The sequence below is a fragment of the Dryobates pubescens genome, chromosome 4, assembly GCF_014839835.1.
Source record: "Dryobates pubescens isolate bDryPub1 chromosome 4, bDryPub1.pri, whole genome shotgun sequence".
In the NCBI taxonomy this organism is placed as follows: Eukaryota; Metazoa; Chordata; class Aves; order Piciformes; family Picidae; genus Dryobates; species Dryobates pubescens.
Window position 1 is genome coordinate 40,882,698 of NC_071615.1, and position 60,948 is coordinate 40,943,645.

At 40.6% G+C, this 60,948-nt stretch overlaps 1 protein-coding gene across 1 annotated transcript; it reads left to right on the top strand.

Moving 5' to 3' along the window:
• Nucleotides 1-13,432: 13,432 nt before the first annotated feature.
• Nucleotides 13,433-55,808, top strand: ITGB8 (integrin subunit beta 8). Its single transcript, XM_054161172.1, has 14 exons — nucleotides 13,433-13,601; nucleotides 26,548-26,633; nucleotides 29,689-29,863; nucleotides 33,421-33,667; nucleotides 35,111-35,276; nucleotides 37,973-38,131; nucleotides 43,019-43,114; nucleotides 43,210-43,299; nucleotides 45,511-45,645; nucleotides 48,580-48,985; nucleotides 49,679-49,904; nucleotides 53,929-54,032; nucleotides 55,211-55,374; nucleotides 55,468-55,808. The coding sequence occupies exons 1-14, from the start codon at nucleotides 13,472-13,474 to the stop codon at nucleotides 55,588-55,590; spliced, it is 2,307 nt and encodes a 768-aa protein (XP_054017147.1). The 5' UTR covers nucleotides 13,433-13,471; the 3' UTR covers nucleotides 55,591-55,808.
• Nucleotides 55,809-60,948: the final 5,140 nt, after the last annotated feature.

A 60,948-nucleotide genomic window follows, 5' to 3' on the forward strand; every position in this document is an offset into this window, starting at 1 on the left:
ACATAATACAAATATGGCCACATTTTCTTGCATGACAGCAAGTTAGACCCCCCCAAAAAAAGGCAGATTTTTCATTAAAAGATACCATTGTGCAGTTACTAGTAAAAACAAACATGTACTTTCTTCCAAAAGTCTTTTGAGTCTACAGTGTCTTTCAGATAGTTTTATCTTCGTTCACAAACATTTTGACATCTCTAGATGACTTAATAACACATTGTAAGAATATATTTCAACAGAATTTCAACACATCTGCTGTATAATTGCAGCAAACTAACCTAAGGATTTTGACAAGCCCATCTGATGAAAAATAAAAATTCACAAAGCTCTGGTTTAGAAAGGCATAGGTATAATGAGCCTGAATTATAATTCCTTAACATGCAGTTTCCTATGGCATGTCCCAGACTGCCCTGGAGACTTGCAGAGGCTTTACTGTCCCAGAGACAAAAGGGGACCAGCAGCCCCTGCCACCCTCCTGAAGTGGGCTGTGGGGCAGAGGAGGTGCATGCCAGCAGACTGCCAAGTGTTTCCAACCTCCTTTCAGGTCCAGATGCAGGTTATCCTTCATGTTCTGAATACAAGATGAAAGCACTAAATTGAATGTCATCTTTATAATAGATTTATCAATAGGAGTAAGTTGTTAGGATTTAGGATCTGCTTTTAGGAGTACTTTGAAGAAGAGTGGCAAAAGGACAACAAAACAGAGGGAGAGCTTCCAGTTGTATATCCAGATATATCCTGATTCTTTTAAATTGTTTCACTTGTGTGAAATTTCTTCTGCTTTACTTCTGGGTGGATCAGAAATTCATTCTTCATCGTATCCTCTTTGCCACCTAAAGCAGAGACCATAAATCACGTAGCTAATAAATCTAAAAATTCCAACTGTAGCACTTGGCTGCCACCTAAAGGTATCAGAGAAAGAATAGGCATAAACTACTGAGAGATGGCTAGGTCAGGAGCAAAAAGGAGTGATGTGCTCTTCTCAGACACTATTTGGGTAATGCAATGGTGACAGCAGACAAACTGAGCAGGACTTACACTCTCCTCAGAGAAGACAGTGGTCTCTCTAGGCACTCTTTAGAAATTAAAGCTACTTGAAAGTAGCAGGAGCTCAGATGGAAAAGTTCTAGTCACTGACTCCTTTTTGTACCAACAGGCACAATTCTGCCTCAACTCTCAACTCTCTACCTAACTACATTTTTAATTTCAATTGTGTTGAGATTAACAATCATGTTGGGAAACGTGTACCTATGTACCTACAATTATTATACCATATAGTAAATGTTGTTTTGCTTTGTTGTCTAAATGGATCTCATCAAAACTTTTTGATATGCTGTAATAAGGAGAAAAGAGGGCACTGAAGGGATGTGGCCACATAGTACAAATGTAAAACCACCTGAGAATCAACCTACAGTTTGAAATTAATTTGTACTTCATTTTTTAAAGTAATATTGATTCATCATTTCTGTGATACGTTCAACACGGATGTCTTAAATCCTGGAGCACAAGCAGCAAACAAAACACAAAACGGGGGGGAAAGTCTGTATGATCATTGGCGCAAAGAATGTCTGGACAACAAAGAACTGTTATTTCTTCTGGGTTTGAAGCTTAACCCCGATTTACTCACCCAACTTCACTGACTCCCCACAGGATCTAAGCTGGTTTATTTTCAGTTTACCCTGTCCTCCTACAGGAATGACACCTCTCTTGTTCTTAGAGGGAAGTGGACTGTCCAGCTAACGATGATGTGCTGCAAAATAAACCAAAAGTCTACAGAGAGCTAGTGGTTTCCACCCACACATGGGAAGAAGCTTAGTGACAGCATCATTTTGGCCCTCACTGTAAAAATGAAAACCCACAAGGATCAGTAAATTCATAACTCTGCATTTTCGAGCTGTGATCATGGTGTATTTGTAGTATTGCCTAGGAGACGGTTAATAGCTAAGAGTAAAAGAGATAGTCATTCTCTTCTGTCCTTTGAGTCTCCCATGTGTATACATCTTCTGTGCAACAGAGAGTTGATCACCTTGATCACACCTCTTGAGACCATAACTTTCCAAGGCAGTTATTGTTATGATGGTTTGTGCATTGGTAAGGTGCATGTCACTATTTGTACTGCTTTTGGTATTGGCTGTTCTCTGTTTTACTTCAGTTCTGCACCTGTTAAATATGTTAAATATTTAGTTAAATATGGTAAAATTTTAGTTTGGATTGATGTAATGTAATCCTTACTTGTTTCAGAGTCAGACAGGACACATCTTCTGCAGGTTAACATTGTGTGTTCCATTTTCTTCCAAGTCATACTGTTCTGTTAATTACTTGTAGAAGCATGGAAACCTAGGAAACTAATAGAATTTAGACCAATAAAGAATTATAATGATCATCTTTTCTGACCCCCTGTGCTATATAAGCTCTACACCTAGCAGTTTCTCCATTAACCTTCACACTGATCTAGAGTCTGTTTCTTACACAACCATTGGGTTGTATTGAATTAGAGACCACCCGTGATGGAAAATGGTGCCAAAGAACTCTAATCAGAAACAGTTTTCTTTCAGACACAGCTAGGCTTACTAAATTGTTTTGGAACCACTGCTTCCCCTCACCTTCCAGTGTTCATTAGTGTGTCACAGTACACAAGGAATATTTGCTGGTACAGTATCATATTAAATAAATTCTAAAGGAACAAATTACTAGTTTGGCTGTCATTCAATTATGTAAAATATTTTCTGTTTGAAACAAAAAGGTCTGGTAAATTATGTAAAATATTTTCTGTTTGAGACAAAAAAGGCAGCTGTGCACTCTTATCAAGTATATGCTAACAGAGTGACCTTAATTCTGGTCCTCAGTTTATACAGAGTCCTTAAATATTGTTGAACAATCCAATTACTCTTAGACTGCCTCAAATCAGGCTAGAAGTGTCTGTCCTAAACCAAGTGATGTCTGTTCCTCAGCAATAGATGAATCTCATAGTGCCCCTCATGCCTTATCCTGACTTTAGTAATGGTTGGTACCAGGTGCTTCAGCAAAGGTCCTTTAAAGGAAATTTCTCTGCCACCTCAGATAGTGGTTGGTTCTTGCTCTGAAGTATGAAAGCTTACCTTCATTATGAACTTTTATTCTGGCTAGTGTAAAGGCACATAAACTTCATATGAATATCTCATCTATTTTTAAATCCCACAGAGTTCTTATCTGGAGTCAATTAATTCCACAAGTTAGTATTTTTTAAAAGAATCTTAGCTTTACTATAGCACAAAGGTTTTAACGGTAAAACTAATAACTACAGCTCCACTGGATCCTGGAATTAGACAACAGAAGATTTATTGATATGAATAAAAAAAAATCAGAAATAGAGATAGCTTTCAGAAATAGGGATTAACTTGTGTGAGATGCTGCCCAAATACACATTCTCCTATGCCAAAATGATAACACTCTAAGGATAAGCAGGATGTGAGAGGTGAAGAGACATATGCACGACACATATTTGAAACAAATACAAAAATCAGTAAGTCATGGGGGGGGGTATTATTTCTAAATGTCCCCATCTGACTCCATTCTTTCTCAATTTAACCATTAAACATTTCTTACTTTATTTTAGTTTTCATGTTTAGCAGTGAGTCTTGAGCAGCAACATGATGAGGGAGGGGAGAGAATATGCATTAAAAAAATACCCCACAGAGAGCAACTTGGCTCTAATGTGCACACCATGTTTCAAGACTGAGAACAAGGACCAATGAAAACCTATCAGAGAGGTTCCAAACCTTTGATAATCCTGGAAAACCACTCCTCCCACGTGTCCCCCCCCCACTTTGCCACACACATACAACGTTTGCCTGTGGGATTTTTCCACTCATCAGCCACTGAGCAGTGCACCAGATTGAGCAGGTTAGCTACAGGCAGGAGAAATGATTTGTGCTCATTAATCACCCAGTTACAAACTTCTGCACTGAAACTGTAGGTTACATTTGAGCCAGATCTACAAAGGTTATACTGTGCTGAAAATGAACTTCAGTTTTTGTTAAATAATACTAGTGCTGGTTCTAAACCACAACTTAACTTTCCCTTTCAACCTCTAACACTTAATTTCCTTATTAGTTTCTCAGAAGGAACTTTAATCTTTCAGAAGTCCCAAGAAATATTTCCTACTATTTCTGAACTATATTCTACCTTTTTCCTTCCTACTAGTTCCTTGTAAAACACTAATTAAGAAACCTCTGGGAAATACATGGGAGTTAATGGTGACAGGGGCTTACCTGGGAATTTTCTCTGAAAATTTTCCAAAATGTTGTCAGGCCTACTGTATTATTATGGAATATTTCATCCTCCACTACCTCCCCCCCATCCCCCTCCCCTTTGGTAACTCAACCTCTTATCTTAGATCCTAGGGACAGACGAGAGGTAAAATAATCACAGAATGAGGATAAGGGAGAAAGTGCAGTGCTTCTTGAGACAGATGCAGTGGCAGCAATCATGACCTTGGGACTCCATTAGGGAAGTGAGAGGAGAGGAGTATATGGGGAAAGCAAGAGGCCTGTAGACGACGGAGACTGGAGTCAATACAGCTGACCAATATGATCGAGTATTGTTCCTTTATTGTTCCAGTATTGTAGGACTATAGTGCGAGTATAGCACAGTAAAGGAAAGCAAGAAGAAGGGAAAGGAAAGGTAGAAGTGCGTATCAAGGGAACTTCTACATCTTATATAAACTCGGAGAGCCTTGTTGGCATAGCTTCATTGGTTCCCTATGAGTGACCACACATCACACTGTTATAGATTATTGGTCCAACTACTAATGACACGCGAAGTTGTTGATGCAGATGCGTGTCCTGTTATTCCAAGATAACTTTCTATGTTTATAGCTCCCAGTGTCCTGCTTTAGTTACATGCTGCAGGCACAGCACTGTTTTGCTACACTGCTAGGCACTCCTGCACTTATGCTGAGCATGGCCTACCACCATGTCAGGCTCTAGGCCTGCACTGCCAGATTGCTCACACTGCTCATCGCCGGCATTGCCACAGAGGCCTGTAAAGTATCTGGAGATCCACCCAAAATGACTGGGGAGAAAAACACAAGGAGTAAGTCTTCAACACAAGGTGAAACAGTCACTTGCTTAGCACCTAAGCTGATCCTTAGCAGTAAGTGGAGATGACATACCTTCTTCAAGTACCAGAGGGACAGGCAATGAGAACAAAAGAAAATGGGTGGAAAGAAAAACGCAGAGTGCCAGTGTAATGTGGAGAGTTTCACCTTGCAATAATACCAAACAAAACAAAAGTAAAATTTGATAACAGTGTGTAACTGTTGCTGAACTTTACAGAGGGTTTTGTCCTCCGCAGAAATGAAAACTTAATGTCACATGCTACCCTTTGCAAGGTGTATTCCCAGAGGAGTTCAGTAGCCTTAGCATCACTGGATCTACACCTACATCTATCAATAAGATACCTGGCCTTCACTCATCCTCCACGGAGCTGGAGAATCATACCATTAGCATCAAAACTGCAATGACTGTTTTGGGATGGGCTGTAGTCCCTTATGAATATAAAAGTGAGTAAAACAATATGCTCTTCATTCTCTTTTGGTCAGTGAAGGAGAAACCAGGAAAATGGCACAAAGATTAGCAAGGGTTTGGTCTTCAGACCCACAAAGGGTCTGATCTTCAGGCAAAAATCCCACTGAAACAAGGTTAATGCAATAACTTACCCATCCTACTGCCTTTCCATCCTATTCCTTCCAGAAATCAAGCTGCAGTGCCTGAAAAATCTATGGTGCAATGTTTGGAAAATATTAATGACAGCGTTTAGAGAACTCTAGGTAAACTTTATACTTTAGAGGCAGACTACAGGGTAGCTCTTCTGTCTGAAGTCAGAAAGGCTCTAAGAGCACACCACATGCTTGTTTGTAAAAAGGATGTAAGCATTTCTATCTGAAATATCTGTTCTATCACACTAAGCATTACACCAAAAAATCTCAGTGCAACAGCATTCTTTAAAACTCTGCATGTGACCACAATTAAAATATTCTTCTTTCAGCACACATCTGCTCAACTGAATATACTGCTTTTTTGTTTGTTGTTGGTTTTTTTTCAGTAAATACTTCCAGGAAGGGATTATCAGAGCATTTAAATAAACAACCCTAAGCTTCGACCACTTGTTACAGTACATGTTTTTGTGCTTCTGAGGATCATTGTCGGGATTATGTAGATATCTTCTTATGCTTGCTCATCTCTAGAAAAATAATCCTACTCTTTCTTAAACAGAGGACATGGACACCCTCACTGAGGTTCCCCTCAATACTAATTTAGGGATCAGCTGTTTGTACTACAGATGTCCTAGGAAATGTGTCCATATAGAGCTTAAAGAATTGGTTTTAACCTAAGTAAACCCTAAACAGTCTCATGTCTTCTGACCCAAGAGCTACTGTTCTCTGCCTCAATTGCATGCTGACCATTCTGGTTGAGAATCAATCTGCATTGCAATTTTGTGTATCAGGTTTAGTATCTTAAAACACACTCTTCTTCAGTGGGCTTCTGACAATCACTGAAGCACACAGGGTCAAGATCTGGGATTTCTAGAGGACTACATGCTCTAACATAATTTTTTTACAATTCAGTTGGGTATATAAGAAAGAAGAGATGTGTATTGCTGGGGGTTTGGAAGTAATTCTCTGCAGAAAAGGAGAAGGGAGGGAATATTGCTGGCACATAGACCAGGATTAAAAAAATAATTATTATTATGATATAGTTAAGCCCATACAAATAAATGATGAATAAGAACTAGACACAGAGTATACAAATCACCAGGCTGACAGCATGGAAAATAAAAGGCCTTATTCCACTAGTCTCTGCATAACATTGACCAAACTGTTAGTGTCAAGAAGGTAGACACAGAAAGATCATTGTTCAGATGTTGCCAGATTGTTTCATGCAGACCTGCTAAAGCCACTGGAGAAAATTCAAGCAGGATTTGTAAGCCCACATGAAATGCCCCTGTGAAATCAAATGAAGCCTTCAGGAAAAACTCTTAAATAGAGTGTCACTTATTTTGAATTATTGCTTTTCCTTAAAATCCATCATTTTGCCTTCGTGCAACGTGCATCAGGAAGTAGCAGGGATTGGTAACTATGGTAGGCAGAAATACAAAAATTTAATATATTAATATTATATTTTGAAAAATTACATTAGGATGTTGACTTGCTGGAGCGTGTCCAGAGAAGGGCAACGAAGTTGGTGAGGGGTTTGGAACACAAGCCCTATGAGGAGAGGCTGAGGGAGCTGGGGTTGCTTAGCCTGGAGAAGAGGAGACTCAGGGGTCTCCAGGTTATTGCTCTCTACAACTACCTGAAGGGAGGTTGTAGACAGGCAGAGGTTGGTCTCTTCTCCCAGGCAGCCAGCACCAGAACAAGAGGACACAGTCTCAGGCTGTGCCAGGGTAGGTTTAGGCTGGATGTTAGGAAGAAGTTCTATATAGAGAGACTGATTGCCCACTGGAATGGGCTGCCTGGGGAGGTGGTGGAGTCACCATCATTGGAGGTGTTCAGGAGGTGACTTGATGGGGTGCTTGGTGCCATGGTTCAGTTGATTAGGTGGGTTGGATTGGTTGATAGGTTGGACACGATGACCTCGAAGGTCTCTTCCACCCTGGTTTATTCTATTCTATTTGCAGTGAGAACTGAACTTAAAATGAGAAACAATGTTTCCAGTTTTAGTATCTTCTATGGAAACACATGACAGCTTTACCAAGATTACATTGTGTTTACAAATGTGTGCAGCTAGAATTGTATACACTGCTTTACTGCACATAAAAAAACCACCATAGGTGGATTGTTCGTAGTCCACACTGACGGGGGAGAGGCCTATGAGTCCTTGGCAGGCTGTTTCTTGGGAGCAGTTGTTGAATTTGAATTGTTCCATCATTTTAAATTAACAGGCTATGAAAGATTAGCAAAATGCACTGACTGCTTTATATGAAACAGATGCAGTTTAGATTCAAATTCTCTTTTGAGAAAAAAAAAAAGGAACCCAGGCTATAGTAAATGCAATTGTATCTGACAGACAAGCACGTGATCCTTTTATTTTGTTATACAGCAAAAAATTACATTTTGCATGTCAGTGGGACCAAGTGAAGCCATTATATCAAAAAAAAAAAAGTGACTGTCCTCCAGCAAGATTTTAAGTTATTCAAACAGGGAAGTTGGAGGAAAGTGCAGTTCAGTATATCAGAATGCTTTCGGGGGGGGGGGATTTAAATTATGTCTAAGATGCCACAATAATGCAAGAAATCATGTGACAGGCTAATGAATGATTTTTTTTCATTTTTAAAAGATTTTGATATTAGAAATTCTAAACCACCATCACTCTTCCCTTTGCAGTCTTGGTTTGGACTCTCCCTCTTGAAATGGGATACATTTTTGGTTGGAAATATCCAGCCAAAAAAAGGAACGTGGGTTTTGTAAGAAATGCTTTGGGTTTTTTGACCAGCTCTGGTGAACATTCATTGCAGATGCCACATTTTCAAAACTGTTTCCTGAAAAGAGAGGCTATTCACCAGCACTACGACAGACAATAACATTTTGATTTCAAGAAGCAAAAGTAAATGCTGGAAAGGAACCACCATTAGAACACTTCAAGAAATTTGGTATACATTTGATATAAGAACAGAGGATTACACACATTACACCATAACAATTCATAGAGTAATTAGGTTGCAAAAAGCCCCCAGAGGCCAAACAATCCCTCTGTTCAAAACATGCCCAATCAGATCAGGCTGCTTGGGGACTGATTCAGCTGAATTTCAAGTATCTCCAAGGATGGAGGTTCCACAACTATTCCAGCAAGCATTCACAGCCCTGTAGATAGGACAACAGACTGAACCTTAAAACCAGTTCCAGAGGTCATGAACTACTTGTCACAATTCTGTTATGTGACCTTAGATGATTCAGCTTCTCCACCTGCAAAACCTGAACTATTAGTCAAATCTGCATAATGTTCTTTGAGATATGGCTAATTTTATTGATATAATTTACTTGGACCTGAGCAAAGCCTTTGACACTGTTCTGCACCACATCCTGGTCTCCAAGCTGGTGCAGTATGGGTTTGATGGATGTACCATTCAGTGGATAAAGAACTGGCTTGACAGCCACACCCAAAGGGTGGCTGTCAATGAGTCCATGTCCAAGTGGAGGCCAGTGACTAGTGGAGTCCTTCAGGGATCAGTACTGGGACCAGTCTTGTTCAACATCTTTGTTAGCAACATGGACAGTGACATCAGCAGGTTTGCTGATGACACCAAGCTGTGTGGTGCAGCAGACATGCTGGAGGGAAGGGATCCATCCAGAGAGACCTTGATAGGCTGGAGAGGTGGGCCCATGACAACCTCATAAGGTTCAACAAGACCAAATGCAAGGTCCTGCACCTGGGTTGGGGCAATCCCAAGCACCAATATAGGCTGGGCAGGGACTGGCTTGAGAGCAGCCCTGAAGAAAAGGACTTGGGGGTGCTAGTGGATGAGAAGCTCACCATGAGCCAGCAGTGTGCACTTGCAGCCCAGAAAGCCAATCACATCCTGGGCTGCATCAAGAGAAGCAGAGCCAGCAGGTCAAGGGAGGTGATTCTCCCCCTCTGCTCTGCTCTGGTGGGACCCCACCTGGAGTACTGCGTCCAGTTCTGGAGCCCCTATTACAGGAAGGATCTGGACATGCTGGAGCATGTCCTGAGAAAGGCCATGAGGATGATCAGAGGGCTGGAGCACCTCTCCTATGAGGACAGGCTGAGAGAATTGGGGCTATTCAGTCTGGAGAAGAGAAGGCTCTGAGGAGACCTTATTGTGGCCTTCCAGTATCTTAAGGGGGCCTACAAGAAAGCTGGGGAGAGACTTTTTAGTGTGTCAGGTAATGATAGGACTAGGAGGTATGAAAAAAAAAAACAGAAATGGGTAGATTCAGATTGGATATTAGGAAGAAGTTTTTCACCATGAGAGTGGTGAGACACTGGAACAGGTTGCCCGGAGCAGTGGTGGAAACCCCATCCCTGGAGGTTTTTAAGTCCAGGCTGGATGTCGCTCTGGGCAACCGGATGCAGTGTGAGGTGTCCCTGCCCATGGCAAGGGGTTTGGAACTATATGATCCTTGAGGTCCCTTCCAACCCTGATGATTCTATGATTATAAACACCGTCTAAACAATATATTCAAAGATGATGCCACTGCACAGTAAATATTTTTACATTTTTGGATTCTACCAAGCGAGGGATGAAACATGGAGAAGTTGCATTTTACATAAACTGGCAGAATACTTTGAACAGTTACAGTGACCTCAGCTCAGAGGGGCCTCAATTGTTGGCACCTTCAGTTCTTGGCTTCTCTGCTACCACTGATACTGGTAATTATTTAGGGTGCACATTTCTCACCTGACAGTGGCAGCCTTTTCGTTATGTTTTCAGTGTGTGTATTTATTTTGGTTGACTTACTCTCCGATTTTATATGAAAACCATCATTTTTGTTGTTGTTGTTGTTCTACATCAGACTGTAGGTATTGTGTTTCTGCTCAGAGTGATACATCCTTGGATGTCATTCTCATTGGGAGTAGTGCATGTAAGGAATCTGCTTCCTATGGTGAACAGCCCACACTTAGACATTCACAGGATAATTTATTTCATTGAGGATAGAGCCACTTAACTTTATGGTGCTGATGATAATTTCTCATCTGCTAATGAGATTCATAAAGGATATAAGCATATGGAGTATCAGCTGTATTCTTCCTCCCATAAGCACTATTTAGATTATGCAGATGAAAATCCCAAACTAGAGAGATCTCAGTTTGGACAGCTTTTTCTTCTGATGGGGTTTGATTTAAAGATATTCCCTGTGAATTTATTTATGTCTCTTCCTGGACCCTTTTTTTGAGATACATTCGAATCATGGTGAATTTGCAACATCATGATGCAGTAGCTAGACATCATAGTGTCAAATATGAGTAAGAGTTTGGTTCATCTGCCACAAGTGCATCTCATTTCAAAGAATAGCATCCAGGTCACCTCTCATGGAACATATAACTCACCACTTCCACAGTTTGAAATTGTGACCACTTAAGTCATAGAGCTATTAGGTCAAGAATGCCAAACATTTTAAGTCATGTAGATTCTACCCTTTTATGTTGCCATCACTGCATGTAGCTTTCTCAGATCCCATTATTAGGGAACTGGAGAATCTCTCTTAGTAGGACAGGCTGAGAGACCTGGGGCTCTTTAGCCTGGAAAAGAGAAGATTGTATATAAATATCTAAAGAGTGGAGGCCAAGAGGATTGGGCTGGGCCCTTTTCAGTGGTGGCCAGTGACAGGTAAGAGGCAGCAGGCACAAACTTGAACACAAGAGGCTTCACTTCAACACAAGTAAAAACTTCTTTATATTGAGGGTTACAGAGCACTGGAATGGGCTGCCCAGAGGATTTGTGGAGACTCCTCTGGGAATATTCAAAATTCTGTGCCAGCATGAGGGTTGGACTAGATGATACCCAGGGGTCCTTTACAACCCCTCCCATTCTGTGATATCCCCACTTGGGCTATAGCCATGTGAGCAATGACACTCAACAAGGATCTCATCCAAAATGAAGCAGAAATATGATACAGTGTTTAAAAATGCCCAAGAGCCAGGGTATAGGACTGCTTTGTTGCCATCTCTTCCTTGGAGACCTTGAACAAACCCAGTGTGCACTCAGTTTCTGACCCTTGACCTGCAGATAATAAACCATCCTTATCTCAGCCCCTGCAAGGCTTTGCACATCTGAAAATGCTTCACCAGCCTTTCATTTGTAAAGACTGTGAAACAGCCCAGCACTCGCACTGGTTGCATTTGCATGATTTATGAAGGTTGTAGCCTGCACAGGCAGATTTGGACACTGCGTCAAAATACTACTTCGGGACCCTGCGCACACTGACATCTGTTCGGTAGTAACAGCAATGAAGTGATGACACAGCGATAGCTATCGCTGGCTCCGTGCTCAGCCCAGAGGCCCTGAGGCCGGCACACCTATCTTACCCCCTGCAGCGGGACCTGTACCTGGGTGTGACAGGATGAGGTGCCCAGGTGCGTTTTACCTGGCAGGAAAACGCCACCCACCGCCTCCTCTGGGAGCGGAGCCCTCCAGGGAAAAACAGTAAAATTAATGACAGGAGGGCCGGGAAGCGGAGCCGGGCTGGGCGGTGTAGGACGCACCTAGGCCTGGCGGGGCTTTCCTGGCCCGCTCTGAGAGGTACTTTCCGCCCGGCCCGGTGCAGTTAACCTTTGCGTAACACCCACTTGGCCCCAAGGGGTGGAAACTGCGAACAGAAACTTCTCGGGGTGGGCGATCGGAGCGATAAAAGGTAGTTTTAGGTAACGTGAAGTTGGCGGGGGGTGACGGGGTGCGCTGTGCGAGAGCTGTTTGCTGGCCTGCGGGAAGGCCCGGGCGATGTGGACAGCGGCACCCAGGGACGCTCCGAGGCGAAACGGAGGTGTTCCTGAGGGCGGCTGGTGAGGAGGAAGAGACGGGGGCGAGATCTATGGCCACCGGCACGGCGGGAGCTGCTGAAAGGCCACCTTCGGGCCGAGGCAGCGGGCTAGAGGAGGCCGGCGCAGCGCCCTGTGCGCAGTCTGTGCCCACCTCCCCGCGGAGGCCTTTGGCACGGTCCGGGGATAGCAAAGCACAGCGTACAGCAAACAATGGGCGCCGCGAGCCACGGCCGAACAAAGAGGCGCGGGCGGGCGGAGTGACTTCACCGCCGGCCCTGGCCCCGCCTCCGCCGCAGAACCTGCCCCGCTGCCGCCTCCTAGCAACCTCGAGTGGGGGGGGGGGGGGGCGGGGGTCCGGCGCGCCCCGACACGGCGGGGCCCGACGGCTCTACGGGAGGCCTGGGCGGCAGCTGCACCACAAACACCGCCGGCCGCACTCCCGTGCCGCCTCCGGCACCACTCCCGTGCCGCCTCTGGCACCGGCGACACGGAGAGGTGACCCCGGCGGCGGCTCGGGCCGGCGGCAGGCAGCGCCCACCTGACGGCGTGGCGCCCCCGCGGGAGTGCGCGGCGGAGGCGGGAGTGGGGTGGCAGCCGGGGAAGGGCGGGGACAGCCGCCGGGCGGTTGTTGCCCTGAGGAAGGTGCGGGGCCGCCGCTCCCTGCGCGGTGCCAAGTGCCTCCCCGCATCCGGGCGGGGCGCCCCTTGCGCGGCGGGCTGGAGGTGGATAGAGGGAGCTGCTCTCCGCGCTCGGCCAGGACCCCGCCGCCGCGGGGCACGGGGGCGCGGCGGGTGCTGCCCCTGAGATGCGACGGCCCGCGCCCGCCCCGCCGCAGCCGAGCGCCCTACCTGTGCCGGGCCCGCCGCCGCCCCTCCCCCGGCCCCGCCGCCGCCCCCGCGGGGGCCGGGACTGAGCGCGCCGCGGCGCCGAGACGCGGCTCCGAGGAGAGGGTGAGGGAGCGGGAGCGGGAGCGGGAACCGTGCCGGCCTCGGCGCATGATGTGGGTGCCGCTGCTGGCGTGCCTCACCGCGGGGATCGTCTCCGTGCCCAAGTGCCAGCGCGGCCCCGGAGCCCTCCTGGGGGCGGCCCGGCTGCTGGCGGCCGTGCCGGGACTCTGCCAGCGCCGTAAGTTGCCAAGCTGCTCGGGCTGCTCGCCGTGCCCTTGGCTGGTTGGGGTTGGGGTTGGTTTTCTCGCGGGGGCCATGTGTGGGCGGAGGGCATACCCAGGGTCGGCGAGTGTGCCCTGGGCACAAGCCTTGACAGCTGGGGCCGGCCGGCGCCGTGGGCACACACCGCCCCGGCCGGCCGGGCGGAGCTGGCGGTCGGAGGGTGTACCTGCGGGGAGAGCCCAGGGCTCACACTGCCTCGGTACCGCTAGTGCGAGACCGTGATTAAATCGGCCCTACTGGGAGCGACCGGCCGTCACGGAGCCGTAGCAGCTGTCCGGGAGCGTGGGTACCCTGCGGGGATGGTAGCGCTCCCAGGGTGATTCGGGTCCTGCTTTGCCCTGGCACCCGCTCCGAACCGCCGAGGAGTGGCACACAGGCATCTCCCCTCCCGGAGATCACAAACTGCAGACAGGCAGTTTTCGGATAGGAAAACGCTCGGGTTTACATGGAGTGGCAGGGTTTAAAGTTGGGAGAGTTAATGCGAAGTTTGTCTTCTCTTTAACTTCGAGTAACGTGTGTGCTTATAGTACCCTTATATTACCCTGCGAGCTATCATACTGGCGGTGGCTCTAGTAAATGTGAGTAACTCCTCAAATTGTGGAAGGGCTTTCCAAACACCCAGGCATCAGGTTTGAGCCATGCAGGCTGAAAACAGTTTGTGCAGATGTATCTTTGCACAGCAGTTGATCAGACAGAGTAGTCAAATATTTCATACAGGAACTTACTTTACTGGTAGTGGTCAGAAAGGCAGATCAAGTTGTTGATCACCTTTCCTATGTTTTTTCTTCTCTTGTGGAATAATTGCATATTCCTAGTTTAAGCCTGGAATGAATTTAAAATGTTAACATGTAACCTCTAAAAATAAGATTTACAATGGGAACAGTGTATTAGTCTTAAGTTCTTTATTGCATATGTGACAAATTCATGCCTAATTCAGTGGGATTTGCCCAGTGCTATTAAAAACAATGGAATAATTTGTTAACTTTCATAGGATAATTTATTTTGCACTTTTGGCTTCAGATTCTGAATTCAAAACCAAACTAAATGTCAGTAGGAAAAATAAAATATAACATTATTACATTTCTTATGAAACATGGCATTTTGTATTTAGTATCCCAGATTCTTTTTTATGCAGTGTAATTGAGTTGAAGGGCTAATTGAAACTTTATGGAGAGGGTAGTTCTGTGCCTGAGTGCAGTGCTGTGCTTGCTCATGAGTGTCGCTCCAGGGTACACACTAGTGCAAATCGTGCATCAGAACAGAACGCCAGAGAGGAAGATTGTGCATGGGTCTTTTGCTGTGTTGTGCTTGATAGTGAAAATATACATGGGTGATACGTCATGGGTTATGTGTTTACTGTGACAACAACTGCCAAATCAGGCACACTGTAACTCAGACCTTATTTTTTCCTCTTCTTTGAAACCTCTGCTAATTCATGAAAGCTGAAAGTCACAGTGAATTCTTTCCTTCATACATAATCACTTTACAGGCTAGATCCACAGTTGAAGCAATAAGAATGTTTTGGGTTTTTTTCCTGTGAATGAAGACATTAATTTTTTCTTAATTATTATTACTGTTATTACTGGTGGTGGTGCATTCTTTTCAGTTTTGGTTGTGATAGTTCTGTCAGCCAGTGCAGCATCACCTGGATCCTCTGAGCAAGCTGCTCTGAGAGAGAATCTGGCAGCAGCTCCATGTACAGCTATTTGGCAGCACAACTGAGCAGCCACTCCTCTTTGCCTTGACAGTGCTGAGCATGGAGAAGAGCATTGTGCTGTTCCAGTACCATCAGTGAGTTCAGTTTAGTTATGCGCAAAGTTGGCAGAACCTGTGTATCTGTTGCATTGAATTTCCAGTTCTAAAAGAGGCTGGAAGGAAAATGAAATGTACGTGGGACTCCAGTTCATTCATTCTTGGTGGATCATTTGTGACCCTTCTAATTGAAAAATAGGTGGTTTGATGTTACCCGAGGTAGTTATTGTGCAATTTGCCATTTGAGATGTGATTTTCCGCTTGGGAATAAGAAAAGGTAGAATTTGTCCCTGGGTTTGGAGTTAGAAGAAATGCAAAAGGAAATCTTACAACACTGTAAAGTTGCAAATCCCAAATTAAAGGTTCTGTAAGCTCAGATAAAAAGGTTAGTGTTGCCGCTTTCTACAAAGAGTCCCTTGTTCAGTAAGTCTTAGCAAAGGAAATCTGCAGTTCACTAAGCCAAGTAAAACAAATACCTGACATAAGAATGGACCTAGTTCCATAGGGATTTCTACAGATCCCAGATTTATATTTGAACACTAAAACCTGACAGGCTTCTAAAGATGTAAACCAGTGAACTGAATAAAATCTGGATTCTACAGCAAGGGCACGTGTATGCATTGTATTAGCCAGTTGTGCAAGTGCTCACTTCAGTCGAAACAGTCAGTTCCATTGCGTTATACAGAAACTAAACTGTTGAAAATCTTTAGGTTTTATGTGCTGTATGAGCACGTGGGATATGCAGGGCTTAAATACTGACCGTACTCTTGGTGCTCTGGGAAGATTGTCTCTGTCATTTAGGACATGCTGTTGCTGAAGGAAGTTGTGAAAGGCAGCCCAAAGACTGCTTGCAGCAGGAATACTCTGTAGAGCAGCTTGAAGAGGCAGTAGCTTCTTCCCTGGTGCTTAAACGTTCAAGGGTTGGAATCACAACATGAATTATACTCCATTAGTCAATAGGCCTGAATAAATTTGGATTTCCATTAAAGTACAATTTAAGTTGAATTTGCCTTCCCAGAGCATCAGAAAGATGTCAGAATGTGAGCTTTATGGAAGTTTTAAGAAAATCTTCATAAAATAAACCCTCATCTGTTCATATGTTCAACAAGAGGACATTAAAATGTCAGATGATAATCTCCCTTATACTTCAGAAAGTACCTAAATGCTGGTGATATTTCTTCAAGTCCCTAGAAAGAGCTCGTGATGACATGTCCGTGTTAATTGTATCTCGAACATGAGACAATCAGAATTAGTTAGTAATCTACAGGAGGAGTTAACAAGAAGAGAAGCATAAGGTAGTGTATTTACAAATAGTATAAATTGACATGGGCTGCTGATATTTATCAGGACTTTTTCAGAAAATCAGATTCATCATCATTGGTTTTGGAAGTCCTTAGTTAGAAGCTAGGGATCTCACTTCTTTAGAATAGACTTGATGTAAAAAACATTAAAGTTACTGCACAAATAAAATCTACACTGCCTACACATGAATTGTTTACCATCAATGTACATTTAAAAAACTGCATATAGAAAACCCCACCATGTTTTTAGTGTCAGGGTAGGTGTATCTTAAGCAGTGAATGGAATTTAATGAGTTCTGTCATTAGGAAGGACAATGGCTTTCTGTCCTAAGCTTTAAAGTCTGCTCTGTGTTCTTAAAATACATTAATGACACTAAAATTGTATGTTATATTTTCAAGCATCATATATGGGTACTATCCAGTGCACTGGTAGTGCAGACACCTTTGTATAAGCCTGGCTTCTCAAGTTGAATGTACTAAACCCAAAATTCTGGAAAAGAATATGATTTTTTTGTGTGTGTTAATAAACTTTAAATGTTTTTAAAATAAAATTCTCGAGGCCTCAGTGTTTCTCTTTCCATTTATGTCCTTTCCAGAGAAATCTAGCTTCAAAGCTCCTGTATGTGTTTATTACTAATTGCTGACTTCTGTCTAACCAGTGGAAATATGTAATACTTCTTTATGATCTGCTTAAATAGACATAATTTATGATGTTCAAAGCAGGATACTGTCTGTTATTCTTCTCTAAGCACTTGAAATTTATTAATTTTTTTTCTTTTGGCAGTTTACATAAATGGACTTGGGCTATTTAGTTTTGCTTTTGGGAAGGAAATAGGGCTCTAATGAATTAGTTCACTGTCCTCTGTAATGGAACCTTTCTTCAAGAAGAAAAGTAAGCTTCGTGCCAGCCATTCAGGATTCCCCCTTGTTCTGGTGGCAGAACAAGAATAACCCCTTAAACAAAATGTATTTCAGGATGATTGGAATGTACAGCATTAGAAAGCTGCCAAAAAGGCAACTTCCAGCTTAGACTGTTCTCTGCCTAAATATATAAATTTGCAAAGCTCATAATTGACTTCTTTTCTTCATGTGCTTCTATGCTTCTCATGACTTCACTGTCATACTCCTGCAGTGATCTGTGCCTCCAATTACCCATGGTGACAATAATGAGTGAAGTATTTATAATTATCAAATGATATCAAGACAGAAAATTTAACTGTAATTCTTAGTGGAGGAAAATTCTTTAGCTTCAGGCAGGTGGAATTATGTTCCTTTGTTGTTTTTTTTTCTAGATCCTTCTCTGCCCACTGACTTGGGAGTTAGGTTGTTAGCAGTATTTCATTGGCTTCAAATCTTGAAAACTTCAGTGGTTTTGGTATTTTGTTGTTGTAGCTGTGTTATGAATACATCTGCATGATGTATGGTGGCATCACAAAAGCAATCCAAGTGTGATTAATCTAGTAACTGCCCTTTCCAAAATAAATTCTGTTCCTTCTCAGCATTCAAAGGATTTAGGCTAAGTGAATTCCACTTGTTCTACTGTGCTTAAAAGTACAATTTATTTCTATGCCATCACTGCAGGGTGATAAGGGTTAGTACAGTGCTGAGGACAACTTACTTCTCTCAGATGAGAGCTTCTTGCTGGAAAGCTGAACTGAGATCTCATCTTGTACAAACAGGATTCCCAGGAAATAAGTACAACTTGAGACAAATGACAGTTGGGCAAATGATGCAAAATTACCTAAATTAAACTAGTAACATCAGCAAGCACACTCTTCCAATCTAAGCAAAGCTGTTGGATTGCATCTTGCTGTCAAAAATGTTGTGGCTTTACTTCAGAACATTAAATAAACCACTATGTGTTTAAAACCTAGAATCTGCGTGTTTGAAGGCTATCCTTTGCAGCATTTTCACTGCACCTGCAGGCCATACACACGTGTGAATACTTAGCTGCAGAAGCACAAGCAGAAGCAGAAGCTTGCATTCAAACAGTGCATGTGCAATGGTAGTTACAGTTAGTATGTGAGTGCCTATTTTATATACCGTGGTCATGTTCTGTGTAATCTCTGCCCCCAAATTCTAAAAAAGCTAACAGGCTTGTAAAACCTAAAATGGAAGCTGGATGTCTGTCCTAGAGAGGTATGGTTGGGCTGGGTTTTGGTGGAGGGTGAGAGGAGAGAGGACTGTGTTGAATATATGTGAAGAATGAGCTCCTATTTGAGAAACTTAATTTCTCAGTATTCTCTTAGAAGATCTTTGTATTCATCCATTTTTTTTATCTACATATCCAGAAATGCACTGTAGTTTAACTCACCTTTGAAGGATGTGTAATTCAGCTGTTCATTATACAAATGCAATCTTAAGGGTCTCTTGTGCTGTTATCACACAATTAAAATACCACATCTAACTGTTTATGCATTCAAAGAGTATAAAAGTAACAAAAATAATTTAGAGGAAAATCCCAGAAGGTTGTAACCACATTCCATTTATCTGAGGGCCAATAACCATGTTTGAGAATAGAAAACTCCATGAAAAGCAAAATAGACAAATAGCAAATACCAAACACTTTGTATTCCAGAAGACAGTAACATTTTCTAAATAGCCTTGCTAAATAAAGGCTTCTCCCAGACTTGTACACTACTTGCTACAAGTCCTTAAGGGGTGGTGCCTATCTTAGCTCTGGTACCAGGCATAGCTTTTATTTAATATTATTGAGGTTTTTTCATTGTGGGTATAAACTATGTATTATGTGGTCAACGTTTTGTTTTAACCTGGACGTGTGTTCCCAATATATCCATACACAGTTTTTGGTTTGGGGCTTCTGGTTTGTTTCTGGAAATCTGTAAAAGCACATTTGGGTTATCGTTTTGTATTCAGAATTGGGGAGCTGGTTGCATTAGGTTTTCAGCTTTGAGACTTCATGAGCTGAAATACAGAGTAGACTTGTTCCAACTCACACTGTATGCACATAAACGGAAGTAAAGTGAGCTGTATGCAAAAGTGAAATGAGCTGTTTGCAGTGCTGTGAACTATAAACCTGTGGATTGGGTGGTCTGTGGTGACACTCCTTGGAAAGAAATACAGCTCTGAGCTGTTGCCCATCCTCTGCACTGCTTCTGGGTGTGTGAATGAGGGTGCAGTGCCGTGCCAAGATGACATAATGTTATTATGGGAACAAAAGCTATAATTTGATGAAGACTACATACGCAATAGAAAGGTAGATTAGGGAGGCGATTGAGGGTTGAGGGGCTGGTTTAAGGAGGTAGAGCTATAGAAGATGGTGGGAGATACAGCTTGGGTTTGGTTTTTATTCAAGGTTGAACTTCTTAAGCAGGTAAAAATCAGTTGTTTGTGTCTACCTTTATATTCACACAATACAGATAAGTCTTTATAGTATACACAAAAATACACTAATCATTGTACACCGTTGTGCTGCTTGCTAGCAGTCAGCTATGAAATACTGCAGTAGCTGTTCCAGGCTTTGCTCGAGCAGCATGACTGTATCCAAGCTGGCCAGCTCCAAGGGAGATTGTAGCAGCTGGAAATGGCTAGAATATAATGATTTCCTATGCCCAAGTTCCATCCTAGGAAACTAGGGAATTAACACAGCTCCACACATGATGAAGTTTCCTTTAAATCAAGGGACTTAAATAAATACATAAATAGATACATTTAAGATCTTGGTTCCATATGCTTCGTAGTGCAGAGCTGCACAAATAGGACCATCAGACCTGTGCCATAAAAGCTCATGACTGTGGGAAATAAGTCTCTTCTAATCACATTTTCAGAGTAAATTGTCCTGTATGTTTTTACTTGCAAGTAACAGAATAGATTGTTTTCAGAAGCTAAATAGTCTTTGACTCATTGTTTGCAGGCATGGACTGCATCAACAAAAATTGTGTTGTGAAAAATTTCAAGGTTACATTACTTGTTTTCATTCTGTATTGCAGCTTGGGAACAAAGTCAGTCTAGAATAGTCAATAGCTCTGGCTCTTACAGTCAAGGTCATGTTTGAGGCTATGCTTTGAATGTTAGGAGTCATTAACTACTATACCAGTAGCTATTTTGGATAGTACCTTTTCCAAAATGCTGCTTTGCACATCTCTCTAAAAAAAAATTAAAATTAAAATCCTCTATATTGATTTATATACATGGAAAACTTGAATTTATATGCATTTGTGAGGCTTCTGGTCTCCAAGTTTTCCTCTTGAGTGATGTGCAACATTCCTATAAATGACGTGACATTTTCAGAGTCAAGGCTAAGAAGAACATGTGGGTTCAGAGAGGTGTCAGGAGCACCTCCTTGAAGCCCAGTGTCTATATGATTCCTTAATTTTGGAAGTGTCCATACACTGCTTGGGAACTCCATTGCCACATGCCATTACATAGCAGACTTTTGAGATATTTGCTGTCCCCCAGCGTCAGCTATGTCTGTCCTTTTCTGCCAGTGCTTTACTAATGCTGTGTTGACAGAAGTCTGCCCCTTTTCCTCCTCCTTTTCCTTATTCAGATGATAATCCAGCATTAGTTTTCAAGGGGCATCACTCACAGCTTGCACAATGTCCAAAAAATGAAGATTGTGGTTACTGCACTTCATAGATTGCAAAGGCACAAACCTTCATACAATAAGACTGCATTATTTTGCATTTTGATGACTTTTCTGTATCGTTTGTGTTGCTCAGTAGTGCCCCTGAAGTTCAGAGTGCTGTGGTCCTATAGTAATGCAGATTCATTTGGGACCCCAAAACTGTCAGTGGGGTATTGGCAGTTAGGAATGGGAGCACGTATCAGCCATCAGTGCTTACTCACTAGTGGTGCTTTTCACTGCATTTATCCAGGTGTGCATGTATACTTCTTATTTATGTCTCACTGATACCTCTTTTTTCCTTTCTGTATGGTTTATCTCTTCTAGTATACTCCATTTTTCTTGTTAGTACATTGTACACATTCTTTATTTATTTATTTATTTATTTTTTAATGAGTGATAGAAAAATAAGGTTTTGGCTGGTTTGTGGTTTGATTTTGTGGTTGGTTTTTTTTCTTGATTGGTTTTAATGGAAATATGGTTTTGCTCACTCCCCATTCTTACAGAAGTATTTTCCCAGGACTCAGGATTTAACAAGGCCAGACATGTTTTGCACCTTTCTTTTACACATCTTCTTTTCCTTATAAAAACATGTGCCTCTTATGTGCCTAGTTGTAGTTTACTCTTGCTAGTAGAGGATATTTTCAAATATCCAATGTGCAGCTTAGCTCCTGTCTGAACAGTAAAACTAAAGTGCAAAACCACTAATAGAAAAGTGAAGCCTATTAACAAATCCAGGGTGTAACAGGAAAAAGGGAACAAAAGTTGTCTGATGCTTTTGCTCAAGTAATCTTAGGAATTTATTATAAAGCATAATAGATGTACAGTTTTCAAGTTGAAATCTACTTTTTGAGCAAGGGTGAGGACCTCTTAAAGCTGATTCTGTGGTGTACCTTGTAAACCCTCTTGGAAAGACTACTGGTCACAAAATGTGTGTTTTAAATCATGGCATTGTGCACAAAGGGTAGAGAGGATTATTGCTTGTTTGGAAAAAAGGGAGGAAAAATTCCCTAATTCCAGGATTGGGAGTTCAAGCACAGACACTCATTTTTTTCCTTGCAATGTGAGCAAGTAAGTGTCAAACACAATAATCATGGAGAAAAATCCCCCCTCTGTGGCATTTTTACAATGCTTGTCATTGTATCTACACATTCAGCCAATGCAAATTGAGAAGCTTCTGTTAGCTGGGATAGTTACTGTCTGTCCCCTCTGCAGGAGTCACATTGGCTTATCTCCTGAAGACAGAACTGTGAAGGTGACAGCAGTGTACTGCATAAAAACTTCAGCTTTTTTCATACGTGATGCTACAGACAAGTTACTGAAGGCCACACTGATGCTACACGCAAGTTACTAAAGGCTGCATTGCCTGTGGACAGGGGCAACCTGTCTGCTGCTCTAGATCACGACTTGATGCAGAATTTAACTAAGAAAGCTCTGTGGGGGCTAGGTAATTCTGAATCTTCTTCCCTTAACTAATGTGCAACAGTCTGAAGGCCATGAGCAGAGAGTATTAGCCGTTAGCTATATTTTGGCTTTCTCTTTTAAGAAAGCAAATGGTGCACCCTCCAAAACCACCGCAAACATGTACCGACAGTGAAATTGATATAAATCCAAATTCTTGGCTATACTTGAACAAAATGCTGTTTGCAAACCTGTTTAACATCCCTCTGAACGCCAGTGTGCATTATTACTGTTATTCCATCCCCGAGATAAATACCCTGATCACGATAAAGTGATTTTCATAACAGTGAGGCAGGATATGATTGTAACATGGATGATACTTGTTTCGCCTCCATCCCTGTTGTTGCTGAGGGTTTAGGCTTGCCACACCTGTGGCTGTTGGAGCACAGTTGTGTTTTGTGGAGGAGGCTGGAAGAGTGTAGGTTAACCTGGTGCACTCATTTTGTATTATATGCATATCCCTGTGCAGTTCCCACCAAAAAATTTGGCCCTCGTTGAAAATAGCTATTGGCATACATCAGTTTTAAGTAAGCCAGTAGAAGCTTGCCCTTAAGTTTGGCTGAAGAGTTACTCAGTCTTGTCTGGGCTCTGTTTTTGGTGAAGTGGCAGGAAAAATCTCAGTTCTTTTTTTGAGCCAACTCATAAAAAGAAATGTTTCTTGCTTTAACATGCAATTTTTAAAAGAACCTGAGAAATCTATATTAAAGTCAGTTAGGATTTTATAGTAAGCTTGTAACTAAATAATATTTGTTGAATGAAAGCATGCCCATAAATGATACTGCTATAAGGGACTAGGTACTTGGGAACTACAGTAGTGATGTCACCAGAATGTGTCTCAGGCATTAATAAACCTTTTTCAAGTTTCTCTTCATTCCAAAAAAATCAACTTTTGGAGCCAGCGGTACCAAGCTTGTGAATTGCCAATCTGTGACTTCATGTTGCGAAAATGGAGCTCTTGAGACCGGAGAGTTATCAGCAAAGAGTTCTGCATCCAGCAAAACTGTATATCTCATTTGTTAAAGTATTTCATCTGCTATGATCACAAGGAAAAAACAAATTGGATTTTGGTATCTTCTGCCCTAGTAGTTTGGAAAGGCACACACCTACCCTGGATTTTACCAGACAGGCTGTATTCATAAACTAAATCAAGCTTTCACAGATTCAGTAAACTAACCATACAGGGAAAGGTAAAAAAAGGACAGTTATTTTTCAGTTAGTTTTCTGATGCATCTGGAAATATAGTACAGTTGTTCCAGCCATAGACACATCATATTTATTTATTTATTTAGAACAAGTGCACATTGCAGTAAGATGTTAATGTTTTGCTATGTGGTCAGTGGCACTTACTTCTGGGAAATTTATGGTATGCAGATAGAATTACACATTTTAGAAAGGAGTCTCAGACATTGCTGCAAGAAATTATCTAGGCCAAACTCATTATTTGGTTTACTTTGGTTTACTGATTATGATGACCAGGAATTAATTTGACTTGTTCCTTATCTGCATATCCAGAAAGACAGGTCTCTGATTTCTTCCCATCAACTATTCTTATCAGAGTAGCTCTTGTCTCTTACAATGTGTATTAACGTATTTGGTCATGTTTCCTCCCTATTTTGTCCCCATGGTGGTCTTTAGCCACTATTATGCAGCTGATCAGCAATTCATGTCTTTCCTTGTCCTTTGACTGAATACATCACTCTGCTCTCTTTTTCTTGTAAAGCCTTTCATCTCTGCAGTCTTTGGTATCCAGTTGAAGGTGGGAGTGATTTTTTTTGTGCCAAGAACAATTACATTCCTTTTATTTTCATGCCTTCAACAACTTTTCATCCTGTGTCTTTGTACTTTACCAGCATTGTCTAGAAAGGGACCTGTGGCAAGCTCTGCAACCCTGTGCATGTTCAGACCTACCTGGAATCCTCATTCTCATTCTCCTCTCCTGTGCTTTGCAGTAACTTTTTTCTGTGGCCTCCATCAGACTGCAGAACATACAGTGCTGTTGCCATCTTATAAATTCAAAGTTTTATTGTATCAGTGCCAAATGAGCTTGCTCTCATTTCACATCCAAGTTAAACTTGCTGGTTGTGTTTTTATAACAAACAAATAAAAATTTCTTGGATTTTGTCTTGTTCTATTCCTTCTCCTTAGTGGTGACTCCTTTATTTGTCCTTGCCCACCTCTCCCACCCTTTAATCAGTTTTCCCTCTGTTTCATACCTTCCTGATCCACTTTTCAGCTTATTCTTTCTATCATGTGTAAGAGTTTCGCTCCCTTTTCTATACATGTCTTTTCCCATGTTGCCTGCACAGCAAAATTTGTCAACAGCAATTTATATGAAGCAGAAACACAGGTGTGACCTTTGAAATGAATGAAATTTCCACTCACCTATGCGTTATCAGTATAGTGCTGCAATTGTGCTGCACTAGGCTTTTTTATCTTCTTAATACTGATAATGATATGTGTGTTGTTTATAACTTGCAAAACTCCAATGAGTTCCTTGAATCATAAGTTATTCAAACCGACCTGTTGAGGACTAGCTGTTCGAGTGAAGTCATCTTTGAATCCATAGCTGAAATCATTTAAATAAAGACAAACCAGATATTTTACTATGTATTTTCCTAATACAGTTTTCATATACTGTAAAAAGAAAAATGGTTTGCATTATTGCATATTGGAAAGAAATAATCTGAGACTCAGACAGTACGTGTAGCCAAAATTTTGGGTGAAAACCAAACCTTTCTTCAGACTCTTGATACAATGATCTGCACATTATCATGATCAATGAACATATGTAGCCTTGCTAGTCTACAGTAATTAATTTTGTGTTGTTCCCAGTATATTTTGTAATATGCCATGCTGATTATGCCACAAAGCAGTGTTGTTAAACAGCATTCCTACTGTGCTGTGCATTGAAGAGTCATACTATGGGCCTTCCACATAACTCTTTGCAAGTAACGTCTGTCTTACATAGAGACACCCCAATCTACAAGAGACTTGTACTGAATGTGCTAAAGGGATACACTAATGCTGACAGTCATGCTCAGCTGACCAAACCTCTTGCAAAGGCTGCCTCTTCTCATTTCTGGCTGCCAAAGCTTCATAGCATAGAGCAGTAACTTTAGCAATGACCTATAAAAGCAAAGATGTGAGAAGCACATAAAGGATTGCTCATAGACTTGTTGGTAGGCACATTTTTTTCTAGTCAGCACGGAGTGATGTGTTTTCTCTCTGTGACACATGTAATTTGTATTTGCTTCTGAAAAAAAAAAGAATGATGTGCCTTTTCTGGGAAACTATTCATTCCACAAAATGCAGAAGGGGGAATATTTATAGAAGGTGAGAAAATATTTTGGGTTCCATGCGGAGTGAATAATGAATAACTCAGTGAAGTAAGTGTAAATGACTTAAAAGGAAATTGTCTATGAAGAGATAAGCTACCTGGGGTTTCGTTGTTGGTTTTTTTGGTTTTCTTTTTTCCTGTTAGGCATAAATCATCAAGGTGCATGCCCAAGAAAAACTCTCACTTAAAAATTATTCTAAATCAGGATCTTAAAAAAAAATTGGCCTTGACAATGCAGTGTGTTGGAATTGTACATAGAGTTCTAGACTGTAGATTAAACAAATAAGAGTGCTGCAAGTATTCCCTCACCGGGCTGCCTTTGTGCTGTCTTACTTCTGTTTGGATACGTTGTCATCACGCTTAATCTGGTGAAGTAATTTTTGAACCCTTGGTTTAAAAGTAGGTATTTTACAATTCCCACGTATCATCATAAATCATGAATGTTTGGGTTTGTGTTTCATTGCAGCGGAAAACAGATGTGCCACTTCAAATGCAGTAACATGCACAAAGTGTCTTGCTTTGGGCCCAGAGTGTGGATGGTGTGCTCAAGAGGTATGGCATGCTGCTTCCTTGCCTTTGAATCTATATTTTTTAGCTGTTTCTGATGTTTATAAAGGTAAAAGGCTTAAACGGTGAAAATTTTTGTGTGAAATAGCAAGGAAATATTTTAAACAACTCCTGGAGATAGAACCTGAGAAATCATGTGAAATACATTTTGCTTCCATAGGAGAAAACACAATCTTTTATTTGGAAAATTGCAGCAATTTTAAATAAAGTGAGAACTTGTTAATGCATTCCATCTGTTTTGTAGACAGCGTTGGCAGACCTATAGTAGCTTTGAGAGTTCCATAATTTTTGGCTTCAAAAGCAAAATTACTTATCAGTAATTTATATTAAGTCCTCATTATAGAATAGAATAGAATAGAATAGAATAGAATAGAATAGAGTAGAATGGAATAGAATGGAATAGAATGGAATAGAATAGGACAAGACCAGGTTGGAAGAGACCAGAGCAAGTGTATACATATATGCCTATTGCATTTAGCAAAAGGTTTTACTAACAGTGGAGGTAATTTTGACTTCTTATATTATGGCCCTGTCAGAAATGGAAAAAAAAAAGAGATTTTTCACTTTTGACACTAGAAATTAATCATACTCAGCATAGAAGATAGATCTTAGGTAGCAAGAGTTTTCTGAATTCTTTTTGGTTTTGCTTTGCAAACTGTAAGAATATGGGAATCTCTCATTTGGTCTGACAGAAGAAAAAAGCCAATTGATTACCTGATTTCAAATAAGGCTGGACCATTTTAAGCACTTCAGAGGAGCAAGGTTTTGAAGAGTATCACTAACAATTACAAGCTCATATGCTTTTGAAGGTCACATGCATATTATCTGTAGTAGCTTTCAGGTGAGCAGACAAAGTAAATAAGTTCCTAGGGTGTGCCTGCAGGTGATAAGGATTGTAAGGTGCTGCTCTATTTTTGTCTTAGATACTGTATTATTGTGTCTTGGAATGATTAACTTATTCTGCAACAAATATAAGGGTAAGTAATGCAAGGATTAAGAGAGGCATGGAGGGCTTGTTTTTTCAGCAGAGCCTTAAGGCCATGTAGGTATGACACAATGTATTACAATGAGGAGTGGTCCATTATTGTGGCCTGATGTCCTGCCCTATGCAGGGCATAATTTTATTCTGCTACATCTGAATTTTTCACAGAATAACACTTGTTAGCTTTCCAGCACTATGGAACTGCAGTAGGTCTAACTATGCACTCAGATTTGACAAGGTTTGACTTCTGCTCTGCTTCTCTTACTTCACTTTTCATATCAGTCCTGACAGCATGAAGACAGGAGTTTGTCAAACCCTTTACACCATGCTTTGTAATAGCCTGTTCACCACAACTGTCCATGGATGTGGAATGGCAAAACCCATCGTATTGGAGAATAGAATAGAATAGAATAGAATAGAATAGAATAGAATAGAATAGAATAGAATAGAATAGAATAGACCAGGTTGGAAGAGACCCTCAAGATCACCGTGTCCAACCCATCATCCAACACCACCTAATCAACTAGACCATGCAACCAAGCACCCTATCAAGTCTCCTCTTGAACAACTCCAATGATGGTGACTCCACCACCTCCTTGGGCAGCCCATTCCAATGGCCAATCACTCTTTCTGTGAAGAATTTTTTCCTAACATCCAGCCTAAACCTCCCCTGGTGCAGCCTGAGACTGTGTCCTCTTGTTCTGGTGCTGGTTGCCTGGGAGAAGAGACCAACCTCTGCCTGTCTACAGCCTCCCTTAAGGTAGTTGTAGAGAGCATTTTCCCAAATTACAGGAGCAGCTTTCAGCTTAGCCTGTTTCATCTAAATCCTGTTTCAAAAGGGAAGATTATCTCTGAGGAACACTTGCAATGCTTCAGAAAATGCTACCTATCAGTCTTTACTGATAACAATGAGAGTAGCTGAGTTCTTTATACATTTAAAGATTTACCTTTTTGAAATGTATATACATCAAAAAGGGTATGTAGATAGCAGTAACCTAAAAAAAAGTATTCTTTGTTGTCTGGGTTAAAGAAAAAGTACATCAGAGGTAGACTACAAAAATGAGTTGGAATTTGGAAAACAAGATACATGACTATTCTTCAGGGACTTTCTCTGGTCTTTTGGGGGTCTAGATGACTATTCTCTAATACACAGTTGTTTGCACTTCTTGATTGTTTTCCCAATCTGTCTGAAATACCAGAAATTGTCCATTGTTTGGTATCCAGCTGTGGCTGGGATGAGCCAATGCTTTGAAAGAGTACAAAGGATCTTTTTCCCTTTCCATGATCAGGATTATGATAATCATCAGATCTGTGGTCGGAAAGGAATTTTGCATTGGATCATGATGGTACAATATTGGCAACTCTGCACTTTCACTGCAACAAAGGATGTGGTGCTTCTGAGATCATCCCACAACTAATCACTTTTCTGTTGTTACAGTACCTTAAGCTGACCAGTCCTGTAGTGCATAGCTTCCTCTTCCAGGGGATTGAAGTTATATAGTGCAGCTGATTTTTAGATTTGGTGTAGGGTACAGGGTAAAACTTACACATCTGTGGTAGACAAATTCAGGTAGGATAAAACTGAAGTTGATTTTTGCTGCTTCCTCTAAATTTTAGCCTGAGTAACATAACCAGTGGATTCCTCTGAATGCTAACCTGGTTTGATACGTCACATGACTGAAACTTTCTTGCCGTGACTAACCCATAACATAGCACATAACTTCTTTTAAGGACATAGTGACAGCTGATAGTTTCCTTTTTATCCAAAGTCAGCTTGTTCATATTGTGCAAGATTCTTTTTCTCATACAAAAGTTCTGTCCTTAGGAGAAAAAAGTAATTGTGGCAGTTAGGTTTAACTTGTAATTTAAATATTTTGTCATTGCCCTTATTAAAAACATGTGGCTTACATGAATTCATCCTACAATTTATGCAATCACAGTAGCATATTTTATTGTTTCAAAGACTATTATTTTAGCTTTCTCTTCCCTTTGAAGATATTATAGATGGGTTTTTTCCCAGCTCAGTTTGTTTTGTACTTTTTGTCTCTTATAAAACAGGATTTCATGGCCGATGCAACACAGAAAGGACGCTGTGACACTGTTTCAAACCTCATGAAAAGAGGCTGCCGATCAGACTTTGTAGAAAATCCCACAGCTGATGTCACAGTACCCAGTGACCATGAAACAAACACACAAGTGACGCCAGGAAAAGTCTCAGTCCAACTGCGTCCAGGTTGGGTTGTCTAACACATTGATATTATAGTCAATTTAAGCTAAACACAGTACTATTGAGTTCAGATATTTTGTGAGGAAGCAGCTGGAATTATTTTGAAGAGCAATGCTATAGCATATTGTAGAACTATGGTAATGTTGCTGCCGTATTCATGTAGAGTCTTCAGCAAGAAGTGCTTCTGTCAAACACAGCTCCGAAAGTCAGAATAATGCAAGTAATAAGCAGAAAAGGGATCTTTAGGTAGTCTTTTCTGTTGTGATTTCTTAGTTCTTTTTCTTTACTCTCTTGCACAAATGATTTTCCCTTGCATATGTATAAACTGTATTCCTTACTGAAAGTAAATTGAGTTAAAACTTCTATGTTCATCATTGGAAAAGCTTCTTCATTATTTGGTTGCTTTTAAGTGCATTAACTAGACAACTATGAAGATGCCAAGGCCCTTATATAAGAAAGGACTGGATTTCTAAAGGAGAGTTATACATTAACAAGACAACTGTGAAGATGCCAAAGCCCTTATATAAGAAAGCACTGGATTTCTAAAGCAGAGTTAGATATTCACTGCCTAACATTTCATTTATAAATTGTGAGACACCTGACCTGGAAGAATTTACAAGTCCCTTCATGGGACTAATATACCTCTATTTTGCTTCATCTGAACTTGAGTTAAATCAGTGTAAATTCTCTATCTCTAAAATAGCTGTGGCCAACAGGCAAAGGGGAAGATGATGCAAAGGGATGCAGAGTATGTTTCATGTCATAACATTTAATGTATGTCATTCTTTTGCGAACAATAAAGAAATAAGTCATTTCAGAGGCATCAGTCTTTGGTAGAAAAACATGAATGGAGCAGGAAAAGCACCTTGCTGATCATCACTGTATAAAAGATACTTTTCTGTCAATTGTAAGGTAAAAATGAAGAATCTGCATGAGTGTAAACCACACAGGAATTCTAATTTTCCATCTTTATCATAGTAAAACTGAGAAAGTAACATCAGCATTTCCTCCCCTTTCCCCATTCTTCCAAAGAAATGACTAATATTCTGCTTTGTGCTGGGAAATGGTCTCAGGAATTGAGGTAGCTTTAGATGTGTCTGTGATCACATTTATTTCCAAAGGCATACTGGACTCAAAGGAAAAAACCCGCTTTCTAATGTTTGATTTAATGAACCTTTTTGCCAATAAATAGTGGCTTAGAGTTCCACATGCTTTAAGGAAGTTCTTGCATCAGGGAGACAGATGACTGAAGTTTTGAGGGCTCCAGAAGAATAACTTTTGGTGCACATATATATGGCTATATTTGTGCCTCAAAACAGACATTTAATAGAATATAATCATGAAGAGAAAGATGGCTTTGTTTTGATACTGGGGGGAAAGGTTGTCACTGTTTATATATACCAAACTGTCAGAATTTATGTGGGGAAAAAAAACCCACAAACTTGCAGCAGACATCTGACTGTATGGAAAGTGGAGCCCTGCAATGGTAATCTGCAAATAGCACTTCAATTTACATTGGCAAAGTAAAAACACATATATTACATCATATTGAAATTCTGTTTTCTTCAAGCAAGAACTAATACAGGTAAAACCTGACATTTTCAGGTGGATTATATTGAAAGACTAGTGGAAGAAAGCACTTTGCATATTTAACTTTTCTGAGCCAGCTCTTTATTACATGTACTTTTAATGTGCTGTCTAGCAGTATGTACTAGTAAATGTTGTAGAATCATAGTATGGTTTGGGTTGGAAGGGACCTCCAAAGGCCATCTAGTCCAATGCCCCTGCAGAGAACAGGGACATCTTCCATTAGATCAGGTTGTTCGGAGCCCTGCCAAGCCTGACCTTGAGTATCTCCAAGGATGGGCTTTCAACTACCTCCCTGGGCAACCTGTTCCAGTGTTCCACTACCCTTATGGTGAAGAACTTCCTCCTAACATCCAACTGAAATCTACTCTTCTCTAATTTCAAACCATTGTCCCTCATCCTATCACTCCAGGCCTTTGCAAACAGTCCCTTTCCAGCCTTCCTGTAGGCCCCCTTCAGGTACTGGAAGGTCACTGTTAGGTCTCCCTAGTGTCCTCTCTTCTCCAGGCTGAACAATCCCCAGCTCCCTTAGCCTGTCCTTGTAGGAAAGGTGTTCCAGCCCCCTGAGCAATTTCGTGGCTTTTCTCTGGACCTATTCCATCAGCTCTTCTTGTGCTGAGGGCACCAGATGCACCAGAGAGCTGGATGCAGAACTCAGGTGAGATCTTACCAGAGAAGGGCAAAGTGGCAGAATTACCTCTCTGGATCTGCTGGTTATGAGCAGAGAAGTCACATCTCAGGTGTTTTTCTAGTGATTCTGTTTCTGAATGTGTTTAAATAGCTTTTATTGAAAACTTGCTTAATTATTTTGTAATGCCTCCCTTCTTCCTGTGCTTTCCTGTATCTTCATTGCATTGTGAAGAGTCATTTCTTCTGTGAGCTCACACTTTGGGTGACTTAAAATAATGAACAATTTGACATTGGATTTTAGGAAGAAGCTCTTCACAGAAAGAGTGATTTGCCATTGGAATGGGCTGCCCAGGGAGGTGGTGGAGGCACCATCACTGCAGGTGTTTGGAAACAGACTGGACGGGGCACTTGGTGCCATGGTTTAGTTGATCAGATGGTGTTGGATGATAGGTTGGACTCAATGATCTCAAAAGTCTTTTCCAACCTGGTTAATTCTATTCTATTCTATTCTATTCTATTCTATTCTATTCTATTCTATTCTATTCTATTCTTTCTACTCTACTCTACTCTACTCTATTCTGCATTACTGTACAAGTGCTGCCCATGCTTCAGTCGATTCATTCTGCTGCTATTACAAAGTATGAGGCAAGCAAAAATGTGGAGACTATGTTTAGTGGCTTCCAAAGCATTTAAAAGTTTTTGTTATATATGAGAATGTGACATCATTCTGTCTGACAGACATTTGTCATCCTGTCCAAAATAGCAGTTCTGTTGTGTATATGCCAAAAGATGGACTTCTGTTATATTAAAACTTCTTTTTCTAAAAAATATTTTGATCCTTTTGAGTTCTGCCATGGAATCTCTGGAGGTAGGTTGGTGTAAATTTGAGGTGTAATTTATGTGAGTTTTTCAGGTATGTATGTAGGTTTAGGCTTATATGGCCAACTATCTGCATACTTAAATGTGTCAACCGTGAAGTGACTGACCACAATTTGTATGCAGATCCATGTCCTCTGTGAGTCATGAATGCTTTTTGGTATAATGCCAGAGGGATTGCATAACCAGGAATTTAAAAGGAAAGAAGTCAGATTTTTACAATAAATTGCACAGTGCTCCTGCAAGGAAAAGAAAAAAAACAAAACAGGCAAGATGACCTACAAAGAGCCACTTTATGACTTGTTTTTGAATGGGGCTTCAAGGTTTCATTTACTCTTGGGAGATTTTCTTGTTTGTTTGTATTGCTGACAAAAACCAACTTTCTGCTGAGGTTGCTACAAAAATAAATTGATTTTTAAGAGTGTCTGTGCACAAATAGTAAATAAACTTACTTGTTTCCTTTGAATCAGGAAGTGAAGCAAGCTTTATGTTGAAAGTTCGTCCTCTAGAGAAATACCCTGTGGATCTTTATTATTTAGTGGATGTCTCAGCCTCTATGCACAACAATATAGAAAAGTTAAATTCCGTTGGATTTGCTTTATCTAAAAAGATGGAGAACATTTCTCTTGATTTTCGACTTGGATTTGGATCCTATGTGGATAAAACTGTGTCACCCTATATTAGCATTCATCCAGGTAGAATCCACAACCAGTGCAGGTATGTTGTCTTTGTATATTTGCTGCATGACTGAGAAATTATTTACTTACACAAACATGCATTATGCATATTTATTTCTTAAGCTCTTAAGACTCTGCCTCTTTTTTTTTCATTATACCTTGGTTCTCCAACAAAGATCTTAAGCAAGTGCCGAAAATTGTTATACAGTGGTTACTTCTTAAATATCTGGTGAGTGATTTTAGAAGAACTGTTCCTGTATCAGGAAAAAAAAGTACTGTATGTTCCTCAGCAAAACCAGCCAAGGAGCATATTGGTTCGGTATATTTGAATATGTTTTGCTTTTAATATTATAGTCAGCTCTTGTCAGTTATTTTGGGTATGTTAACCTAGATTAATCAGAAAGCTTTGGACTTTCTGACCTAGGACTTCTCTTGTGCTGTGAGATCATGTATTCATTAACTCTTGTCTTAAAACTTTTGTGCTTTTTTTTATGTGATGCAGTTTCTTTCAGTTCACTTAATGAACAGAAATGATCCTCCGATTTAATTCCACAATTGTAATACGAATGAACTCCCATTTCAAATAGGAAAGGTGTTCTGACTTGCCTTTCTTTTTCATGCCATGTCTTTTATACCTGGCATTCAACACTTGCATAAAGTGAGGGATCACTTTCAAAACCCTCTGGCAAACAAGATTGTTCACAACAAATTCAAATCTGTCTAAAATGTAATGCAACAGAAATTGAGTTGGATAAAACCTGCTCAACATCTCTGAATTAGAAGAGCACTTCAGCTTGCGCAGTAAATTCCACTGCTCTAAATAGGTCACAGAGCAATGACCTGTAGAAGTGCTGTGGCATTAGATTCCTTATGTCAAACTTCATACTTTCTGCCTTAGACATGATTTCAAAAATTATCATTTACAACCAAAATGTTCAATTGTTTCCCATCCCTTTAATGAGGTAACTGTCACTATTCTCAACATTCATTTTACTTGCATTTACTTGCTGCTAGTGGATGTAGGAACTTAAATTTGGTTTTGATTTTGATCCAGTGGCCTGTGTGGCAGGTATTAAAGGAGCTTAATCTTGTGATGGCCTTTCTCAAGATAATGAGCTGTTGTGAGCTCCTTCTTAGGATAAGAAAAAGCAAAGCTGTACCCCTCTGTCGATGTTCCAAAAGGGATCATGTACACTCTTGAGATCATACCATCACTCTGTGTTTCTTTTCATTCTGTGCAGAAACAAATATTAACTAAGTTCTATTCATTTCCATTAAAAAAATCAAAATAAATTAGGACTAATTCCCACTGCACTTTATCTCACATAGTTATTCTTCTTTCTTTCAGTACTTGTTTTGCTGTGCATATATACCTCTGCATTAGTCACAGGATTTGATGGGTCAATGGGGATACAATATATACATCTCCTTAAAATGGAAAATATGGACCTTTAGACTTTTGTTTTGTTTTGTTTTTATACAGTGATTATAATTTAGATTGTATGCCTCCTCATGGTTATATTCACGTGCTATCCCTGACTGACAATATAGCAGAATTCAGAAATGCAGTGAATAAACAAAAGATTTCTGGGAATATTGATACACCTGAAGGCGGTTTTGATGCCATGCTCCAAGCAGCTGTGTGCCAGGTAAAGAACTTACTAAAAAGAGGACTTAAAATAGTACCAATATTTTCTTCCTTCTTTGCCATTATTTCCACTTTAACTATACATTTCCTTTTCCCATTGCAACTAAAAAAGGGGAGCATAAGGAAGTATTTTTCAGTATTGGTTAATAATGTTCTTCAGATTCTGGCTTTAACCAGCCCAGCCTTCCTGCTTGAACAAACACATGTGTTAATTCAGACAATTACAAAATTACTTTCAAAAATCATTAAAACCTTCCTTGTGGTTCCTAAGTGAAGACATACCAATTGACATTTCTTCTGCTTAAGAGTGTATTTGAAAACTGAAGCATCAGTTATACATCTACTTATGTAAATAAGGAAAACAAGTAGCCAGGAGGGGGGTGGACTCTTCTCCCAGGCAACCAGCACCAGAACAAGAGGACATAGTCTCAAGCTGCACCAGGGGAAGTTTAGGCTCGAGGTGAGGAGAAAGTTCTTCACAGACAGAGTTGTTAGCCATTGGAATGTGCTGCCCAGGGAGGTGGTGGAGTCCCCATCCCTGGAGGTGTTCAAGAGGGGATTGGACGTGGCACTTGGTGCCATGGTCTAGTAGCCATGAGGTGTTGGGTGACAGGTTGGACTTGATGATCTTTGAGGTCTCTTCCAACCTTATTGATTCTATGATTGTATAAATGCACTACAGTGTCATCTCAGCTCTTTAGGAATTTGTATGTAAAAACTATACAAATCAACTGAAAAAAAAAGCTTTTGTGTAGTGATAAAATTTCATCACCATCTCTCCCATGCAGAACAGGACCACAAAGATGTGCATCATCACCTTGCAAGCTATGAGCATATTAAATAATAGGAATTTGTTTGCTCTAAAGGGCTATTTTGCTGCTTGTTTTTCTTCTCTGCAGAGTACTGCAATAGAAGTTGTGGAAGTTGGCTGATTCATGGTTTTGCTAATGCTCTAGAACAAGCTCATCTCTGGTCCTCTTAAGGAAAGTCATTGAACTCTTATCTTATGGTGTGTTTCTCGTCTCTTAGGATGATGTCAGGACAATGCTTTTATCATGTCCATCTTCTTTTAAGCATGAGATGACTTAAGGACCACCACCAAAAAAAAAAATCCAATAGTTTGGCCTGATTTTGTTTTCAAATTTTGATAAGCTGTAAAGCAGGTAAATAAATGCCACTCTTCCTGAGTGCTCACAGCTGTTGCAAAAAACCACTATTCTGGAACTTTGGAAAAATGCCTTAAAATTCAGTGTTGCTCATTGAACACATTCCACATTTATGAGATGAGAGCTCTAGAATAATACATGGTTCCAAAAAACAATGGAATGGAAGCATTCCTAAGAATGGGGAGGTTTTCCTGCTAACTGAATTGTGAACCAAAATGGATGAGAACAATGCACAATTCATAATGACCATCATGATGTATAATTTACAGTGCTCTCACTTTGCCTACAATAGAACTTCACCCCCTGCTCCATCTTGCTTTCAGCAATACATACTTGTTGCAAACCGCAGCACGTTAGGCCATGAAAGTACTTTAAACTTTTGGTTGCTGTGACATATGTAGGTAGAAGTCTTGAGGTGATAATGTAAAATGGTGGAGTCTTAAGAGCAAGAAGTTTCTGGTGCTAGAGGAGAATTTGGCATTATTTAAGATGCAACCTGTTTATAAATAAAACTTAAAATACTCCTTCTTTAGGGGAATGCTATCTAGGATTGTCAGAAGGAGGCTGATACCTAATGTGTAAACTGGAAAAGACACCACACCCCTCTGTACTTACCATGCCTACTGTTATGAGGTACTTAACCATGCAGAGCTAGCAGGGAATAAGCTGGAGAAGGAAGCTAAATCCCTCTGCAAAGCAAAGAAAGGATGGTAAAGAGTAAGTCATAAAGCCTGGCTGAGTACAGGGATGGTATTGCAGATACACATTTCACATGAGGTGAAAGATACCTCATGGTATCATGGTATCATGGTAGAGATGAGACAGTGTTGTAGGAAGGAGGAGCAAGGAATGATGAAAATGGAGGAATAATGGAATTGGTGAAGAAGATGGAATAATTGAGAGGGGCAAGGTGATTTGTGGGTGCCACCAGAGTTTGATTTAAAACAGTTTGTTCCTTTTAGGAAAATAAAATACTATGGAAATACAAATTTGCTATTAAACCCTTAGGATGGTGAATAGATGTAGTATTTTGCTGCATAATACAGATTTTCTCAATTTGCAGGTGCATGAAGACACTCAAATTCTAGTTTATTTGTTTGTTGCCCATATGCCAATGTCTTTTCTGGAAAGCTGTACAGGAAAAAGAAATTCTAGATGATGAGACTATAAAGTAAATATAAAGCAAAAATAGAGGAGGGCAGCAAGTACCAATATGAACAAATGCATATTTATCTGTCAGAATGCTTTCTGCATCCTAGACATACACAGTGTGGTAGCTGTTACCTGTGCCCACTATAAAATGTGTAACTTGTATGTGTTTTGAGAGACCTTTCTTTAAAAAGCAAAGAAAGTGGTAAGTGTATCTCAGACTCACAGTGTTAGTTTTCAGATGTAGGCCACGATGCACATTTCCACATTCCAGTGCAGCTAAGCAGTGTAATACCTAAAAGAAGACTTTTGACACTCATTTTTCATTTTGTTGTTCATTGTTTTTACTGCTTTCTTATGCTTAATTTGGTTTTCTTTTTAGAGCCATATTGGGTGGCGTAAAGAAGCGAAGCGACTGCTTCTTGTGATGACAGATCAAACTTCCCATCTGGCCCTGGACAGTAAATTAGCAGGGATTGTAATTCCCCATGATGGAAACTGTCATTTGAAAGATAATGTGTACGTCAAAGCTACGAGTATGGTAAGGTATATGTCATAGATTCTGCCTTCAGAGAAGCAGTGTAAAACCATAAAGGAGGTTTCTAAACTGCTGTCAAATCATTGTTTTATTTCAGTTATTAGAATAGTACTTTGCCAGGTAAGCAAGTCGCGAAAGGAAGAATCATTCACCTGGAAATATGACCATTGTTTTTTGTCTGGGATAAAGTATTTTGGAGTCTGAGACACAGCAGAGGAGAATATGTTGCTAGGATTGGTGTGGGGCTCTTATTACTGTTTTATAGTTATGAACAGTTCTTACATGCATATATAAGGATTGCCTGATCCTGCTAATGAGACAAAGGTAGTGGTCTTTATGGTCAGAAGATGCATAGTTGTATTGTATGAAAAGGCTTGGTAAAAGTAAACCAGAAAGTGTACAACAGCAATGAGCTAATTCAGCCATGATGAGCTAGAAGATACTCTTGTGCCACAAAGCTGTGCTGTAGCATTAAATACTTTCAAGTCTCACACTATAAAGCCAATATGTGGTAATACAAACCTGTGCAAAAAGTTGCATCCAATTCACTGTAGCAAAACAATACACCTTCAGGTACTTTTAGCTTTCAAGTGACAAGTGACTGAAGAATCATTCATTTTAAGAAACATGAATCACTACTTAATTGCTGGAAAACAGAAATATGGTATTATTAGAGCACATTACAGTTTTATTCTCGGTTTGCTGTGCTTAGTCAAATTATATAGCTTGTGTTCGGCCCAGGCCAGCAATGGGCTGGTGAAATCAGTGGGGGCTGCGTGTAAGTTAGGCTAGGCCTGAATTCATTCCCAGCAACTGGTGTTTACAAGGATGGTGGGGCCACAGGAAGCGTGGCTGTGTTGTGTGTGATCATGAAATACGGGAAGTTTCTGGGAATTGGTGGGTGTTCTGGACCTTGCTGAGCAGAGGAGGGAGCTGACTGTGTGCTGACAGGAAGGTTGTTTGGATTCCTGATTATCTGATGTTCTTGCATTCATGTACTCCCTCTGTCACCTTTTGGATATTCCCTTGCAGATGTCAGGATTGTTTCCCTCTAGCGAGTCTGTTCAGTTTCAGTATTTCTACAGTGTCCCTGGGATAAAACCAACCCCTTCCTCCCTTCTACTAAAAGCCTTCCTTTCCCAAAGCAGAATATGCTTACAGGTTATGGTGTCCCTGTCTCTTAAGGGATTTTTTTTGTGGTTTTGTTTGGGGGTTTGGGGTTTTTTGGGCTTGCTTTATTTATTTGTTTCATTGTTGTGAATGTTGTTTTGGGAGGTTTTTATCCCTCCTTCCCTGCTTATTAAACAGCTGCTGAAGATGCAGCTCTTCTTCTGGTGTTCAGGATTCCTTTGGTAGTAAAGATACTATCTGTTCAACCTGGATTTATTTATTATCCAACTTGAGAAATTAATCACCAGTATAAGATACAGACAAAGTTAATGAATCTCTTTCTAAGCACCTATGATAGATTGATGGCTGACTGAAGAAAGACTTTGAACTTACATTTTGAATTCTGTTTGGGAAGATCCTGACTTTACCGCCTTAGATAGAAAAAGAAATTTCCATGATTATTGCTCTTGATGCCTTTTATGAAATGAAATGAGGTGGACTTTTCAGCCACCCAAATCAAATGACCTTGAAAGATGCTTAGACCTGCAGTGGCTCATTTCAGCCCATGTGTTTTCTGACTGCCATCTCATAGTTTGGTGTTTTTTTTAAACCAGTGTCTCATTCTCACATGCCCACATGTAACAGGGGTGGTAAGAGAAAAGGGCCAGAATGGAAATCTCTCTCAGTATCAACTATTTTCTGGAGTAGCTTTGATATAACACAACAGTATCTGTAAAGATAGGTGTACTAGTTTTCTTCTTTTTCCTTCTGTTTTCACTGGTGTGTGTGTGATTATTATACTCATAGGGATCCATAAAGAAGCTTCAAATTAACAAGTAAAATTGATATGGTGGGTAAAGTACTATTTGATGGTTAAATAAAATGTCACCAAAGGCTATCACCTTTTTAAAAATAAGTCATATGAAACATATTTTTGCTTTCTCTTATCCTTATCCATTTTGGTTGTGCTATGCTAAATTAAAGAGCCACCTGTAATCACATTATTTTCCTCCTTCGATTCTTAGATTGTAGTAGTCTTGAGAAGATTGCCATTTGGCGTATATTTATTATGTCCTTGTGCCAGTCAAGAGGGCTTTGTTTTAATTATTTGCATAAGCTTAGCCATTACATCAGAGATGTTTCCAGTTAGTCACTTCTCTGCCTGTTTCTTTTTAACTTTTGCTTAGCAGTCATGCAGAGGTCAGCAAAAACAACATAGACAGGAAAGGAATCTAGTCCATTTTAATGAGATCTGTGTTTGGTTAACTCCCTTTCTGAAATACTTAACATCTGTATTAGTTATCTTCCCAGCTCAACACAGTAGGTTAAAATAGTAAGATGAATGATGTAACTCAAACAAGAAAGATGATCTAAAATGAAAGTACATTCACCTGAGTAGTCATAGGAAGAGATAAGATAAAAACACATAATAAAGTATAGCAAGGTTTTCACATTAAGCATAGCAAGGCTCTATGAGTGACCAAGAATTCATTGTGTCATCTTTTTATATGCTTAAAAGAAAAAAGATAGTGTGGGTCTGTTGATGCTTTTATATTGAAACTCCCTTCTAATAAAAAGAAAAAAATTCTTTCTAATCTGAAGTGAGACTTTAATATGCTACTAACCAAGCTGGGCACACTTGAGTGTTAGAGCTGACAAGCAGATGAAGGTTTAGCTTTTCTTGTAAGCAGACTAGCTAGTTTGGGTGCCCAATCCCTGCAACCCTTGCACATCTACACATGTCATCTCTTGACTTCAGTAAGCTCCATCTCAACAAATTTTTGTTTCATGAGAGCATGGAAACCCATTTCTGATACCGCTAATCCTAGAGTTCTGCTGTTAGTTGCAGAGATGTTGAGGGACCACTCTGCTGGAATTTGAACATGTCTAGTGTCACATGTTAAAAGCAGGAAGACTGTCATGTTTGACCACCATCTTGTGATCTCTCAATAGTACTCCTGTCATTCATACATTTACAGTGCAGGAGGTACATGCAGAACATCTGCCTTCACTCACCTATGGCCTTGGATCACCTAGTGTGTCTGTGGCAGGAGGTATATGCAGAACATCTGCCTTCATTTACTCCTAGCCTTGGATCACCTAATGTTGTCTGTGGTCTGCCAGCCAGTTGAATGTGTGCACCATGGAGGCTCACCACTGTGCTCTGTGGTCATGGAGAAGGAAGGAGGTTCTAGTATTGTGCTCTAGGCTACTGGAAAAAGCAATAAAGCCACAGTTGCTGCAGTTCACCCACAGCTACTGTGTAGTGAGAATGCATGCTCACTGGACCCTCATGTATGGCACACTCTCCAGCTGCAGCTGTAAGAAGGCACATTTACTGCTGTTACCTACCTTCCATCCCTTGTCTTAAGCAATACTATCTCCTACCAAAGGGCAGAAATGTTGAGCATGGACCTTGACTAAGATCAAATTGCAGCAAGAAACTCCTTTGTTCTTTCTATACATGACTCTTTATAATGGTGCAATGTGATGGAAAATGGATTTTGCTCCCTTGCATAACTCAGTCTCAGATGTCTTGCAAGGCATTCAGATTACTTCAGATTTGCAGGGTGTTTGGAGTAACAAGTATCATTGAGGAGAATTTAATTGGGCAGGGAAACTCTGTGTGCATGAGAGAGACAGTATGGAGCAGGTGGTGAAAGATACCAGGAAAAGAAAGCATAAGTATAGAGGGGAAAGAGGTTGAAGGATTTCACATAAGTGGAAGTGTCCAGATGGTATCTCTGTCAGGGGAAACACAGGTCAGGGCCTCAGTCACTTCTCTAAATTTAGTCATGAATTCTAAGTGTTGAATTTACTTCTTGGAAGGTGTTTTTGAATGTATGGTAAATTAGCAGTAACTTTCAGATGCAGTTTGTTTGAGAGCGCTGGAGCTGGAGGGTTCTCACATAGCCCAGGTGTAAAAAGCCCACTGGGACTGCACACACACTCTTGTGCCTCCCCAGATCTTGGATGAAGGGACTCTCAAAGATGTGTCAGACCTCTCAATAAGAAGTGTAGAAGGACAGGTCAGTGGCAGAGGACACACTGTCATAAGTACTTCACCAAACAGAGCAATATCATTACTGGGAAGAGATGTGAAATTCATGGTACCTTCTTCAAACACAGGTGTCATGAGGAAAACATTGCTGGTGGTAACGGTGAGGCCTGGAGACATCACTCCTACGGCAGGTCTTGCACACACAGAGGAGAAAGCTGCCAGTTATAAATAAGATATGTACCGAGTAAAGACATTGCTAGAAGGTGCCCCAGTGGCTGCATTTAGCTGATGTGTCTGATCCCTTCTGCCAAGACACATTTCTGAGAAACAAACTTAATTACTCACCTTGCTGTTCCCAAAAGCACACCTCATCTCAGTGCCCTCATATGGTACTTTCTCCCTGACTTTCACTCAGGAATTCACCTATCATTCTCAGGAGTCTTGTTAGTCTTCTAGATAGACCATGGACAATACCTTATCCATACCTCTTCAGCATCAGCATCAGTCTCAAAATAGTACTGTATGAGGCCCACTGTGCAGAACCCCTGCACAGCCTGCAACAGATAACCCTGTCACAGTCTTAACTGATTCTCTAATGATTTATTTTTGTCATGATCTGTTTATTTAATGGGTCCCACCTTCTTTTGGATGTAAGTTGAGCATAGTTCTGTACATTTAGAAATAAAGATTGGGGGGATTTTGGAATCCTACAATGTGTCATATGTGAAATCTGAGGGTTTTCCCTTGTAATCTGCAGCCTTCTCTGTTGTATTTTGCAGGAGCATCCATCTCTTGGGCAGCTGTCTGAAAAACTGATTGACAATAACATCAATGTTATTTTTGCAGTTCAAGGAAGCCAGTTCCATTGGTATAAAGTAGGTTAGAAACCTGATTTATTTTTCCAGTTTTGAAAGCACAATATTTGTATTAAAAATTAAAACTGTACAATAATGATTATATTTTTTAATAGGATCTGTTACCTCTGCTGCCTGGCACTGTTGCAAGACAGATAGAGTCACAAGCAGCAAATCTCAATGATTTGGTGGTAGAAGCCTATCAGGTATGATCAGAGTGACAATGTTTTATGTAATTATTTGTGCAGAGAGTTTGGTACCTTTTGTAGCCTGAGCTTGGAATTTCCTGGATCTTGGCTCTTATCTGAAATCCAGAAGTAAAAGTTCCTACTTTTCTGAATATCCAGGTTGGTAGGTGACATTGTCACATGATAACTGTCAAATTCTCAGGCCATCAGTATCTCAAAGCCTATTCTAAGGATGCTTCTAAATATGCTCTTTTATTCTCCGCCCCTGTTGCTGTGTGTCTTTGAAAGAACTTAAATGTTGGCACCTCAATTCATTACTTACAGACCAAACACACTGTCTAAGGTACTATATAAATTCAGAGCAGAAGGACAGTACAGTATCTAGAAGGTTTTACAGCACAATGCTTAGAAAATGGACAACAGTTGAGATTTTACAAGGAGGTAACTTGACAGCAGTGGGTATTATGTAAAGCAGAATTTACACTGCACAAAGCAGTGTAGTGTCTCTGAGTTTTGAGGCATGGCAGGGATTTGGGAGAGAACAATGGAAATAGCTTTGTCAAGTCTCATGGGGAGTTCTCAGCTGAAAGTAATGGTATGGGACAGAAAGTAATGGTTTGGGAAAGAGTATAAATTGATATTTCATTAGCGATTGACACGGAATGGCAGCTTCAAAGTGGCAACTGGCATCTCAATAGTGAATGAAAGGTAGCCTGATAAAGAGGGTACCCAAACAGCTTTTAAAATTAAGCCAAGTTGTATATATTTGATGTATTAGAGATAAGGAGCCCGCAGAGCAGTACCAAAATGAACATGATGTGTTAGATGGTTGAATGATGTTGAAGTGTGCAGGTTGTGCAAACATGCAAGTGCAAAAGTTGAAAAATCTGTTACAAAACTTTAAGCAAGGTATGGACATATATCATGTGACTTTCAATTAATTGGACATGGGAAGCTGAAATTATCCATTGTACAGTCCAGGGCAAACATTCAAGGAGAGGAAATGAAAATTTAGAAAATAATTATTTAGATCAATGGAAGATTCTGTGGGACTTTCCTGTTCCAGCCACCCCCAGTTTGCTCATGCCTTATTTCAGTGATTTAGACACTGTGTTCCTTCCCATCCTAAACTTTATTGCATTTGACACTCTGAAATTTTTATCATAGCTTTAAGAGCTACACAGAGTGAACACAGGGCTTGAATGTTTTGCTTTCTTGAAAGCAAAAGTACTTAGATAAGAAGTTGATGTTCAATGACAGTGGGCCTCTTGCACTCTTGCTCTAAGCGGGGAAACCTTAGGCTTAGTTGTGGAAAACCCTGGCTGAAAAAATCCCTGGCTGAAGAGCCAAAGATGAGTCACTAATTTTTAAAAAGTTCCTAAGATAAACATGTGTTCACATTCATGCAATTACATTTCCATTTGTAGCGGGAAAAATATCCAACTAAACGCAAGTTTTTTAATAGGAATGTGCCAAGAATTTTAATAATCTCTTTGTTCAGTCTTCAGCTCATAAGTCTGTACAGAGCTTTAATAAATTGTAAAAATGTCCAGAAGCAATGTTCCTTCTTGGAAGGAAGGAGGACTTTAGAGCATGCAGTAAATACAAGTTGCAAAGTAGCTGGCTTTCGTATCGTTTGATATTGCAAAAAGCCCTGGAGGGAATCAATCAGTCATTGACTTACACAGTCCTAGCTGACCCGTGTAGATCAGTAAGTATAATCCCAACAGGCTTAGGTCACCCTAAAGTTTACTCAGATGAAACTTTTTCCAAGACACATGCAAAATACCAGGAGTTTATAAAGTGTCAAGTCAGTCAAGGATGTTTTCTGCTGGGTAACAGCAGTTGTATGCATGCTTACTGTTTCACTTTAAATGTGTGGCTAACGGGCAGTGTAGTCTCTCAAACAGTAAGTTTTGGTGTGCATGGTTGTTAGAATAGATTTGCAAATTGTGAAAAATGCAGTCTCAAAACCAGCTTAAAAGAGCTGAAAACATTCTTATCTGGAAAACTTAATCCTCTTTATCAGAATTACCAATTCACTGGTTGTGTATATTTGGAATGTAATTGGGTCTTTATATGGAAAACAATGCTTTAGTTCATTCCTTCACTCACAGAGGCAAGCTTTCTTCATTTTTAGTCAGACATAGTAGCCTTACTTGGTATTAGTCACTAATGTGCATTTTATGTAGAGAAGCAGTGCAACTAAAACTTGTTTTCTGGTTACAGAAACTGATCTCTGAGGTGAAAATTCAAGTGGATAACCCAATACAAGACCTTCGTTTCAATATCACTGCAATCTGTCCTGATGGAAGTAAAAAAAATGGCATGGAAGGATGTAAAAACGTGGGGTATAATGAAGAAGTAAGTTGGTAGTTCTCATTCTTCCAGGACCTGGAATACTTATTTTTCTGTTTAGTTGGCTTTCAGTGGTATGAAGTCATCTAGGAATTTACTTAACCTGAAAATTGATTTATGTGATTAATGATCACAGACTCTCTATTATTCTCTGGTTTTATTTTCCCTGAATCTTATTTTAGTTCTCACTAATCTTGTGGAACTAAGGCTCAAAGCTTTTCCTGAAAGCTAGCATCCATTAAAACTCTCCTCCTTTGTCCTCCACTGGGCACAATGGCCACGTTCATTGTGATGAAATCTGTTCATAAAGGGCCTGAAAGATAATCACCCAGTGGAAAAGAATCACTGGAATTTGTATTCCTTGGCTCTGTATTAGACACCACCTTTTTTCTCCTTTTTCTGGTAGTCTTCATGCACAGTCAGGGCTGTGGATAATTAGTTTATTTTGTAAATCAAATTAATAAAATGATTTATCCTCATTTGGATCAGTGCCACCTACTGAATGAAACAGATTGTAAAACTGGAGCATCATGCACCATGAAAATGTGGGGGAAGATGCATGGTTTTCTTCCCAGAACAACTTCTCTGTGCCTTGATATATTTATTTAATTGCTTGGACTAGCAGAGTAATTAATTTAGCTTGCCAGGAAGATGTCTGTGTTTCTGGAGAGCAGGGTCAGGGAGTTGTTTCCTTCTTGACATGTACATATTCTCAGCTGGTGTGATTTTACTCATGTTGGTGTGTGGACATAGCAAACCACATCAGCAGATTAAATATGTGAACTTTAAATACATTCATTTAGATATATTTTATGCTCTTCTGAATTTTATCTGCATGACTTGCTGCTAATTAGCTTCTGCAGTATAAGGGAGATTTGCTATGGTTTTCTTCTTAACTCATCTCTTCTCCAGTGTTTTTCCCTGTGCATGTCATAAGGAATAGGGATGGAATTCGTTCTGTTTAATGAAAAGAAAAATATTTATATCTGTTTCTTTTTAATAAAAAGCCAAGTCAGTTGATTGTAAAAGATTGCATGTGGTCCTAAACCTCTCCTGCTGTTGAAAATGAGCCATCCTCAAGAGATTAATTTATTTTAACCGTAAATCCTCCTTTCAGTATTTGTTTACAGGCAAAATGCTTTTCCCTAATTCTCACATTCCTTTCATTGTCTAATCCTTCTTTCTTCCTTTTCTTACCGAAACACAAAGTGTATTATATTCTGGAAGAATCCTACAGCCTCTTCAGGGTGCAGAACTAACTTTGGCCATGAGCAAGTGTTCGTGTTGACGGTGGTGTAATTATTTAATCACTAATTTCATTACTCTTATGCAAGACACATTTCTCCCTCCCTCATATCTCCCTGCCATCTCCAGTACTGTGTTGTACATGAAAATGATGTTTTCTAGCAGGGTTCTGTGCTGAATAAGCAGCACATTCTCTAGCTGCAGCCTGTCCTCCCTGCATGATATGCACCTGCCATACGAATTAATTGCTGCAGAGCCACACTTTTGGCCCCTAACCAAAGGGAAGAAGTCTCATGCATGGAGAGCAGAGGCAACCAAGGGGTTATGTGTGTAGTGATGCATTTGAGAAACAAGAAGAAGAAAAGCAAAGGGCAGGACAAAGCCTGTGTGCCCCCTCGATACAACATGAAGCGCATGCTTCTGCACAGCATTCTTCTCCTGTTGTCCGTGTAGGCAGCCGCAGCCTCACTCACCACAAAGCCACCATTGTCCCCAAAAGCCTGACTGTTCTTATGTGGGAGCACAGCGGGAAGAGGAGACAGAATGAATGGCCTCAGTCTTTGTGGGTAGCTTCAACTTGTATGCAATCAGTTTCTTAGTTCCCCTCCTCCCCCCCACTTTTATTTTTTTTGTCAATTTATTTTATTTGGGTATCTTTGTTCTTTGGCGGTAAAGAGTAAAGGTATTTGCTTCTCTTGGGCTCCTCTCTTGTCTTTTCCTCTTGCTTGTATTTTCTCTGTGAGGAGGTAAGGAAGAGTTGTTTTCTAAATAGCCTTAGTGAGAATACCCTGTCAGAAACTTACCAGTCAAAAAAAAAAGTCCAAAAGCCAGTTGTGGAGTATGAAGTTGATACCCAGTCAAAGCATTGCACGTGTCAGGGCTGCCAAAGAGTTTTGGTAGTGATTGATGCAAACTCTGTTGTAGTCACCTAACCACCAAAATGACCCAAGGTCCTGTGCCATGACTCTGGAAAGCCACAAGAGCTGCTGCAGCAATGGGCACTCCTGAGGTGAGGATCTGGGGCATAGTGGTGATGGCCATGACATAGCCAGGAGCTACACACTGGATTCACTCTGAAGCAGCACTTGGTCTGCCCAAGACCACAGTAAGAGCAACAAGACTTTTGCTCCATCCCCATCACAGGAATGGAGAAAAATAAGATGTTGTTAAGAAATGAAAAATAAACTGCTGCTAAGATGTGAACCATTTCTGTGGTTTAATAGGAGTACACAAAAAAGCTGTGTGGTTTCTGCTTACTCAGACTGTTTCTGCATCAGTTACATTGATTATAGGTTCTTTTTATGAAGAGTATCTCTGTGTCTGTTCATTGTCTTGCTTAGTCTAGTCCCAATTCTCATCTAGTTCTATAGTGTATCAGAACGTATACATTCAGTAACAACAGGAGGGTGATGATGGTAATTCTATTACTATTTAACTTGTATTAAACTTGTCTTTTGCAGCTATGCTTTCTTAGCATCAAAAATAAACTGATGTCAGTCTTCTATGGTTAGGATTTTAACAGTATATGTGATGCCTATCATTACTAATCTATCACACATGACAGCTGGCCACTGTGTATTGTGTTATGAGCTAGTGCACGTTCATATACAGTCTACTCTAGTTACGTGTTAAAAAACATTAAGCAGTGTTTAGGAAATAATAATGATGTACAATCCATCTTTTTTTTCTTCTTAGGTGCTTTTCAATGTATCAGTGACAATGAAAGGATGTGATGCGACTGGGGGAAGAAAATATGCAATACTTAAGCCTATTGGTTTCAATGAAACCGCCGTTGTTAATGTGCAGAAAAGCTGTGCCTGTCAGTATGGAGACAGTGCAAGGCACAAGAGAGTATGGACTGAGGAAACCTTTTCTGATGGCAAACAGTCCCAATGCAGTGACAATAGTTGTAGCTCTGATAGAGATACATTTCCTTCTGAGAGGTGCAGACAACACCAGGACCAGCCCATCTGCAGTGGTCAAGGAAATTGCATAGATGGAAAATGTTTCTGCTACAAAAACAAGCTGGGCAAGGTGTATGGCAAGTACTGTGAAATGGATGACTTTTCCTGCCCGTATCACCAGGGAAACTTGTGTTCTGGTAAGCCCCAAAGTTAATCTCTGATTTGGGTTTTGGTTTTGATTTTGTTTTCTGAAGCTTGTGTACATGATGTAGCTGAAAAGAATTATTTAGGGCTGTCAGGTAGAAGAATTCTGTGCACAGAATTAGTGTGCAAAGTGTCCTGGACAGCCTTTAGGAATTCATGCTCCTGAGCTGTCTTCACCACAGAGGTATGCACTGTCTTCTGAACTTCAGCACTGATTTTTGAAGGATTTGTTGATTTTTTTTCTAAGATAACTATTTTAAGATTTAAACATCCTACTTGTTCAGAAGTAATGATGCTGGTATCTTGGATAAAACTGTAGCATTGTTCCAGAAGGTAAGCTGGTAAATTTCAGCCTTGAAAGGAATATGAGATACTAAGAGATTAGGAGGAATCATAACTTCCAGAGGGGATTCTGGTTTTCTAACATGCTAGATCAGCCTTGTGAGAGATACAGTGACACTTGATTTCAAGTACTGATACAGAGGCTACCACTGTTTGGAACACCTGCTCCAAAAAGGAGAGCGTAAGCGAACCAGAAAGCTGTTAACTTAAAAGCTAATTAGCAAGCCAAGGTCTGAATTAGCTGTCTGTAATGTAAAGCACCAGCAACACAATTGTACGCATATGAAAGTTGACTTTCTATGTTTTCATATCAGCATATGACTGAAAACTATCTGATGTTGTAGGTAATGGTGAATGTGAAGCTGGTAAATGCAAATGCTTTGCTGGCTGGGAAGGTGACCGTTGCCAGTGCTCATTACACTCATCAAAGCACTGCCTGAATGCAAAGGGCCAGACTTGCAGTGGAAGAGGAAAATGTGTATGTGGAAGGTGTGAGTGCACAGATCCAAGGAGCTTTGGCCGTTTGTGCGAATATTGCCCCACTTGTAACAAAGCCTGTGAAGAAAACTGGTACGTTTCTTGTGCTAGACTTGACTTTTTAACAGTGCAGTGTTGAAACAAGGAGAAATACTTCTGCTTGCCTAGATGTGTGCTATATGTCATCTTTGGAAGGGGCCCCCAAGGATCATCTCATCCAACCTTTCTAGGTGATAGTGTAGTTTAAATGAGATGGCCCAGCACCCTGTCAAGCTGAGTCTTCAAACTGACCTATGTAGGAGAATCCACCACTTCTCATGGGAGATTGTTAGATATTTAGGTATTTAGACTGTAGAAAACTGAACTTGAACTTGTAGAAAACTCATACTTGAAAATTTACTTTGGAGTTCACAATGGCAATTAGAGAACTGTATCTCCCTCTCTGTGCTCACCAGTCTGTCCAGCTTTCAGCTTTCTGAAGTCGAAGGAGGTGTCTCCTGTGTCTGTCATTTTTTCATACTTTTTTTTGAAATGGATCTTCATGCAAAACCTTCTGGGTAGGAAATAAAGCCCAAAAATTTGGAGTTTTAAAAATGGACAGCAGACTCTCCTCTTGAATGCCACAAAGTCCAATAATATTCTCAAAATTTGGTTTTGCACACTCCTTTTGCTTCTCAGCTGAAAGGAGGTGTGAGGCAAGAATGGTACCTGCACACTATGGTGCTATTTGGTATCTTCATCAGTTACGTAGGCTGTGGGCTCCAGTGCACCCTCAGCAAGTCTGCAGGTGACACTAGGCTGAGTGGTGCAGTTGACATGCCAGAGGGAAGGGATGCCATTGAGAAGGGACCTGGACAAACTTGAGAAGTGGGCCTGTGTGAACATCATCAAGTTCAACAAGACCAGGTGCAAGGTATGAGGGCAATTCTCAGTGTCAATACAGGTTGGAAAATTATGGGATTGGAGCAGTCCTGCAGAGAAGGAGTTGTAGGTACTGGTGCATGAAAACCTGGATGTGAGGCAGCAACATGTGCTTGTAGCACAGGAGGCCAAATGTATCCTGGGCTGCATCAAAAAAAGCGTGGCCAGCAGATCTTGGGAGGTGATTCTGTCACTCTACTCTCTGGTGAGACCTCACCTGGAGTACTGTGTCCAGCTCTGGTGCCCTGAGCACAAGAAGTATGTGAACCTGTGGTAGTAGGTCCAGAGGGCAACAAAAATGATCAGAGGGCTGGAACACCTCTCATGTGAAGAAAAGTTGAGAGCATTGGGATTGTTCAGCTTGGAGAAGAGAAGGCTCTGGGAAGACCTTATAGTATTTCAGTACTTATGGTGGGCCTACAAGAATGATGGGACAGTCTGCTTAGCAGGGCTTGTTATAACAGCACCAAGGGTAATGATTTTAACCTAGAAGAGGGTAGATGTAAAGATTATTTTTTAAAAGGGTGGTGAAGCACAGGCTCCCCAGAGAGGTGATAGATGCTCCATCCCTGGAAACACTGTAGGTCAGGTTGGACTGGGCTCTGAGCAACCTGTTATAGTTAAAGATGCCCATGCTTACTGCAGGGGATCCTTTCCAACCCAAAACATTTTATGATTATCACTGCCATTGATCAGCAGAGCAGAGCTGATCCTACTCAGAGAACAACATGCTCCATTACTCACTTTTAAACCACTTAGTCTTTGCCATGCTAGTTTGCATGCATGTCATTGTTTCTTACCCATATAAAGGAAGGGACAGTGTGGAGGTCAAAATGAGCAGCCCAGGGAGGTGAGGAGCTTGACCAAGCTCTCAGTGACACAGTGAGCACTGCTGGCTTAAAGAGTCAATGAAGCCCTGTCTTCACTGAGTCAATGAAGCCTGGGCATGTCTCTTCTATGCCCTCCCATTAACACGTGCAATGGTCTGCATCCCACTGTGGCCAAGACAGTGAGAAATCATTTCACTGGAAAGGGAATCATGATCAAAACAGAACTGTTGTTTATTTATATTCACTTGAATTATAGCTCATCTGGTGAATATTCTGGAAAGCCAGCCTGGTCATGTCTGAAAAGGTGACTGCTAAGATTTCACTAGATGAAATGCAGTTAGCCTTGCTGGCTGACACTTGTTCAAAGTCCCTGTGAAATGTGTGCCTTTATTAAATTCAGAAGATAGCATAGCTTCAATAAAAAATTCAGTCAGGGCTTTTTCAAGATGTCCATCTTCTGCAAGGCTATACAGTGAGGATGGCACTGCCTCCTTCTGTGCTGCTCACCCGTCAGTTCCCCAGCAGTGGGAGCTCATTTGGCTAGGTCTTAACCTAGCAGCCAAAAAATGTTAACAAAACTGTGTTTCTTCCACCTTCTGATACCAAGGGTATCTCAGGCAAGGATAAAGATGTCATTCTCCCACTGTACTCAGTGCTGGTCAGGCCACATCTTGAGTACTGGGTACAGATTTGGTCCCCGCTATACAAGAAGGATGTGAACAGGGTGGAAGGGGTCCAGAGAAGGGCCACAGGCATGATCAGAAGACTGGCAGACCTGTCATTCAAAGGAAGGCTGAGAGAACTGGGTTTGTTCAGCCTTGAGAAGGCTTAGGGTAGACCTCATAACCATGTACAAGTACATAAAGGGCAACTATCTTGAGGAGGGAGACTCCCTTTTTTGCTAGGAGTTACAAGGTAAAGACAAGGGGTAACGAGCACAAGTTGCTACAGGGGAGATTCGAACTAGATGCCAGAAAATTCTTTACACCATTTGAACTATCAGACATTGGAATAAACTCCCAAGGGAGGTGATGGACTCCCCTACATTAGACAGTTTCAAGGTCCAGTTTGACAGGGTGCTGGACCATCTCATTTAAACTATATTCTTATCCTGAAAGGTTGGACTAGATGATGCTTGTGGTCCCTTCCATCCTGGCATTCTATGAATCTGTGAATCTCTACCCTTCAGTTCCCACATGCATCCCAATGAGACTGGTAGGACTGAATTGGGAAGAGTCCAACATGATGGCATTCAGCAAGTCCAAGTGCTGGGTGCTGCACTTTAGTCACAACAACCCCATGCAGCACTACATGGGGTCGGAGTGGCTGGAGAGCTGCCAAACAGAGAGGGACCTGGGGGTGCTTATTAACAGCTGGCTGAACATGAGCCAGCAGTGTGCCCAGGTGGCCAAGAAGGCCAATGGCATCCTGGCCTGCATCAAGAATAGTGTGGCCAGCAAGATCAGGGAAGTTATTGTGCCCCTGTACTCAGCACTGGTTAGGCCACACCTTGAGTACTGTGTCCAGTTCTGGGCCCCTCAGTTTAAGAAGGACATTGAGACTCTTGAATGTGTCCAGGAAAGGGCAACAAGGCTGGTGAGAGGCCTTGAGCACAAGCCCTATGAGGAGAGGCTGAGGGAGCTGGGGTTGTTTAGCCTGGAGAAGAGGAGGCTCAGGGGAGACCTTCTTGCTCTCTACAACTACCTGAAGGGAGGTCGTAGCCAGGAGGGAGTTGGTCTCTTCTCTCAGGCGGCCAGTATCAGAACAAGAGGACACAGTCTCAAGCTGTGCCAGGGGAAGTTTAGGCTCAAGGTGAGGTTCTTCACAGAGAGAGTTGTTAGGCATTGGAATGGGCTGCCCAGGGAGGTGGTGGAGTCACCATCTCTGGGGGTGTTCAAGAGGGGATTGGATGTGGCACTTGGTGCCATGGTCTAGTAGTCATGAGGTCTGTGGTGACAGGTTGGACTTGATGATCTCTGAGGTCTTTTCCAACCTTATTGATTCTATGATTCTATGATTCTATGAATTGAAGGCTGATAGCTAGAGAAAGGGTGCTGGACCCTAAGCTACGCCCCCTGAAGAACTCCCGTGACAAAATGCAGAAACAGAGGCCGGATGAAGGTGGCTCAAATCCAAAGACTTATTTTGCTTTAAGGCCTTTTACGAGTTATTGCTGAGAAGCATCACGGGGAGAAAACGCTGAGAGAGGCATCGCATTTCAGGAAAGAAATAAATAAATGTCGCAATGTTTTTACTAACAACAGGAAAGCAGCATGTGCCAGCAACACGTCAGCCTGCTGATACAATCTCTTCAAGTGGAGTGCAGAGAAAGACAAAAGGGTTTTAATTACATTCTGATTTTACAGGAATTGTGTTCAGTGCCATCATTCTAGCAATGCATCTCAAGCAAAACTTGACCAGTGCACAACCTCATGTGCTTACCTGCTGCATTATATTGACCAGACTTCAGGTAGGTGACATTCTCTAGGCAATTGCACTAAGAGATGTAAAAATCTGTTGGGATTAGTAATTGAATTCGCCCTTGTTGCGATGCCTTTGAAGTGTGTGTCATACTACTAAAGAAGCAAAGAGAGAAAGGAAGAAGAAGAGAAAAACCACTCAACAGCTTCAGGGGAAGTACAAGATAAATAATAACAGGAAATGTGATTGGCAAGCATTGCTAAATTACATTTCCCAACTCATTGAGAATTCACATCTAACAATAATGAATCCTGCCTGAGCAATGCTTAAAGAAATATTTATAAAAATCTGTTATGGCAGCTGTATGTTTTATTACTGTGGATATGCTTACATTATTTGACATTACCAGAAAGGAGGAAGAATGAGCATTCAGTAATGTTTAAACATTGCTTCCAAGCATGAAAATCTGCACAGTTATGAGGGCTGTGGAAGAATAAACCAAACATGTAGTAAAGTCTCCTAAAGCTTAACCAGTCCACACTGCAACAAAGATGCAGGTAAATGGTGAGCTTTTGTCACTGCACATTTTTGTACATCTTTGTATCTTACAGTTGTTCATAAAGGAGGGAACTCAGTATGAATGCTTTTCTCATAGCTCCAGTATTAATTAAGGAAAGCTTACTGTGTGAGAGAGGTCAAGCAGTGAGGAGAGCACTGGACAAGGATTTGAATAAACCACATTTTCTTTGATATTTTGCCAATGATCTGCACTCTAATCATGTGAAGATCAAATTGTCTTGGCTTCATACATTTCTAACACATCATCCTCTCTATTTTAGCTAGAAACTTGCTGACATACAGAGAATGTATGGTGGCCAGCACATTGAAGCCTGAGCCTTAGCTCTGTAGGTTAAAGGAATAGATTCACTGATTTTCTACAGTGGATCTTAATTGGAGTGGCCTTAGCTCTGTAGGTTAAAGGAATAGATTCACTGATTTTCTACAGTGGATTTTAATTGGAATGGCTTTTCTTTATATGACACTCTTTGAATGTTTTCATGTGGCAGCTTTTGCCCTCAACACCCATTAAGTTATTTTCTCTTGACTTTTATCAGGTTCATGCTACATTTATGCCAATTTACAACGCAGTGGTTGATACAGCTGTGCTTTAAGGGATGTGCCCGTTCTGTACCTTAGGCTTTACACTGTGTTTCCCTTTCGTTGCAGAATGTTTCTCTGGACGAAGCTACTTTAGAGTCTTTTCCATAATCTTTATAGTTACCTTTCTGATCGGGTTGCTTGTTGTCCTTATCATCAGGCAGATAATTCTGCAGGGGAGTAGCAACAAAGTTAAATCTGCAGCTGATTACAGAGTGTCTACAACAAAGAAGGTAACTGATTTCAGAGCTGTCATATTCAGTAATCTTTTTCTTGCATATAAAACTTTGCTAATTGCTGATAAAAATTGTATCTCCTCCTTCAAGGATAAGATGTTTTTGCCTACTGTTTGTACAAGAACAGTAACGTACAGGCGTGACAAACCGGAGGAAATAAATATCGACCTCAGCAAGTTGCGATTAAACGAGACTTTCAAGTGTGACTTCTGAAGACAGTGTGTTTTCTGCAAGCCTTTGTTTCCATCATGCTTGACTTTTTACAAGTTACCTTTTGCCAGAGGCTTGACTGTTGCCTTAGGGTTTGGTTTTGTGCATTTTGTTGAATACTGTAACAAAGTGACATGTAAGCATATTCACGTAATGTGACTATGTTTGAAACGATAGCTGCTGTATTTTTTCTATTACTTTCTTTTGTTTGTTGTTTTGTTGTGGGGTTTGGTTTGTTTTTTTTTTTAAAGAAATGTGCATTACTACTGTTCAGGAACATTAGTGTTGATGTAGCACTTTAGCATCTTCTAATTTATTTGGTTATGGCCTAGAATGTAGATATGAACTGGTCTGACAAAGCACTGATCTCATTGTACATGTAGCTAGGACTGATGTGCTCTGTGGGAGTGGACAAAAGCTGTGACTGAAATATTAACATTGCTGTATATTATAGCAATAGATGAAACTATTCAAGCACTCTTAAGTAGAGTAAATGGTACTTTTATAGTCCTCTCAATTGACAAATTCCACTGTCTGCTTTAGCCTCAGCTTTTCCTCAGTACTTAAGAAAAACAACTAGATTAAATGAGTGCTTAATTACTGTGTGGATGTATAGTGTTGTGTGTATCCACACACACATATGCATGCACACATGCAGGTGAATTGTATGTATAGTTTTTTATATGTACTTAAAGATAATTTATGTCTGAAAAAGAGTGACTTTTAGCTTTTTTTTTTTTAACTTGTTTCAACATTAAAACTTCTATACAAATTCTAAGGTATTTGGAAACTAAGAAGTGGCTACAGAGTTCCTACAAGAGAGTTCCTCTGTTCACCAGCATCATCTACATGGTGATCACTGCCAGCTGACTTCACCTTTGGAGTCAGCAGTATCAACTCCACTGCAAGTAGATAAATTATACCAGGGCTGTGTTTGCTTTGCTAGCTACATGTCAGTGTTTTGCCAAATAAGGGCTTTGTTCTTCTCATCTGACGTCAGAAGTAAGTCTGATTTTACACACGTGTTCTTGTTTCAATGTAAATTAGTTGACAGGATTAGCTTTTTGTGAATTCTTGTGTAAACACTTCCATTTTGGTGACTGTGCATTGAGAAATGTGTTCATCATGGTGTGAAAAAGAACCTGCAGTTTGGAAGAAGGTGAGGAAAACAGGAGTCTTTTTGTCAGAAGAACACACTAACTGACTTCATGAATACAGGATCAAATTCTGCCTTCGGAAATGGGCAAGAACTCTTCTGAACACAGTGGGACCAATATAAGCTTACCTGAGAGCAGAATTTGAGCTACAAGGTCACACAGAAGCATTTTTTCATCCCTGAAACTGGCTATAGTGGTAGAAGACATGTTACTGTTATATGCTAGTTGGAAGAATCAGCCAATGGTCTGATCTACTAACTTTATGCTGCCAAAATCCTATGAAAATCTGATCAACCTCTAATGCACTAAAATCCTGCTGGCAAAACAAACAAAAAAATCATCTCAAAAGACAGTATGCAGTGTATAATTTTACACAGAATCAACCAGGTTGGAAAAGACCTCAGAGATCATCGAGTCCAACCTATTAGTCCCTGAGCTTTCTACCAGACAGGTCAAAGTGTCTCATTTATAGAAAAAGGGGAGGGTTCTTTACACTGACCCTGACTTTAGTAATAGTTTAATTATCATATCTTAATTATAGATTACTTCTGTAATCTATCAGGTATACCTTAAACTCTCTTTTAAAGCATGTAGAACCATTTTCCTCTTGTGTAAATCAACAGATTCAAACCAGTGGGATATAGAGAAAGGACTGATCAATGTTTACCTGCAACTGTCCTCGTCACGATTTACTAATGTTTTAAAGTCAGTGGGAAACAAAGTCTCTGGGTATCTGTTTTACTTAACCAGCCAACCAAATTTAAAAGCTCAGTGGAGAATTTCTGGGTATAATGCAAAATGTGTGATTATGCTTTTTAAAGTGTGATTTTTATATTATTTTTTTTAACAGAAAAGATCCCTCAGAATATATTTCCTATAATGGCCTTTAAAACATTTCCTGAAGTGATAGCTGATGTTGGTTTTTTCTTTAGGAATTACTTCTCACTGTTAGGAGAAGTTAAATGATATGGGTAGGGGACAATGGAGATGTGTTCTTTGTGGAAGAAAGATTTTGAGCTGTAACAACCATCTTCCAGACACATGACACTGCTACTGCTTTTCTTCTGTAGCACTTGGTTGGTGTTGCAGTGCTGCCTGTGCAGCATGGCCACTATTTCCTTATCAGACACCTGCCTGAATGTTTAATATGCTCTGGTTAAATAGAATGGGCTCACAGGACAAATTGCACTGTAAGCTGCTGGCTGTCCTGAGGTTAAGAAAAAGTATATTAAAAAAATACCCAACAAACTTTTTTAAGAACACAAAACTGAAAGGAAAAAGAAAAAACAGGGGAAAAAAAAAAGCTCCTCTTGCCTCTCCCTCATGGCTTTGCTGTATTGTGGAGGAGGCTAGTGAAAAAGAATAAGCTGCTGCTAATGTGACAGGTCAAGGCTTTTAGAAGGCCCATGGGGAGCTTATACAGAGCAGGATCCTTGGGAGGAGGCTTTGTTTCTAGGGATGGAATCTATCCATGAGAAACTCTGGCTTCACTTGGTACTTGTTTCCCTCTGCCTTTGACCATGTTTTTCAGAAGAGCTGCTGCAGGAGATGAATAGCCCAACAAAAGCCTCACTATTTAGGGAGCTGTGTTCCCTCAGCACATGACCTTAAATGAGAAAGCAGCCTGTAATTCACAAGGAATTTCCTCAGCGATTGCAGAAGGACTCTGCTTCCTATAGGGCTTAATATGGGAGATATTAAAGACGCATTAGTTCGTTTTCGCTTTCAATATATTGTACGTCAAAGATGCTCATAAAAATAGGGGGAAATAACTAGCCTCACAATAGAACATTCCACTTTTCTTAAAGAATATTTTTTTATACTATGTTTCTTTAAAAAATTAAAAGAAGGAGGGGGAAAAAAAAGTCAATAGTTTGACTGCATGTTGTACCCAACAATATGCCAGCAGATACTGTCGCACCTCAGCATTGGTTTGAGGAGCCGTTTTTAGATTTGCTTCCACAAACAGAGTATGTGCATGACTTTTCCACAGCACATTTGTTAATGTTAAATCTCATATATATCTCTCAAATTCTAATTGCACTTTTTTCATTATCCTTTTTTTTTTTACCTTTTTAACTGTTTTTTGTCCCTCCCCTGACATTTCAGAGGTGACACGTTTGTGCCGTTAAAAAGCAGGCATTTCACTTCAGGGTTTGTTTTTGTTGTGTGTTTTTTTAAGACCCTTAAGATTAAGAAGTACTATGAATTGATTATTCCCAAGCATCATCAGCACATTAATAACATTGCCACAAGAAGTGTGTGGGAAAATAGCTGTTTCATCCAGAAACCGTGCACATGGTATGTGAGGAATTTTCATTGTGCCCAGCTGAAATTCCCTTACGTTCGCAAAGAATGTTGAAGTGAACCTTAAAAAGGAAGGACATTTATATAGGCATAGTTTACATTTTAGCCATTATTTTCGACTGGATTTATTTTTTCCTCTCCATGGTGTCATGAAAACCTGCTATGTAAAGTATTCTTCAGACTTCAGTGGAAAAAAAATATATATTCCCAATCTGATCATATATAATATTGTTTTCCTGCTAGTGTGCATACCTAAACGCATATGTGTTGCAAACTGTGGGAGTGAACATCTGGAGCAGCTTCAAGGAACCCTTAATTCTAAAGTAGCCATGTGGCCCAGCGATGCCCAATGCAGAAAGGTGCAAGGGCACTGCTGCCTGAGCGGGGACTTGGAAAGGGATGGCTTCCTCAGCAGGGAAATGCCACCTTCAATTCCCTACGCTATGCCCTACAGAAATGGTGCTCTGAGACCACGTCTCCATTTGTCAGGGCAGGAAGCCTCTTCAAAGTGGGTTGGCTTGGCAGAGGTCATACAGTTTCTGTCCTAGGCGCTGCGCCACACAGTGTCCTCAGCATTGTAGGCTGCACTGCAGCTTCACTCCTCAGAAAACACTTGCATGCAACATTGCAAGGGACTGCCTGTGCCAGTATGTTCTGTAAACCCGGATGCTGCAGACCCCCCTTAAAATTTCTGGGAAGTCTTTGGGCATCTGCCCATTGACTTTCCACCAGCCCCAGGATCTCCACTAGCCAGCCATAAGGCATGTAAGGTGTAGCTGGGAAAGGGCACTTCTGACGGAGGCATTCGTGCTGAGTCAGTGCTGGGTGACACTTGGACTGCGAGCGAAGAGTAGTCCCAGTGTTCTGGCTGTCCATTTGCAAGAGAGGGGAGAGAACTATTTGCTAAGCAGAAATGGAGCAGTAGCCAAGAAGAACACTACTTTTTAATGATGATCTTGACACTGCTCCCAGACATCTCATGGACGGTACGGAGAATTGAAATTCATGGAGAGGGAAAAAAGGTTAAAATTAGTCAGCATGAATGCATTTCTGTAGGAAGCCAAATCAGTGGGGTTTCACTGAGTGCAAGCCAGCTGAGCATGGTTGGGCTTTCTGGGGAACAAAAACATAGACAAGAAAAAAACACTAAAATCAGTAGATTCTTAAGCTGTAGAAATGCTGCTCTCTTTCTGCACACTTAGGGAAAAAAAGGTACTTATTAAAAAAGTCATATTAAAATGTTTGTCATTTGTTAAAATAATGGCTTCTGTTCAAATCCTAATATTTCATCCTGATACCTGCGTTGTGTTTGGTCTATTTCAGTTATATTTTGAAGGGAGATGTTGAGAGAGGAAAGATTTTTTGGGGGGAAGGCATTAGTGTTGGATGAACTCACTGTGCTAACATCTTCTTCACTTTCACCTACTACTGCTTCCAAAAGTAAAGTTAACTTTAAAGTGTCTTATCTAGCAAGGGTGTGACAGCTATTAATAATACTGCAGTTTTTAACTTTCTATTTAACATATGCTACCTTTTGTAAAAAAGAACAAACCAAAAAATATATGCAGATAAATAATATTTCTCTAGATTTCATGCATAGAGAATGTTAGGAAGGGAAGACGTTTTAAATTTATGACTTCTTACTGTTCATTTTACTTTTTAAATGATACTTCTAAATCACTACTTTTGTTTGTCTGGAAATATACTGAATATTTTCTTATTTAAAATAGTATACTTTTATAGCTCTTTATTAATTTCAGTTGACTACTAACTTCTATTTTGATATTTATTAATGAGTTGACACTGTAGTATATTGAGATGTTTATTTTTCTATCAGAGCTGTAACAACTATGACATAGCATTATTTTAATGCAACATCATTGTACTTGCTCTCTAA

Coding starts and splice junctions, on each gene's coding strand:
- ITGB8 (XM_054161172.1), top strand. CDS start 13,472: ATGATGTGGGTGCCGCTGCTGGCGTGCCTCACCGCGGGGATCGTCTCC. Junction 26,634..29,688: donor GTGGATGGTGTGCTCAAGAG/GTATGGCATGCT, acceptor CTTATAAAACAG/GATTTCATGGCCGATGCAAC. Junction 54,033..55,210: donor TTATATTGACCAGACTTCAG/GTAGGTGACATT, acceptor CTTTCGTTGCAG/AATGTTTCTCTGGACGAAGC.